Source organism: Papaver somniferum, chromosome 2 (genome assembly GCF_003573695.1).
Source record: "Papaver somniferum cultivar HN1 chromosome 2, ASM357369v1, whole genome shotgun sequence".
Classification (NCBI taxonomy): Eukaryota; Viridiplantae; Streptophyta; class Magnoliopsida; order Ranunculales; family Papaveraceae; genus Papaver; species Papaver somniferum.
The window spans coordinates 112,933,082-113,005,170 of NC_039359.1; the positions used below are offsets into that span (position 1 = coordinate 112,933,082).

The following is a 72,089-nucleotide window of genomic DNA, read 5'->3' on the forward strand; positions in this document are numbered from 1 at the left end:
ATTATTAGTCATTGTATGAATATGTTGTTGTTGATGGTGGTTTTTAGCTTAGGGTTAAAATCGTGAAACCTTAGTCTGACGTGACATCGCTCGATAAGGAAACGGAGCCGTGAGTACCAATATCTCCACTAGCGCATTTATTGAGCCTTTCAATACGTCTACGAGAAATTTACCAGGATACCTTTTATATATATATATATATATATATCTATACGCTATGTTCCACGACAGAACCCTCAAGTATCGACTGGCATTCTCTCAGCACATGCCAGCCGCTCATGCTAGCCAAGTGTGCCAACGGCATGGCAACCATGCCAGCCACATCCCTGCGCCAAAGGTATGCCAACCATGCCAGCCGCGCCACCGTGCCAACGACATGCCATCCACACCTCCGCTCCAAAGGCATGCCAACCATGCCAGGCGCACCTCCGTGTCAAAGACATGCCAACCATGCCAGCCGCACCACCGCGCCAAAGGCATGCCAACCATTCCAGCCGCACCACCGTGCCAACGACATGCCAGCCACATCTCTGCGCCAAAGGCATGCCAACCATGGAAGCCGCACCTCCGTGCCAACGGCATGCCAACCACATCTCTGCGCCAAAGGCATGCCAACCATGCCAGCCGGACCACCGTGCCAACGACATGCCAACCATGCCAGCCGCACCACCCAACTGCATGCCAACCATGCCAGCCACACCTCCGCGCCAAAGGCATGCCAACCATGCCAGCCGAACCACCGTTCCAACGACATGCCAACCATGCCAGCCACACCTCACGCAAAAGGCCCAACCATGCCAGCCGCACCGCCGTGCCAAGGGAATGCCAAAGCCATGCTGGCCATGCGTCCATGCCGCTGGCTGCCAAACGGAGGGTTGCAACAATCAACGATTACCCTTCCCTCTGAGATGCAAATCTCAGCCGTACAAGTTCTCCACCAAACGCGTGGCAACTTATGGCCCAATGCCAAATTCCACGGTTTATGCCGAAACCTTAATTTGGCCGCGCCTAAAACATGTCAAATCCATGCCGGCCATGCCTCCATGCCGCTGGCTGCCAAACGGAGGGTTGCAACAATCAACGGCTACCCTTCCCTCTAAGATGCAAATCTCAGCCGTACAAGTTCGCCACCAAACGCGTGGCAACTTCCGGCCCAATGCCAAATTCCACGGTTTATGCCAAAACCTTAATTTGGCCGCGCCTAAAACATGCCAAAGCCATGCCTCCATGTCGCTGGCTGCCAAACGGAGGGTTGCAACAATCAACGGCTGCCCTTCCTTCTGAGATGCAAATCTCAGCCGTACAAGCTTTCCACCAAACCAAACGATTTGTGGCAACCTCTTGGCTACGATGCCAAAATTCCGGAGTTTGCGCCAAACCCTAATTTGGCCGCGCCAAGAGCATGCACGAGCCATGCCGGCCATGCCTCCATGTCGCTGGATGTCAAATGGAGGGTTGCAACAATCAACGTCTAGCCCTCCTCCTGAGACACAGATCTCAGACGTACAAGCTTGCCTCCAAACCGCACGACTTGTGGAAACCCTTTGGTTACGCTGCAAACTCTTCGGTCACGGCACCCTAATTGGCCACGCCAAGAGAATGCGCAAGCCATGCCAGCACCATGGCCACGAAACTGGCTACCAGCGGAAGGTAGCTACAATCAACGGCTAACCTTACTCTCAAGATGCAAAATCTCAACCGTCGAAGGTCGCCACCGAATCAGAAATTCTCTCAATTTTAACTTACCAAACAATAGAAACATGCTACATGTTTTCCACGAAAACACTCGAGACATCAAGACATGTCACAAACTGGGGGATACTCATCAGGGTATTGGTCTGGCGGTTTACAGCATGCAGCGTGCAATACGCCCGTTACAAGAAAGTGTCATAAGAGTAAGGCGGTTAGTAATGATAGGAAATAATGGTGAAACATATCCTTCATTATGGAAACATCAATTCCAGGCGTTACCCGTTACCATTATATTCCATTACTCAACCGTTTCCACTTCTTACGAAGCCAGGGTACGTTTTGTTGCGACTTGTATAAATAGGTCTCACCTATTTCCACCAAACAACAAGTTTTGGTCAGGAGAATACAACACTCAGAAATCACCTGTTATCTTTCCATATTGCTAGCGTTTCACTTTCTGATACAATTCGTAAAACAACCACTCTTCCAGAATCAATTATTCTGGTCTCAACACTCTCTTCGCTTCCCTCCCCAAGACCAACCCTTATCCTTCACTTTATGACCGAAGCAAATCTGGAACGACCATTTCTTGGTATAGGCCTTATTTGTACAGATTGATCTCTCGAATCTAAAGTACTCCCGTGAAGTATATTGTTTAGGGATTAGACTCGTTTCTCACCCATACACGAAATTACCAAAATCAGCAGAAACCATTTTCACCCTCCAACAATTGGCGACCACAGTGGGAGATTAGTTTCTCGGTTACAATATCGACTTCTGAATTTCGCCTTTCGACTCCAACTCCGAAAGAAGGTCGGTTTTAAGGCTGAATCCGTGACCCCAAATCCCACTCAGACGAATGACAATTTTTTCTCTCTCAACATGACAGCTAACAACGCAACCGACGGAGAAGTTCTAAGGCTGGACGATTTGGAACGGGTTCAGGAGATCCACACCAGGAACATGGATCTGATGAAGGAGGCGATTAACATCATACTTAACTTCCTTATCAGCTTAACATCGGAGTTGAGTGACTCATATGCCCCGGAAGCTCCGGAACTGGGGACTGACGTCCCGGATGATCACTCCGAGGTCAACAGCCGCACCACCAACCGGAAACCAGTAATCCAGGAGGCAGCCTCGTTGGTGGAAAATTTATGTGAACTCCTACACCTTTCAAAAGATCAACGAATGGAGGCGTTTACCGCCATCAATCAAATAGCATTAAATGCATCTCTGGTTCCTTCACGCTTGGAAACTTCAAATATACCGGAGATGTCGGTCAACAATGTCACGTTCACCGACGACGACATGATGGCAGAAGAAGGACATAACCGGGCCTTACACGTCACAACTCGTATCAAGGATGTGGAGTTCAAGAGGTCCCTTATCGACACATGAGCGTCTTCCAATGTCATTACTCTCAGAACGCTCAGAACAGCCAAGGGGCATCCAAGTGAAGTCGTGCGACAATCTTCTACGATGACAGATTTTGAAGGCAACCAAACCAGCATGTACGGATACATCAACCTTAATTTGTCAGTAGGACCAGTCCAGTCAAAGGTGAAGTTTGAAGTAATCGAGAAAGAGCCAGATTACCATATGATACTGGGAAGGTCGTGGCTCCACGACAACAAAATCATTCCTTCGATGTATCACCAGTGCCTGAAAACCATGCTAAACGGAGAAGTCATCCACATCTCCGCGTCATTATCCCCCTATGCGCCGATCTATGGCATGGAGATGTTTTAACCAAGGAAGAGTTCGCGGGGCCCGACATGCAAGACTCACCACACTCCGCTACCGAAGTGGGCATCAAATGAAGAAGGCGATAGGCTTGCTTAGTTTCATGGAGAAACCCCGTCTCATATCATCTTTTCAAAGGAGAAGCACGCCAGTCTTCCCCTGTCAAGCCAAAGTTTGGCTCGCTCCCATACCAAAGGAGAGCGGGCTTTTATCATGAGTCATGATGAAAAATGGAAAACCGTATATCAGTTCCGTTGTTAGCAATTAACAAGGGAGAATACCACCCAGTCTCTCCGGCCAGTAGAATGCGATGATAGCAACCGTCCACAAGAGGAAGTACCGGATGCACCGCGACAGCTACAGGACGGGACCAACTCCACCACGGATGAACTTGAAGTTGTCAACGTCGGGAGCGAGGAATCTCCGTGACCCATCTCAATCAGCTCGACTCTGTGCGCCGACGAACGCGCAAAGCTGGTAGACCTTCTCAAAGAATATCAAGACATATTCGCATGGATATACGAGGAAACGCCTAGCTTAGACGAGAAGCTGGTCACTCACCATCTACACATAATACTCGGATCCAAACCGGTCAAACAACCGCTGAGACAGTTCAGGCACGATGTGGAAGAACATATCAAGATGGAGATTCAAAAGCTGCTGGCCACTGGTTTCATCAAACCCATTCACCATCCTACTTGGTTGACCAACGTAGTTCCGGTAAAAAAGAAGAACGGACAAATCAGGTGATGTGTCGATTTTAGGGATCTAGAAAAATGTTGCCCTAAAGATGATTTTCCGCTTCCTAACATCGACATGCTGGTAGACGCCACCAGTGTACACGGTATGTTCTCTTTCATGGACGGGTATAACGGCTACAATCAAATAAAGATGTACGAACACGACGCAAGTAAGACGGCTTTTCGAACTCCTCTCGGAAACTTTTACTATACTGTGATGCCCTTCGGTTTGAAAAATGCTGGAGCCACCTACCAATGCACCATGACTACCATTTTTCACGACATGATGCACAAGCAAGTCGAAGACTATGTAGATGACATAGTGGTTAAATCAAAACCTCGGATGACCCATATGGAGGTTCTGCGGCAGGTGTTTGAAAGGTGTCGCGAGTACAAACTTAAGATGAACCCATTGAAGTGTGCTTTTGGTGTCTCTTCGGGAAAGTTCCTAGGTTTCTATGTAACCGCCGAGGGAATTAAAGTCGAACCGGTCAAAAACCAAGCCATCCTCACGATGCCACCACCGCGAACTGTGAAAGAACTCAAGATTTTCATGGGTAAAATAAACTACATTCGCCGCTTCATACCAGGATTGGCTCAACTTGTTGCTTCGTTTACCCCTTTGCTAAAGAAAGGAGCGAGCTTTGTCTGGAACATGCTACAACAGGAGGCATTTTGGAAGATTCAGCAAATATTGTCTTCCCCAGCCATCATGAAGTCTCCCATACAAGGAAGACCGTTGTGCCTCTACACTGCTTTTAGTGACACTTCCGTCGGAGCTCTCCTCGCCCAAGAAGATGACGAAGGGATTGAACATCCCATATACTACATCAGTCGAACTTTAGGAGATGTCGAACTCAGATATATCAAAGCAGAAAAGGCGTGTTTGGCCTTGATTCACTCCATCCAGAAATTCAGACATTACTTACTCTCCAACAAAGTGGTGCTGATATCTAAGTCCAATCCTGTGAAGTTCTTCATATAAAAACCGGCCCTGATAGGGAGGCCAGCCAAAATGGCTCCTCCAAATGTCAGAATTTTACATAACATGCACTTCCCCAAGAGCTATCAAAGGGAAATCAATTGTGGATTTGCTAGCAGCGTTCCCGGGAGAGAATACCACCACAACACTACACGAGGACCTCCCTGGAGATTTTCCGGAAATCTCTTTTATCAAATAAGAAACGTGGCTACTATTTTTCGACGGCTTCACCACCCCTAACAATGGTACCGGAGGAGCAGGCGTGGTTCTAGTATCCCTGTCTTGTGAATTCTTCTCGCACTACTTTAAGCTAGACTTCCCTTGCACCAACAATTCAGCAAAATATGAAGCCTTTCTCATCGGACTGTCATTAGCTAAACAAGCTGGAGCCACGCGTCTGGAAATAATAGGTGATTCTAAATTACTCGTCAACCAGGTGAATGGAGTATATGCACTGAAGGAAGTAACATTGGCCCCGTATAGAGCCGAGGCACAAAAGCTACTAAATTACTTCGCCGACTCGACAATAACGCATGTTGGCTGCAACGGTAACAAACATGTTGATTTTCTAGCCACACTAGCATCGAAACTGCAATTCGAAAGTTTTGAGGAAACCCTGACATTAAGGAGATGAACCGTGGCTTCAACATGGCTTTCGCAACCCGAGGAGACTGAAGCTGGCGACTGGAGAACACCGATGATCCAAGAGCTTAACAGCTCGCTTTCCCAGGGAAAGGTCAGTCTCAAAACTTTACAAAATTTCTTCATGCTCCAAGGAATTCTGTACCATCGGAACCCAGACGGTTCCTTGTCAAGATGCCTCGGGAAGGAAGAGGCACAACAACAACAACTCAACCGCGTTCATGGTGAAATTTGCGGGCTAACACTAGTGGTAACACTCAATCGCCATTTGCAACGCCTTGGCTACTACTGGCCAGAAATGGAGGCTCAATCTCGGTTGCTTCAAGGAACCTGTTCCAATCGTCAACCGTCGCCGCATCAATCGGAAGTCTTCAATATTGGCCATGCCGGGGACTGGCAGGAGCCATACATCAGTTACCTCCGCGACGGAATACTCCCTACCAACAAGAAGAACGCAACCAAGATAAAACAAAGGTCCAGGAGATTCATATTCCATGAAGGAGTCTTATATCGTAAAAGCTTTGGAGGAAGTTTGCTACGGTGTTTGAACGGGTAAAAATCCCGATCATGCTGAAAAAAATGTACGAAGGCGAACAATAAGGAAAACAGAAGTTATTTCTTCAGATACACGAGACATACTATAGGCCAACCACGGAGGATGATGCAGCTGTCTTTGTTCAGAAATGCAAAAAATGTCAAATCCACGGAAACCTTATCCATGTACCGTCGACTCCTCTACACTCAATAAGCAGTCCGTGTCCCTTTTATAGCTGGGGACTCGACATCATTGGGAAGATAAACCCACCGTCGTCGAAACATCACAAATACATAACAACCGTAACCGAGTACTTCACCAAATGGGTTGAATCGATCCTTTTACGGGGAACTACCGGAGCCACAATCGCGGCGTTCATTAAGGAGTACATCATCTTCCGATTTGGCGTGCCTAAACATATCATCACCGACAACAGCACTCCTTTCGCCAACAAGCAATTACGGGAATCACTTGAAAATTATGGAATTAAGCAACTTTTCTCCACCGTGTACTTCTCCAAGGAAAAAGACAGGCCGAAATCACTAACAAGACTTTGATCTGAATCCTCAGTTGGACAGTGCACGATAATCCTCGGACATGGAACGAACAATTTCCAATGGCACTTTGGACGTACCGGACATCGCCAAGAAATTCCACTGGCGCCTCTCCCTACTCCCTCGTCTACGACGCAGATGCAATCCTCCAAGCAGAAATCAAAATCCCATCAACTAGGATTGCCGAAGCAAGCGGAGTTTAATGGAATGAAGCTGAAGCATTAAACGCCAGGGTAGCAGAGTTGGACACTGTGGATTCCAGAAGATCCAGAGCGGAAGAACACACGCAAGCATACAAAAATAGAGTTTCCAGAGCATATAACAAAGCCATGAAGCCTCGGGTTTTTCAAGTAGGAGATTTGGTACTGAAGATTGCCAAACACATCCAGCAAGACGTGTCCGCACCAAAATTCTCCCCAAAATGGGAAGGGCCTTATATAGTCACGAAGGCATACAACAGTGGGTACTACAAGATCATTAAAGAAGACGGAGGAAAACTGGAAGCAGTCATCAACGGAAAGTGGCTCAAGGAACACTACGACTGAACGTCGCCTCAAACCTCTCCGCATCATAGCACGGCTAGCCAGGAATATTTCCGCTTTGTTTCACACCTCAGCTATCAAGTTTCTTTTAATTAAAGCAAATTAATAAAATTCTCTCATTTCTTCAAAACCGATACAAGAAAAAACAAATACATGCTCGAGACTCAGAAAGAAAAATCGAGCATCTCCCAACTATATAACTCGGAAAAGCCCATCCAACAGATTATAATTCCTCGAAAGCATCATCTTCAACCGTTTTTGATACCTTTCAGTCATGCTCTTCAAGTTCTGGATTGACTCTTCCACCTTCTGTGACTCCATAACCAGAGCCTTCTCTTCTTCCAAAATAGCCTTTGCAGCAGGGACAACATTAGCAAGAATACCGGCTCTGTCAACCTTCACAATGTCGAGACGATGCCGCAGCCAACTCACGTTGAACTTCAGATATTCACAGGTAGACACCATGTTCTCCCACTTTTGAATAGTTGGTTCCACGATGGCATGGATGGATATACTTTCCATTTCAGCGACCATGGGCAAGAGATAATTCACCGTGGAAACCAAGGAAGACGGGCAATTTTGCACCACGCTCCTCGTAACAATGTGGCCATATCTTCTCCAGATCTTCGTGTAAAGAGTCACGAACTCCTTCTGCACCAGAAACCCACCAATGTTTTGGCAGTTATAAGATAAACACTTCATGCGGATTTCGAACGACAAACCTGCATTGGGATACTCATGACAAGAAATGCCTAAATCGGCGTTTTCTAGATCTGCAGCGGTTGGCAGGATCGGACTTGAAGGAAGAGGGGCAACCAAATCATCATCATCAACGACAGTAACACATGCTCCAATAGGATATCTCTGTACAGAAGAAGATGTTTTGTCACTCGTCAGCAAACAACGAAACATCTATTGGTCAATGGAAGCATACCGGTATAATATTCTTGAATCGGATGATCCAGGTAGGGGAATTGTCGCGAGAATCAGGCCTTATGCGCTTGACTGAAAAATCTAGCTGGCTCGAGGATGATTCACTTCTGATCGACATGATAAAGAAATATAGACTCGATAAGAGGAAACTTTGTCTTGAAATGGGAAAGACGATGCAACTTCACCGGCATAAATACTGCGAAAACCCTAAAGGAAGAAAGAGAAACGGAGGCTGAGCAGACAAGATGGGACTACATAACAACCGGAAAATCATCCTCAACGAAACCTCTTGTCAAAACCCTAATAAAGGGTGAACAAAAGAAACACGAGGGCGTGACACTTTGGAGTTTAAATGAGGAAAGTATTCCCTATCTGAGCCACGCATGGAAGGACACACTGCGCTAGCAAGCGCCCACAACAATCCAGCGTCCACACCAGGCCAGTGCACACGCCAAGACAGCGCCCATGCCACGCCACACCGGCAGCTCATGCACGCCAAGTCTATGCCAACGTCCCGCCAGGTCAATGCTAACGGCTCATTCCAAGCCAATCCAATACTAACGACTCCATTCCAATCCGACCGATGCTAAAGGCTCCATACCAAGCCGACCAATGCTAACGGCTCACTCCAAGCCATTACAACGCTAACAGATTTATTCCAAGCCGAGCAACGCCAGTGGATCACTTCGCACCAAGCAATGCAAGCGGCTCCCTACCGAGCCAAATTCGCGCAAAGCCACCAACATGGGAATCGCAGATGTTCCTTGCCTCCGAAAAAGGTTAGCCGGATCTTCCTGATCATATTTTCATGACTTGTCGTTCCGATTTTGTCCTTGTCTGTCACCATCTTATGCTTACCTCGCAACAACGCTCCTATTCCGAGCTAAGCAAGGGACTTAATGTTGATGGTGGTTTTTAGCTTAGGGTTAAAATCGTAAAACCTTAGTCTGACGTGACATCGCTCTGTAAGGAAACGGAGCCGTGAGTACCAATATCTCTACTAGCGCATTTATTGAGCCTTTCAATACGTCTACGAGAAATTTACCAGGATACCTTTTTTTATATATCTATACGCTATGTTCCACGACAGAACCCTCAAGTATCGACTGGCATTGTCTTCGCACATGTCAGCCGCGCATGCTATCCAAGTGTGCCAACGACATTCCAACCATGCCAGCCACACCCCTGCGTCAAAGGCATGCCAACCATGCCAGCGCTCCACCGTGCCAACGGCATGCCAACCATGTCAGCCACAACTCCGCGCCAAAAGCATGCCAACCAATCCAGCCGCAGCTCCGTGCCAACGTCATGCCAACCATGCCAGCCCCACCTCCGCGCCAGAGGCATGCCAACCATGCCAGCCACACCACCGTGCCAACGGCATGCCAACCATGCCAGCCGCACCACCGTGCCAAAGGCATGCCAACCATTCCACCGCACCTCCGTGCCAATGGCATGCCAACCATGCCAGCCACACCTCCGCGCCAAAGGCATTCCAACCATGCCAGGCGCACCACCGTGCCAACGGCATGCCAGCCACATCTTCGTGCCAAAGGCATGCCAACCATGCCATCCGCACCACCGTGCCAACGTCATGCCAGCCACACCTCCGCGCCAAAGGCATGCCAACCATGCCAGCCGCACCACCGTGCCAACGACATGCCAACCATGCCAGCCACATATCACGCACCAAAGGCCCAACCATGCCAGACGCACCGCCGTGCCAACGACATGCCAAAGCCATGTCGGCCATGCCTCCATGCCGCTGGCTGCCTAACGGAGGGTTGCAACAATCAATGACTACCCTTCCCTCTAAGATGCAAATCTCAGCCGTACAAGTTCGCCACCAAACGCGTGGCAACTTCTGGCCAATGCCAAATTCCATGGTTTATGCCGAAACCCTAATTTGGCCGCTCCTAAAACATGTCAAAGCCATGCCGGCCATGCCTCCATGCCGCTGGATGCCAAACGGAGGGTTGCAACAATCAAAGACTACCTTTCCCTCTGAGATGCAAATCTCAGCCGTACAAGTTCGCCACCAAACGCGTGGCAAATTCTGGCCCAATGCCAAATTCCACGGTTTATGCCAAAACCCTAATTTGGTCGCGCCTAAAACATTTCAAAGCCATGTCGGCCATGCCTCCATGCCGCTGGCTGCCAAACGGAGGGTTGCAACAATCAACGACTAACCTTCCTTTAGAGATGCAAATCTCAGCCGTACAAGCTTTCCACCAAACCGAACGATTTGTGGCAACCTCTTTGCTGCGATGCTAAAATTCTGCAGTTTGCGCCAAACCCTAATTTGGTCGTGCCAAGAGCATGCACGAGCCATGCCGGCCATTCCTCCATGCCCCTGGCTGTCAAACGGAGGGTTGCAACAATCAACGTATACCCCTCCTCCTGAGACACAGATATCAGCTGTACAAGCTTGTCGCCAAACCACACGACTTGTGGCAACCTTTTGGCTACGCTGCCAACTCTTTGGTCACGGCACCCTAATTGGCCACGCCAAGAGCATGCGCAAGCCATGCCATCATCGTGGCCACAACACCGGATACCAACGGAAGGTAGCCACAATCAACGGCTACCCTTCCTCTCAAGATGCAAAATATCGGCTGTCGAAGGTAGCCACCGAACCGGCAAGCCTCTCAATTTTAACTTGCCAAACAATAGCAACATGCTACATGTTTTCCAGGAAAACACTCGAGACATCAAGACATGTCACAAACTGGGGGATGCTCATCAAGGTATTGGTCTGGCGGTTTACAACATGAGAGTGTCATAACAGTAAGGCGGTTATTAATGACAGGAAATACTGGTGAAACGTATCCTTCATTATGGAAACATCAATTTTAGGCGTTACCCGTTACCATTCTCTTCCATTACTCAACCGTTTCCACTTCTTACGAGGCCAGGGTACGTTTTGTTGTGACTTGTATAAATAGGTCTCACCTATTTCCACCAAACAACAAGTTTTGGTCAGGAGAATACAACACTCAGAAATCACCTGTTAGCTTTCCACATTGCTAGCGTTTCACTTTCTGATACAAGTCGTAAGACAACCACTCTTCCAGAATCAACTATTCTGGTCTCAACACTCCCTTCGCTTCCCTCCCAAAGACCAACCCTTCTCCTTTACTTTGTGATCGAAGCAAGTCTGGAATGGCCATTTCTTGGTTTAGGCCGGATTTGTACAGATTGATCTCTCGAATCTAAAGTACTCCTGTGAAGTACATTGTTTAGGGTTTAGACTTGTTTCTCAACCATACAAGAAATTACCAAAATCAGCAGAAACCGTTTTCACCCTCAAACAGTTGTTGATGCTCTATCACTTTTACGCGAGTAGCTTCAAGCACTAAAGACATATCGGTGTGAAAGTTGGACCGATACAAGATTAATTGTTATAATCATAAATAATAGTGATATAACATTTAGCCATTCAGTTTTGTAAAGAATTATTTACCAATGATACTGGGAAGAGAAGATACTAGAGAGGAGAATGTGAAAAGACGAGGGTACCCAAATATACCTCAATCTAAAACTTCTCCACCTATAAGTCCTTTCTACAAAAGTGATTGTCTATGGACTGAGTCGAAACAATACAACTAATCGGTTCACACTTTGTGTTATCGTCTATGGTTACGATATCGAGGCAATACGATAACAAGATAACTTATGTAATTGAGTATGGATACAAGATCGAGACAATACAACAACGAAGTATGATTACTTAATAAATGGTTCGGGCTTAACTAAACACAATATGATTCCTATCAAGTAATTAGGAGTTAACGTTTGCGTATTTCACTTCTAATTATAATAAAAACAATTATAATTGCGGAAATAGAAAAGTAAAAGACACATCAAGATTTTTTGAACGAGGAAACCACAAATGCAGAAATACCCCGGGACCTTTTCCAGAATTGAATAGTCTCAGGATTAAGCCGTTATACAAAATATAAACCAACTTCGTATAGTTGAGACCAAGCAACTAAACCTATAGTTCACCTAGTTCCGCTTGTATCCCTGTGCCTCCAACTTGCAATAAGTCACGCACTTGGAACAATTCCTTTGGTTTGTATTCCAAACAGTAAAGGAACAACAAATCTGTTCGGCAACAATTCTTTTCAAACAACGTGATATGAGTTTGACAAAAGGCTCTTCCTTTTATCCCAATAAACTCATTTGTCAGGTTCTTAGATCAATCTCTTAACAACTACCAAAGTAATTGTCTAGACTATGCAATCAATACTTTGAATCACAAAGAATTGTATTGATGCCGATCTACTCAACTAATCAATCCAATTTATCAAAAGATAAACCGGTTATAGTTGGATCCCCAGCCGATCAAGTTTTGTGCACACCAAAGATTATGAACTCAAATAAGAAATCTTCTTTGTCTTCAAATCTTCTTAGATCTTCAATAAACACCTGCATACAATCAACTTGAATCTCTTGTGATCAATCACACACAGAACGGAGTTTGTTAACAATGGATTATCACAAGACGTCTTTAGATCTACAAACAGTTCTAAAGATCCCCGTCGAAACTTTGACCTAGTTTGAGTGAATCTTATATCAGAAGAGAAGATTCTCAAGCATAAACAAACTAGGTGCAATCAAAGTTCAACAATCGTTAGTCAATCAAATCAATCGAAAACTAATAATAAACTGCAATTATCTAGTTTCCCACTAACGGTACTCGTAGACCTTCCCAATCCCAAAGAAGTCTTTAAAATGAGCGGTCGTAAGAGATTTCGCCTAATTAGGGTACTTTCCTCTCCGAATAGACGGCTCCACTAGTAACAACACAACAAGGTAGTTTTGCCAGCTCTGAGGATTAGTTAGCTTGAAATGCAAACTTCAATATTTATAGACCAAGGAAGTTTGGACACCAAGGAATTTCCAAAATCGAAAATATTCTCAAGATATGCAATATATTTCTAAATTCGGTTTTCATAACTCCTGGAAATGCTCTGTCCAGATATTGACCGAAATCTCAGTAGAAAATCTCCAATTAGTAAATGCACATTACTAATTTTTATTTTCTAAAGATATGCATTTTAATTACTGTAAAGTAAAAGCATATAAAACTAAAAACCTTAATTAAAAGATTCTCAATTTATTTCGATCCGGGATTATCCTTTAGTTATTAAGGAATATCTTTGAACAATAAAAGATAAGAATTACTGCACATGTTCAAAGTATGTCGACATCCTTACTTTGTAAATCCTCTTTCATATTTACAATCTTGGAACCGATTTTCCACACTTCCAAACGAGTTTAGAATTGGTTCATCTGACTTCCAAGAACTATGTGATTGGTTATCCTATCAAATCAGCATTAATGGGTTTCATGGTTCTACTAAAACAAGTTTCAGTTATACCTCCATGTGGGTACTAGGATCGGTCACACTATCTTTCCAAAAATTGGTTGACTAGGTACTAGGATCGATTACCATATATATATGGTATCTAACTTGTATTCGGCTGCACAAGTTATAGGATCGGTTCCCCAATTACTAAAAACTTGTTGCACCTCTTACAGGGATCGATTCCCCTTTTGTGATCGGTTGAATCTCTTACTAGGATCGGTTCCCCAATGTCTAGAGTTTGTCATACCAATTACAATAAATCGATCATACCATCTCAGGTGATTACTTAAGATCGGTTTCACTAATAAAAGCCATACCAATACAAAAGTTAGGCATTGTGAGTAGTTTTACCAAGATACATAAACAAGTTATGAGCGGTTATACTAAACACACATATTGGGAATCCAAAGATTTGCAATGAATAACAATACCAATAAGCCTAGTGATTTCCCTTTCGATTCACAGAACAAGTTTATGAATGTACTTCCTTTAAATGAATGTAAAACATTGTTTCCTTGGAAGAAATATTCACCCATACGCATACATAATCACAATAGCATTCATATGATTTTGTCGATGTCTTATATACGAAGTTCAAAAGATATATGTTATACTTTGTATTGTAATTCCTTAATACTATGTCTAACTAGAGTATAATCATTCACAGCTTCGCAGTTATGTTTTCAATATGCACGACTTGAAAGATACGTTAGGAATGAAACAGTTCAAGTCAAATATTGCTAACCTCAAGAGGAAGGATGACGTCGTCGTTGTAGTTCTTACTTCTTCACATTATTCAAGTCTTCACACAATACTTGTATGTCTCATATCCTAATAACGTTCTAGCTAACATTACGAAGTTGACTCTAGTAAATAATCAAGCGACTTCGCTAAAATATGACAACCAAACTTGACATACCAACACTTGGTGGGTTCAACCGAACTATTCTTTAACAATCTCCCCCTTTGTCAATTTTAGTGACAAAACTCTTACATCATATGTATAAACAAATTACAAAAATGCATTACACATACGCTTGATTCCAAGTTTCAACAACACAATAACCTGTATACATTCAATCCATAAATGACGTTGTTGACATTATAATAACAAAGTTAATACTCCCCCTAAAGGTAAGATAGGTAGATTTTTAATCCGCACGTCTTTCTTATTCCTTTGTAGTTAAGATAACCACAAGTATCATCATTATATGTTACTCCCCCTTAGTCTATACTTTATTCTTTCGTTAGATATAATGTTTAAGCACCATTGTCCTTTCCTTAATAATACCAAATCAGTCACAATTATCTGTGGTATTTGTGGCAAAGGCTGCAGCTCTGTGTAGGTTGCAGTTCAAAAAGAACTGGGACATCAAAGAGGTTATCAACTATTTGTAACAATGGACTTGTGCCTGAAGAAATCTCAATCGAGACTTCAAACTCTTATATGAGCCTTATGTCCTTGCTTCTTTTCCAAGTCACTTCCCCCAAATTCTCTCTAAATCCCGATTGATTATCAGTGTAAGTTTTCTTGTAGATACACAAATCTCTGATTAATTTTTATGACATAAGAATTTTGTTGCGAGAACCCTAATTTTTTTGTTCAAATTTTTAATAAATATTTCTGAATTAGGTAATATTATATGTTATATTGTCTGTAGGTTTTGGATTTTGAGTTAAAGAATTCTTGAAAACGGCACAATCAGTGATTGAAGTTCCATCAAAGGGTGGGTTTAGTTTCGATCTATGTGTTAGAAACGATATGCTCGCCAAGAAAGGTGTTCAACTTCCTTCTTACAGGAAAACGGGTACCACCATTGTTGGTCTTGTCTACAAGGTAAGCATCTTTCTCTTTGTATTTATGATTATTTTCATGATAAATTTTGTATATGGTTCACATAATAATTATGAACTAGGGTTCGAATTGTAAGGGTGTTAGGATGTGTTGGAATGAGTCAATTGTTGCAATGTAGATGATGAATCAGGTTTTATTTATCCTTGTTGAGGTGCTTTTGTATGTGTTTCTACCGTTCCCATTGTTCTCCCCGGGATGGTGTTGTATATTAGTATGGTTTTCATTAATTGGAACTAGAGTTTCGATTGGATGCCCTTTTCGTTAAGTGTAATTGATTTAGGGCAATTAGTGAGCTTTATGCTTGATTTTTTTTGTACATGAAGCTTAAAATTGGTTAGCTAGGTTTGTTCAAGTTCGCCTAGAAAATGTCTTCTCTACTTTTGAGAAGCAAGTAAGGGTGTTAGGATGTGTTTTGGAATGTATCAGTTGTAACTTTAGGCCTCCTGCTGCAATGTAGATGTTGAAACCAATCCTGTTATAACAAATCATGATAAAATTGCGGCGTCATGGTTTCAGTCTTTGTGGTAGTTGATGGTATTTGTTCTCATTTTTTGCCTAATTGCCACTATAGGATGGTGTTGTTCTTGGAGCGGATACAAGGGCAACAGAAGGAACCATTGTTTGTGACAATAACTGTGAAAATATTCATTACATGGCACCTAATATTTATTGTTGTGGAGCAGGAACTGCTGCTGATACAGAAGTAACATGAGTTAAACTCCGAGCAAGTTCTCCATAGTCTCCTCATTAAACGAGAGTTAGAAATACAATTTAACCATCAAGGACAATGACCAAACTAAGAATAAAACACATAGATTATACACTACCATATTTTAGAAATTTACTTGCGAGAAAGAGTTTAAGCATTTAACAGTTCAGTTAAACTAGCTACTAAGTCTAAATAATTACACGTGCACTACACACGGGAATGCTTAATAACAAGGACCAAATATATATATATATATATATATATATCAACAGATATGTATTACAACTATGCCAACAGACGAAGAAGTGCAAAAATTTGAACGTCGACAGTTACTAGAACATCCAGCTATAAACATCATAGAGTCAAATGTGCACATCATTCAGAAAAATATAAACACAGGCATCCAAAGAACACAACGACTTTACGCAACAAAAAAAAAACAACATAACGCATTATATATGTATACATACATCTCTGTCAGCAGAGATTGTGAAAAACATTCCAATACTCCAACCAACCCACATAAATGTACTAAACACTTCCTATATACATCTCAATAGAGTTCCCATTTAGGGAACACACCTTGGTACTCCACTAACTTTCTCACCTGTGATATTACACAATGACAAAGAAGACCTATTTCAACCCCTGGTTAGCTAGACAAATTTACTTATCAACCAAATCGTAGAGCAAGCTAAAAATGATATATGCAAAATCGTCATTTTCCATCAATGACGCTTCCGAGATCGAAATTCAACATTTCACGGGAAAGGTAATACATGACATTCTCCCAATTCACATAAAGCAAAATATACGACCACAACAATATTTATCGGAAACCGATAACAGTGACCCAATATAATTTAATCAACCATTAGATCAGTGCGTATAATTATTTTCATAACCCTTTCTTGATTGTATAATATCAAGGGTCGGGATCCTCTAACAAATGCGTTTGACAAACAATTTTGATAAATTTTCTAGACCATTAGATGAGAATAATCTAATGGCTCCTAATTATGCTGATGTGTTGAGTAACTACTTCTTTTTTTTCTATTCGGCTTTGTTTTAGCCGAGCCAAAAACTAAGCCTTAATAAACGGAAAAGTAAATATATCATGTACATCTTCTCCATAAAAAAATAAATAAAATAAACACGATCAATTAGGTGATTTTTTCTTCAGCTTAGTGTATACCATGATCAACAGAGAAATAAAGGAGCTGCACTCACGTTACAAGAATGAATTCCCCCGCCTACTATAATACTGTTTCCATATAAATGTGCCTAAATGAAAATAGCTCGTCAATGACTGTATGTTCCACGGTGTGATGGGTGTTTACTTTTATACTTTAGATCAATATGGGTCATAAAGCTCCATGAAGTTTATACCTCCAAGTTTTTGCTTGTAAACGATGACAGATTCTTTGGCAGTGTCAAGGCACACCTTCAGTCTAAACATTCCACTAGTCCGATTACAGTTCCACCATGCTAACATTTATTAATTTTGCGGTAGCATATATTTACTATTTTCATTTTATAAGGTGCTCCTCCTGGCAAATCCCACAACTTTGGTAACATACCGCCATTCATGAATTTCTAAGTAACAATCTGACGTGATCATGATTTTATTCTCTTAATTACATGGGAGTTTTTCGTTAACCCACGTTAAATCTAAAACAACGACATATGATTAGCTAAATCATAAAATGAAAATTAACTTATATTGACAGTACTACGAGGAGGAGCAAGGGAAGAAGACGATAAACCTAAAAAAAGAAAATACCTAACCAAGATCGTGTTTTCTTCGTGGAGGAAATATGGGCAAAACTTACTTTTGCTATTTTATTTTAGAATAAAAAGCAAATAATCTTGGCTCGGCTAACTGAGCCGAATAGAAAAGAGTTGGTTATATCGCCACATCATCAAAAATATAAACAGTTAGATTTTCTTCATCCAATGGATTAGGAGATTTGTCAAAAGGGTTTGTCAAACCCCTTTGTTACACGATCCTGATCCTAATATCAATAAATATAAAAATCCAATTAAGGCCTCAACTTATGAATCTAAGTGATTTGAAATAGTTCGAGATAGTGTTTGTCTTTCTATTGACCCCAAATAGTACGATGAAATGCATAATCAAGGTATTAGGAATCACTGTTAACAATCCATACACAATCACCAAGAACCAAGTAGATCAACAAATTAGGACGATATAAATCAACCTCATACTTGACTGAAACTAGGTTTTATTAAATTTATTTCTACACGAAAAAACCATGAATTCTAATTGTATGTCAGATCTATAGATTTTCAAGTTAAAATTGTTCCTAAATCTGATTTAATAAAGAGTCTAAAAGAAAACTTGCCTTAGCATTGATCTCGCGCATCCAGTGTCCAATCTTCTCAAGAAGAAATTGAACTACCAATCAATCCCTAAAGCATAGCAAAATTTGAAATCAAAATATAATCCTTGATTAACAAACAATGTGTGGATGACAAGGAATACCCGAGAATACTTAAAATTAATCCCTTGCTTATTCTCCCTAATATTTTTTTTCATATTGCTAGATCACCACATCTGTCGTTTCTCCCTTATTCCTTTTCTTTGTTTCAAGTTTCAACTGATATGTTCGAGGTGAGATCTATTCTTCCTATAAATTCTGTCAACCTAACTAGGATAATACTAGGTAACCACTTAAATTGGTTAAGGGGCAACTACCACCTATAACTATAAGGAATAGCCTACAAATTATAATTCCTTAGATTAAATTTCTTTCTAACCATATATTTAAGTTGTACTAGTAATTAACTTCTTAAAAAGATGGTATATTACAATCTAACCCACTAGGAAAAGGATTTCGCCCTCTAAATCAGGCCTACAACATGGACATAGAGATGCGGAAGATGACAAATAACATCCACACGCTCCTAAGATGCCTCTCGTGCATCCTAAAAGTTCCATTACATGACACTTTGAGAAACAGTATCACCTAAAATCGTAGTTTTCAAAAATTACCATTCCAAGATATAGGTCGAACTGTCAGTTCAATAAGGTTCTACATGTTTGACCCGTTCCTTATCAACTAACTCTTTGTAGAATACAAAAACGCGGAATGTGTAATGCATTTCTGACTGTTGTGGTTACTATACCAGCTGATATGCCAAATTTCATCCTTTTTAAAACTAGAAAAAGTTCCAATACGCTTAGGATCAAGATCTAACATCTTCCAAATCTCGTGACATCCTCATACGGAACACCGTAAGCAACATTTTTATATGCTTATAAGTTCTTCATATTAAGAATCAACCCCAAAATTATGTCGTTGTAGGATTTCTCTCCAATCTGAAAGTAAGGTACACATAAGAATCTCCACCTACAAACATCCTTCTTTCTACATGATCGTTACTAGTTTTCTATAGGTTGTACGTACTTCACATATTTTATATAAAACAAACATAAGTTGATTAGAGACTCGGCAAGAGAGGTACGTACTAACCCATCTGGTTAAGATTTTAATGCACGTCGAGGGGGAACACACACGCCCCGTTATCACATGTTCTCTTTAGGGATATAATATCATCTGATAGTACCCAAAGCGTACACAACACCACGAACTTAACTGCCAGATTAACTAGCTGAGTCAAAAATCACCTTAACCATACCAAGAATTATCTTAGCAAGTCCACATAGAAGACCAATAACAACAAGGAGGACCAGACACTTCCAGCTTAGTCTATATCCCATAACAATCTATCTGTTGAATCCCTGGATCCCTTCATCCCCGCAATAAATTAAATAAATCACGCTACAAAATTTTGTGACGCGGTATAATAATTTAACAAACCCTTTTGTATATAAATAACAACCACAACCATACTAAAGAAAATCGACCAGAACTCAATTAGTTATTCTTCATATACCAATCTCTAACTCAAGTAAATCACGTGATATACCAGTCTAGATATCAACTCCATATACGAATCTGGAAGGTGAAGGCACTTTCTGAGAGTTTAAAGTCCAAAAACGACGCTATCCTAGGACACCAAACTCTCCATAGAAAACAAGTATAAAATAAACTATGCCTAATTATTATAGTTTAAGCTACATTGCTTGGCAAAAAAGATCTTAAAGTTCGAGGTTAACAAATTGAAGGCATGTAACAAACAATTTATTCAGAAATATATAAGATATATAAGCATGGTATTATACTAGTCACACAAAAGTAAAATTTTAGACAACAAAATTGAAGAAAACAAACTAAATTCACCTAGTCCTTGCGACAACAGTACACACGGTTACATTACCTATGTTTATTAGCTAAACTCTTACAGTCCAGTGGTTGCTCTATGAAATATGTCATTCCATTACCTACTACCGGGATCTTTAGAACTCAACACTGTTAGCTTTTGTAAATTTCTCCAACACCACATGACCATGAAAATTAAACTACTTACACCACTACACATGTTCATATCAAGATCACCATAGTTTTAGGCGAGATTGTTTACATAAATAACATAAACTACTATCAACATTGGTCCATAATTAAGAAAAGTGGACTAGTCACAAACAACATGCAACAGTTATCAGGATTAATTCTAATTCTCACCTAACAACGACAATAATTTTGCAATTTCTACATGGATACCGAGATGGTCCCAAGTGTTTAACCTTCTATGACATAGCTAGTAGTACAGAGATAAACTTGCTACTAAAACACATGCCGCTGCTAAAACGAATTGGCTCATTCCAGAATGACGCCTATTTCCCAAACCAAGCTATTCCTTTCAAATCTTATTCAAATTTCACAAAACTTTTGAATTTATTCCCTTTAGTTCCATCCTAATTTAAACCGACCTAAAAGAATATCATTCCAATAAATTTTTACAAAACATAAGTTGATGCTATCTCAAGGTCCATGATCTTAAACTGAGGCACCAAGTCCTAGGGTACTAGATACACGAGATGTCTTCCACTATGAAAATATGTGTCAACCTAGTCAACAATACTATAAATTCCAAATTTATCAAGTCAAAATCTATTAAGTTGATGATAACCTCATTGCACATAAAATTATTAATCATCGACAATTATATGATTAATCAGCTAACTCAAAGAATTAAGTACACAAACATAACACCCCATGTTCCTTATCCTGAAAATCTGAAACACCTCTCAGTAGTGAATCGAGTCAAACAATTTTACCATGTCTTGGTCTTTCTGATCCTTGGTGTCGCATGTCCTAGTTCAATAAGAGACTTTACCTACCCACTTGGCAGTAGTAAACCAAGGATCCCATCAGTACACCTATGGAAAGGGAATAAAAAGAAAATAAAAATCAACATTCCAAGTATATCTTTACAACTTCCATGCTCAAATGTAGACTTACTGGTACACATCCGCGAAAGTCCATATCTTCGGAACACATCCACAGAAGTCCAATATCCGGAACACATCCGCGAAAGCTCAATCTCCCAGAAAACATCTGCAAGGAAATTAGCGCTTTGAGTATTGCTTTTAAATTGCATCCCCAAATATGGACTCATCGGAACACATCTACATGAGTCTAGCCACCGCTGTTTTTTTGCAGTAAGCATATTCTATAGTATGAAAGCTTTCACACACAAGGTTTCCGGTGACTATTTTTCTTTCTATTTTTACCAAAGTGATTTTTATGATTAGTACAATTTAATTACGCCGAATAAAAACGTAACCATTCTCAGTATAATGGTACCATCATCATCTGTAAGACATCAAGGACTACTATGCACAATCTCTTCAACTTAAATAAAACATGAATGTATATGTATATGTATTAACAAATTATGTCCTCTGTAACAGAACAAGTCGAGCTGTTCACTATAGCAGCATCAGAACTACCAGTCACATGTAGAACATTCACTACGCCAAAGGATATTTTTTTTAGAGCCTATAATCATTTTTCTTGAGTGTACATCCTATTATCCTAATGTTGCTAAATTCTTGAACAATTTAGAGACCGACGCGAAGCTCGGAAGACAATACACTTAGATTTCATGTGACCAAGTATTTGTACGCAGGTAATATACACTCGAAACAAAAAAAAGCAGTCCAGTGAGAAATTTTGTACAAAATATATGGACAAATCAACAAGGATCCCTACTGTTACGACAATATGATAAAGCGTGAACCTTGCCTAAAATTCTTCCATATAAAAATAGTTAGCTAGCTGATAGAATATAACTTCAAGAACTATACCAAGCAATTAATACTCCCAAACCAACATAGTCGTGTTTCTAAGCATGCCAGCAAGGAAGCAACTTTACCGTAACTAAATGATCACTACAATATCCAGCAAAATCATGGAACATGCTATTCTCGTTTATTCAAAGAGTGGTTAACCTTATAAAGCTACAACCAATTCACATCACATGTTACTACATGAGCACAATAATTAATATAGAAGATCACTCGCTACAGTCACATCTTCATCTTAATACAATGGACCACCAGACGATAAAATTCAACTAGCTTCGTACCAGTGATTTGTTATCCAACAATATGGTACATTACAGGACAACACAATGCAAATTGTGGGAATTAGTTATTTTCCTAATATAACAAGGTTTTATAAGTAAGTTCTACTCAACCGAATTCATAACCAACACAAAAGAAGAAGAACAAAAATCATAACATCACTTATTGTACAACTAATTGCAATCATACATACATATGTTTCCAATAATGCACCTAAGTCATGGACGTAATTATCAAAAGCGTCCTACGCTCACTCCCCAATCCCTAAAGGTTTTTTAACCTAAGCTCTAATACCAACTGTAACAACCCTTTCTTTCACCCAATCCTGGCCAGCATTTATGAGACAAAATAGGCCATTCTTTTAATCATAACTGAAGTACAAACTTCTAATTGTAGCCAAAAAGTCATTCCTTTAAAATATCTGTAAAGGTGTATTTGGGAAAAATGCAATACAGTGATATACTAATAAAGGTCAAATTTGATATAATATAGCCAACGACAGTCGTTTGGAAGAAAAATACAACTGTTAAAGAGATTCCTAATTCTAATTCAAAAGAGCAAATATGAGTTTCCCAAGTTCCGTTTAAAACCCCACTGCCTCATTACTCGTCGTTAAAAATAACTCAAGTGAAACAATGAACATTGATGTTCAACCTCAGGTAATTATCTCCTTATCCATTCCTTATCTTTGATTCTCTAAAGAAAAACCTGTAAAATGAGCAACATGAGTTAAAATCTGAGCAAGTTCTCCATAGTCTCCTCATTAAACGAGAGTTAGAAATACAATTTAACCATCAAGGACAGTGGCCAAACTAAGAATAAAACACAGTGAATATAGACTATACACTACCATATTTTAGAAATTTACTTACGAGAAAGAGTTTAAGCATTTAACAGTTCAGTTAAACTAGCTACTAAGTCTAAATAATTACACATGTGCACTACATACGGGAATGCTTAAGAACAAGGACCAAATATATATAGATCAATGGATATGTATTACAACTATGTCAACAGACAAAGAAGTGCAAAAATTTGAACGTCGACAGTTACTAAAACATCCATCTATAAACATCATAGATTCAAATTTGCATATTATTTAGAAAAACATAAATACAAGCATCCAAAGAACACAACGACTTTACGCAACAAAAAAAAAAAAACATAATGCATCATATATATATACATACATCTCTGTTAGGCAGAGATTGTGAAAAACATTCCAACCAATCCACAGAAATGTACTAAACACTTCATATATACATCTCAATAGAGTTCCCATTTAGGGAACACACACTGGTACTCCACTAACTTTCTCACCTGTGATATTACACAATGACAAAGAGGACCTATTTGAACCCATGGTTAGCTAGACATATTTATTTATCAATCAAATCGTAGAGCAAGCTAAAAATGATATATGCAAAATCGTCATTTTTCATCAAGGGCGCTGCCGAGATCGAAATTCCACATTTCACGGGAAAGGTAATACATGACATTCTCCCAGTTCACATAAAGAAAAATATACGACCACAACAACATTTATCGAATACCGATAACAGTGACCCAATCTAATTTAATCAACCATTAGATCAGTGCATATAATTATTTTCATAACCATTTCTTGATTGTATAATATCAATAAATATAACAATCCAATCAAGGCCTCAACTTATGAATCTAAGTGATTTGAAATAGTTCGAGATAGTGTTTGTCTTTCTATTGACCCCAAATAGTACGATAAAATGCATGATCAAGGTATTAGGAATCACTGTTAAAAATCCATACACAATCACCAAGAACCAAGTAGATCAAAAAAATCGGACGATATAAATCAACCTCATACTTGACTGAAACTAGGTTTTATTAAATTTATTTCTACACGGAAAAACCATGAATTCTAATTGTATGTCAGATCTTTAGATTTTCAAGTTAAAATTGTTCCTAAATCTGATTTAATAAAGAGTCTAAAAGAAAACTTTCCTTAGTATTGATCTCGCGCATCCAGTGTCCAATCTTCTCAAGAAGAAATTGAACTACCAATAAATCCCTAAAGCACAGCAAAATTTGAAATCAAAAATTAATCCTAGATTAACAAACAGTATGTGGATGGCAAGGAATACCCGGAAATACTTACAATTAATCCCTTGCTTATTCTCTCTAATATTTTTTTTCATATGGCTAGATCACCACATCTGCCGTTTCTCCCTTCTTCTTTTTCTTTGTTTCAAGTTTCAACTGATATGTTCGAGGTGAACTATATTCTTCCTATAAATTTTGTCAACCTAACTAGGATAATACTAGGTAACCACTTAAATTGGTTAAGGGGCAACTACCACCTATAACTATAAGGAATAGCCTACAAATTATAATTCCTTGGAATTAAATTTCTTTCTAACCATAATATATTTAAACTGTACTAGTAATTAATTTCTTAAAAAGATGGTATATTACATTTAGTATGTTTTAATTTAAAGTTTCATGTTTTTTTAGTATGTTTTAATTTAAAGTTTCAAATGTAGTGTAATAGATTATGAACTAGATTATCTAGGAACGAAATAAAAAGAGCAATCGTAACAAATCTATAATTAAATTCGACATTGTAGTTTTAATTTCTGAAGGGTTTACAGAGTGTCGGCATAGAAACATATCTTATTTACCAGGGCGAGTTTCTGCAAAACTATCCAAGTTCGAAAAAATCATATTTGCAGCATGGATTGTTAAAAATATTTTTATGCTGGCACATTTCAAATTCTATACAGGAACTTGGACCATTTCATCCCCACTTTCCCGCATGGTTTTAGAAAAATATTCCAATGCCGGTATTAGTTGCGGCATGAAATTATAATCACAAATCTACTCCGGAAATGGGTAATGCATCGATATTACAAAGAAAACTTACAATGAAAACATTTTACTAGAAATCTAAACATGTTCAACATAAACCAAACAACTAAATTGTGCTTAAATGTTCTTAATCCAGGTATCATAAACCCAAATTACTAAAGAGTTAATCCAAAAACAAGTTCGGAATTGTTCAAAACGTAACAACCACCATCCAAATGAAGAAACACAACTAAAGAGTTCATCACTTGGTCTTTTGCTTCTTGTGGACGTCCACCTTCCTCATTTTCCCGTACAAAGGTTTTGCACTTAGGTCTTCCATTTTATCGAGATTTTCCTTGACTTCCTTCATTTCTTCAAGGGATAACACCTCTCCTTTCTCGTACTTGCAACCAAACATCTTCTTTAACTTGTCAAGCCGATGCCGCTAGTTTCATATATCCAACACATAATTAGTATATATATGCTAATATAAGATTATGTGTACATTAAACCACTAAGCAATTAACAATACTTACTAGCAATCCAACAGTCTTATTAAGTTGGGCCATTGTAGGTGGTGCATCTGTAGGAGTTGGAGTGGGAGGGTTTTCCTATGGTGGAACTTTGACGTTGTCCGAGCGACAAATGAATGTGACCCTTCTAGGTAATAATACGTGTACTCGGGTTGAGCTTCATCACCGTTTTCTGCAAGCTCCCGGTTACTAATATCTACCAAACGACGTGGTTTCATATCCCTCCAATGTGTTGGTTCTGGAATTGGATCATACTCTACCCTCAACTTCAGCTTAGTTGAAAATCTCTGAGAACGGTCAACTTCGTACCTTTCAACAGAGGTTGTCTCTGGATAAGGTAATTGCTTATATCCAAGTTGCCGCATGACACGTCGGGGATCAGCCATAACGTATCCCTTTGGGTGGAACAAGGATCAATTGTAAAATGCAACGTTATTATACCTCAAAATTTGAAGGTTCTCTCTAGCCTCCTTGTAAGGGTTGAACACAACCTCTTTGGTAGTCATCGCGTCCAGAACCAATCTCATATCTGTCAGTCGATGATTGTTACCGGGCTTCGGAATATTGTTGAACTCGTATCTCTTACCTCTATGTTCCTCGGGTTCAGAAATATTTTTGATCTTCAAGAAGGGGTAGTCCTTGAACAATGTTGGGAAGTGTTCATAAGCCCACACCTATACCAATATGGAATGATACATATAAGAAGCGGTAAATTTTGTTTCTAAGTTCATAATAAGGGTACATGTGAACAATATATATAATAACATAAGTTTAAAAACAAAATTACCTGGAGTAGAGTGAAATTCCCGACAAATTGGTTTGTCACATCCTTGGAGGCAATGTGCCATCACCACGGTGCCTCAAGAATAGTGATGGACCTCTTCCAACGGATCCAAGTATTGAAGGTGGTTTTCACTAACCCTGTTGCCACTAGCGTCAGGGGATACCTTAGTGCCCAAGATGAATAACAGGTACGCAACGGCTGTATAACGAATTTTTGCAGGGTCCCATCCATCCTTCAAACTTCCTGCCTTTGTGTTTTTAAAGATCTTCTTAAGCAGCGTCAGCTTGATGGTCTTTGTCCTACTATTCTTAGATACATAGAATCTTTCCGCATAAGTTTTTTAGTCCCACCCAAACAGCTTGTTAGTGAGATCGTGCAACTTCGACCATTCTAGGTCCGGACACTTATCTCCTTCTGCAACTGATTTTTCGGTAACACTCAAGCCTAGAATGTTCTGAGCATCATCAGGGATCAAGGTCATCTCCCCAAAAGGGAAGTGCATGGTATCAGTTTCACCATGATACCTTTCGATGAAGCAGTTGACTGTCACAGAATCACACTTCACATAATTTCCAACCAAACAATATAGAACAGAAGACCTTACTAATGTTTGGACCTCTTCACATTCCGTAGACAATTCCCAATGAGGCGCAGCTTGGTTTCGGCAAACACGCACATCATTCTTATGATCCAACAATTAGGAGATAATACAACTAAGAGATTTTACATAAATACAAAACAATACATATGCACAAGATAAAAAAAAAATTCTTACATAGGTTTGATAGATAGTACGAGCCCACATGTCCTTGTATCCAAATAGCATTCTCGGATCGTCAGCTTCACCCCAAATTCTACCACGATCAAGATCAGGTATCATGTCATCAGTATGAGGAAGGTGCGAACCTTTAACTTTTACTTTTCCTTTGCCTTTGCCTTTGCCTTGTGTCGGTTCTTGACTTAGCCCAACAACTTCCTCTAAAACTTCGGCTTGGGTTGCTAATTGACTTGGATCAACCTCATTATCTTCCTCCTCACTTTCCTCTTCATCTTGCTCATCGTTCTCAACTGTTCTACTAGGTTCACAGATTACGATTTTTCTACGGACCCCACCACTCTCCCATTTTCCCCCTCTTGTAGATGGCCCCAAACGCTTGTCGCGACCAAGTTCTCTCCCTCGAGGAGGAAGAGACTCATGAGTACCAAGAACGTTCTTCTTTCTTTTTTTAATACCATCATCTTTAGCTTTTCCTTTCTTAGATTCCTTGGCTTTAGCCCTATATCAAAAGAAACATGAAATAAATATAATACAACTCACTTTCATATTTGATGTCGGCATAGATACTACTGAATAACGACATAGAATCATCAGTACCGACATTGGTGCACGAAATATCAACCATGCCGAGACCGAAAAACGAATTAGTAATATAACAAACACACCATGCCGGAAAAATATGCCGGTATTGCCGAATAATTGTTGACAATGCCGGTAGTCTTAGGTAATTCATAGGCAGTTCCTGGATACCAAAAAAGAACTGCCGGCACATACGTAAAAAAAAAATTTCATGCCGTAACCAAGTCCCGGCATGGTATTCAACCTAACATCAATGCCGGTACTGATGACAAATTCCTAGGATTTTCCAATATATTACAAGTGCACTTCCGGCATATTCGAATAATTTAAAACAGTGCTGATGAGTGCTAAAAAGTGCATATTTCTATATATTTTTCTTGGCATTTAACTCATCTTTTGTGCGTTAATTCTACATTTTATCCCATATTCTGTATTTTCATTGTTTTCAAGAATAAATATTTTTCTTACTTAATTTTATATTTTTAGATAATAAATAAAGTTTGGATGAATTGCGGAGCGAAAAGAGCAGAAAAGTAGTGTATAGCCGGAAGAAATTACGCAAGGAAGCCGCAAAGAATGGTGCGCATAAACCCAAAAGACTAGAAATGGGCTCAAGAAGGAAGATTTGTTCTTAAAGAAGATATGGGCTTGGCATACCCAAGGCCCAAAACCCTTACCCAAACCCATTTTCTATATCCATAACCGCCTCCATTCTCAGACGTTAGATGGGATTACATAGAAATCCTACGGTCGCTCCTTCATCATGCATCAAAATCTGAAGTCCTTGTCAAACACCATAGCGCTTAAATTCCAAGCCTTCAGATTAGATTGCATTTGAATCCTACGGTCGCTCCTATGCATGTGCATCAAATCTCGATACTTCCGTTTAACACTACATCACCTAACTCCATCTCGCACCGTTGATTTCGTTGTATCACACAATCCAACGGTCGCTACTAGCCTTATCATTTCTCGCCGTTGGATCATTCTATCAGCTTCATATCCACGGCTCAGAATCGCAAGATATCGAAACTTGCATCACACCGAATCTACCTAACCCTATTTCCCAAACAAAACCAAAAGAAAACCCAAATCGTTTTCTTCTCCAGCCGACCTTCATCTTCTTCACCCCCATACCCCGTCTGCAACTCCACCACCTCCATCAACTCCACCATCTCTCCCACCTCACCTCTGCAGTACTATCACATCTTCACCAAACCCGACACGACCCATCCCCCTAATTCGAAGTGCTTTAACCCCTCTCACCAACTGACGTAGGTGAGGCTTGATAAAACACCTCAAATTAGGGAGCAATTGCATCAATAGGCGCATGGATAAGAACAGGAAACAGAGATGAAACATGGGTCAAGGCGAAATCAGAGAGTTGGTGAGTAAATTTCGGATTTTCAAAACCCTAATTTCAAAATTAGGGTTCACAAAAATTGGGTATTTTGTATGCTATAAATAGAGAGTGTGTAGAGCAATTTCGGGGTGTTCTTGGTTAGCCGAGATACCCCCAAATTTGGGTTAATCACTGTTTAATTTTAGTTTTAATTTTCAATTTAATATTTAGGGTTCTTCAATTTCTGTTCATGTTTGTTCTTTGTTGTTTAATTCCGTCTTTCAATTTTTGTTTCTCACATGTTAGTTAGTTTAATTTCCTGTTTAAAACTTGACGAAGCCCTAGCCCTGTTGTGTAGTATTCCTGAATGTTAAGCAAGTTTGAATGAACTTAGTTTAGTGACAGATCACTCTCACAATGTATGCCAAGTATACCTTGTAGTTAGGTTCATGAGCTGTTGATAAGCTGCAACTGAAGCTGAATTCATAAATCTTTTGACTAGTTGTACCTTAGAAAGACAATTAGTGCTTTGGAAATAATAGAACATAGTTGAGTTTAACATGTCTATAGGAGAATGCATAGCTTAAGCTAGGGTGAATTCAAACCCCTAGTTCTCACCTATTCCATCCATAACATCTTCACTCATCCACCTTCACTGTCCACTTTTATTTTTCTGTTTTCCTTCAATTTTTTCTCTTGTTCCATTGCTGTCTCTACAGCCCATCAATTGTCCACTGTAGTGTTAATAACACCACACAACCTCACTGTTCACTGCCCCTAAGAACAAGTTAGCAAAAGAAGCAAGAAACCAAAAATAGCAAATATACGCCCACCTTGTCCCTGTGGACAAACCCTTCTTGCATACTCACTGCAACTGACCCTGTGCACTTGCAGGTATCATTTCTGTGACTCTTTTAGAGAGCCACCAAGTTTTTTGGCGCCGCTGCCGGGGATCGAACCCGGGTCACCCGCGTGACAGGCGGGAATACTTACCACTATACTACCAAGTTTTTTGGCGCCGCTGCCGGGGATCGAACCCGGGTCACCCGCGTGACAGGCGGGAATACTTACCACTATACTACCAAGTTTTTGGCGCCGCTGCCGGGGACTCGGTAGCGGCGAAATTGCTTTTTCTTTCTTTGCTTTTGCTCTTGCTTGTTGATTCTTCTCTTCTGAAACCAACATGTGCACTGCCTTGCTGCTTGCTGAAACTCCTGTTGGGCTGTTACTGTTAGGCATTGTTGCTGCACTGAACTGGTGCTGTTTCTCTTGCTTGCAGGTGCTGTTGGAGCTGGTGCTAGGAGAAGCTGCCTGACCCTGGTGCAGCTGTTGTTGCTGAAGTTGTTCTTGTTGCTCTGCTGCTGAACTGAACTGCTGCTAGTGCTGCTTCTGTTGCTGGAGCTGTGCTGTGTTTTTGTTGTTGCTGCTGCTGTGCCTCAGCTGTTGCTGCTGTGCAAAGGCAAGCTGCTGCTACCCCCTGCTGGTCCTGATCCAAAGCCCAACTGGGCTGATTCCAAGCATCTGAAAAAGAACAAAGCCCAACTGGATGAAAAAGAAATTTTTGAAAATGGATGAAGAACGTGAAGCAGATGAAGGAAAAAAAAAGTTCGAAAACCTAACCCTAAGAATGCCGGAACTGATGGTGTAGGTTGGGGAATATGTTTTGGGTATCTGACTTTAAGTTTTAGGAGAAAGAGTATAATAGTATTTTCATAATTTTATAATTAACCAAAGAGTATTTTTTAGTATTTTCATATCCAAAGAACACCTCTTAATAGACATTATTAATTGGGGGAAGTAATTTATATCCTGAATTGGTTTAAGTATCCCAATGGCGTGTTCTTTATTAACCACCCCTTAGATGACATCAATAGTGAAAAGGTCACACACCGACTTGGCTTTAGGTATGATAAACAGTTGCTAAGAAGAAGGTACACACAGCAGTAGTATTTGACAGCTCCCTCTTGCGCGCAATACTTGACAAACGTCAACAGGATGATTACATGGGATGACAGCTCATGTGACATGAATCTCTTAGCCTATGTGAAATGTACGATGATCATATACTATTTTGTTCTTTAGCCAATCAATCCACCACTGGATAGATATTTAAATATCTAATTAAAAAGTTTGGTTTTGATAAGAAAATAGACTTCAATCGAAAAGCAAGTTTGCTCTGGAGATTGCAGGTTCGGAATTCGACTTTCAAATGGTATCCTAATTCTACGCAACTTCTAAATGGCGCCAGTGCCATAGGCCCAATTTCGTGCACAACGTGCAGCCACTATTCTTAAAATGTGATTCGCCATACACCTGGTAGGGACGCCTATTTGTTTCAAACTTACAACAATCGTCATAAATAAACGTCTAACAATAAATGCCGTCACCAAATTCTACCTTATGAAACTTCAAACCAAAGTTACCGAATTAAGTAACCAACTGCTTGCAAAGTGGGCAAGCTATGATTAAGATGGCTGGTATTGGCTAAACTATCACCATAAATATCTTCTTCTTCTCTGCCTGTAAGTGTGAACCCTGATGTTCCGGTAATTAAACGAGAAGTTCCGATGAGATATAATACTACCGTTGGTAAGTTTTTGTCTACAGAGTAATCTGCTATAAGATCTCATAAAAAATTTGAAGTATAATTTACTGTTACCAGTTTATAAAACAGCCGTTCATGAACTTTTCATCAAGTCAACTAAATATTATCAAAATCAATAATAGAGAATGAATCGACAAAAAAATTATCTGAAAAATAATTAAAATATCAACAAATAGATTAAAACACCCAATAAGAACAAGGGTTTAGGCACAACCATCAAACCATTCAAATTCAAACCAGTTACAAGAAAAGTTAATAACCACCGTCACAGCCATCAAGGAAAAAACAAAGAATTACTAAACATCAAAATCTAGAAACTTAAAATAATTAAGGTTCCATTAATTTTCAGATGACGATACAAATTGGATGATGGATCTAACGCTTCATGTGTGTAATCTTAAACCAACCCTTCTTGCAAGAGTGTGAAACAGTCTTGAATCCATTCTTGAAAAAGTGTTTCACCCCTATTGCTTTCTGTTTCACGACAACCTGAATATTTGCCATAGCTTCCTTGAAAAAGTAGTTATGAAGAGAGAAAGAAAGTAATCAGAATTTGCTCTTAGCTGCTGCTGTTTCTTCTTCAGTTTTAATAAGAGCGAGTTGGAAAGCAAAGGAGTGGAGGACTCGTCGTTTTATAGATAGAAATTGGTAATTGGGACACAGCTGTATTGACACGTGTATTTATGTTATTGGAAGGTGTCATTATTTCAGTTACGATTCATTATTCGGTTTTCATTAGTCTAGTCATTACCAGATAGACATAACCTAACGTCGGTGCTTTTCTGTCGACAGGGTGACCAGTCTCTTTTAGGCCAAGTCCTATGGGCTAGATTGAGCTGATAGATTGTCAAAAGTGTTGCAAATCAAAAAATAAGTGTGGTAAAAAAAGTTAACACATGTACCTGTTACTTCTCTATCCTCGCATTTGCTCGCAGTTCAACAAGCAGCTAGTTTCAAAAGTTGAACCATTCAGCGCTCAAAAAGTAACCAAAACGCTGAACCATTCAGCGCTGAGAGAAAATTTTCTGATCTAACAACTGAGATTTAAAGCGCTGAACCGTTCAACGCTAGATGGTGCTCCCGCTGACGTGGTCTTCTAATCTAGTTGTTAGATTAGCCATACCATAGGACTTAGGAGGTTGCCCTAACTGACGTGGATGGCCAATCTAGCTGCTAGATTGGCCATCCACGTCAGCCTGGGCAATCTCCTAAGTCCTATGGGCTAGATATCTAGCAGTTAGATTGGTCATCCACGTCATCTGGGACCACTATAGAACGATGTTTGGTTCAGCGTTTTAAATCTCAACCGTTGGATCATAAAATTTATCTCCCAGCGCTGAACCGTTCAGCGTTAAAAACACTTTTTGAACGTTGAACCATTCAACGTTTCAATCTCGTTGCTAGTTGAACTGCGACCACTTATTAGGAGAGAGAACTATCCAATACTAGTGTTAACTTTTTTCCCACACTTTTATTTATGATTTGCAATACTTTTTGGCCAATCTAGCAGTTCAATCTAGTCCATAGAATTTAGCCCAAATGAGAGGGGAGGTTGTTTATTTTTTTTGAAGCATGAGAGGGGAGTTGAGTTAAAACATTGGGCACTGTATAACAAGTGCATAGTGGCTACAAAATTGGGCACTGTTTAATTTTGTATTACGATCGATATGGAGGTGGACAACTAATCAAGATTCAAAAGTAGCGACATACATTTTTATTATATTCACCTTGCTTAAAAAATTGGTTGGGGCCAGCCGAAGTCAATGTCTTCTGTGGACTGGAGCCGGAATTCCAGGTGAGTGAGGACAAAATGGCAAATTTCATAGGTGCTTGTGTTAAAAGAAATTGCTCAGCGAACTATAAAAAAGACGCACTAAAAACGGATTGCACCAGCCCTCCCAAAAATAAGCTCTTCTACTGATTATGGTTCATTTTAGATGTTTCTTCAGTAATTTTGTTGTGCACTCTAAATATGTTAGGCGCCTCTTTATTACGATATAACTAGACTTAATGACTGGTATTAAACCGTGAGAGAATATAAAGAATGCGCAATTGGAGATATGGAAACTAATTAGGGATATGAATTACTTCCCCCAATCAAAGGCGTCTGCTAAGAGGTATTTTGGGGCAAAAATACTAAAACACTCTTAGATTAATTAAAAATATTATGAAAAGACTGTTATACCCTCCCTACTAAATTAAAAACTTAAAATCAAAACCAAAAAACCAAAATCAGTTATCCCCATTTGATTTGTACCGGCATAATCGATACTTAGGGTTAGGTTTTGAATTTATTTTTTTTCTTCCATCTTCTCTCCTCTTCTTCATCATTCTTCATATACTTTACGATTAATCGTTGAACCAAAAATTTCTTCGTCGATTAAAACCAACCCATAAGAATGCCTCCACAAAACAAATCAGATGCCCAATCGAAATCAAAATCGATTGCTCAACAGAAATTAAAGAAAAGGCTTGCTTTGATTGCTCAAGAGCAAGAAAATGAAGAACAAGAGTTATTGGACGATCAACTACTCAAAAATATGGCTTCTGTGAGAAGGTAAGTCATTTAAAACTGTTTAATTAGTGTTTCAATCGATTTGTAGCAATGGGTTTAGATCGAAATCGCGAAACCCTAAGTGAAGCAGTTGAGTTTCAGAAATTCCGGCACTCATTTTAGTATGAAGACCACAACGGAAACTAGTACCGGCAGTCAATCTAGGATGAAGACCACACCGGTATCCCGTTCCGGCATTCAATTTAGGTTGAAAACCGTACCGGAACTTAGTTTCAGCATTGAATTTAGGATGAACAACATTTCTGAACCTAGTACCGACATTTACTTGAACTTTTACGAGTACGCCGGTAGCACGCTTCTATCAACAGAAATCCCTATGATTTTGTTAGTTGTTCCGACGTACATTGTAGGTTAGATTCCATGCCGGTACTAGAGTTTTTGTATCCAGAAACTTTAGAACTACTACCTGCATCCTGGACAATTTTATTTCAATGTCGATACTCAGTTCCGGCATTTATTTTTATTTTACGTAGCTGTCGGTACTTGAGTTTTCTTATCCAGGAATTCCCTATAGTAAACCGGCATCCTAGAAACTTATTTATCAATGCCGGCAGCTGCTCCCGGCATGTAATCGTTTTGATATACTATGCCGGTATTGTATCCCGGCATGTTCGATACTTTTTTTACGTATGCCGGTATTTATGATTCTATGCCGTAATGTGGTTTATCTATGCCGGTATTAGAAATTAAAGTTAGTTGTCTTATATTTATTTCGTGCTTCTTTTGAAATAGATCTAAATCAAAGGAAGCTAAAGCAAAGGAGGCTAACAAAGGAAAATCTAAATATATTGTCACTAACAAAAGAAGGAAGGATGGTCTTGATACTCCTCAATCTCTGCCTCCTCGAGGGAAAAACAAAAAGTGTTTGGGTGCTAATACAAGAGGGGAAATTTGGGAGAGTGGTCGTGATCGTAGTAAAACCTGTTGAGGAGGAAGATGAGAAAGATGAGCAAGAGGAAAGTGAGGAGGAAGATAATGAGATTGAACCAACTCAATTAGCAATCCAAAGCCAAGGAGTAGTGGAACAAGGTGGTCCAAGTCAACAACCCACACAAGGCAAGGGAAAGACAAAGGCAAAGGAAAAGTAAAAGTTAAAGGTTCGCACCTTCCTCATGTTGATGACATGATGCCCGACCTTGATCGTGGTAGAATTTGGGGCGCTGCTTTTTATGATCCGGGGTATCTATTTGGCTACAAGCACTCGTGGGCTCGTACTATATATCAAACCTATGTAAGAATTTATATCTCGTGCATATGTATTGTTTTGTATTTATGCATAATCTCTTAATCATATTATCTTGTTTTTACCCTTGTTTCAATGCATCCCACAATTGGTGGTTCTCCTCATACAATTTCATCCATTCCTCCGAGTGATTGGGGACTATACCCTTGTTTTTAGTCAATGGAAAAACTTGTGGTAATGGAAAATCTTCCTTGAGCTTCAGCATAATGAAATGATTCCCGTTCACGAACGCCAAGACAACTCTTCTCTTCTTAAGAGATCCTTCGCACTTTTGCCACTTTGGCGTATAAGTTGTTTGTTCGGTGGGTGAAAAATATTGAACAACACAGTTAAATGTATCCGCCACAAGATTCCCACAAACCGGCATTCTCATCCAATATTCAGTAGGAAGGATTTTCATATTGTGCTCTGGCCCTAAGACCCCGAGCATGCAAACTATCAAACCCTTCGTCATTATCTACCAATTGTTCATAGCAGCTCTTCTTTTTCATAAGTTGTTCGGTCATCCTCTTTCTAGCGTATCGGAATAGTGTCATCCCTTTACTAATCGCCGTCTCAAAGATTCCTAATTGTTCGGTCACGTCATGATATCCACAATTTTCATCTCCATCGACATCATCCGTATATACAATATACTCGCGAATAAACTCGGGAAGTTGGTCTACATAACCCTCTATTTTGGTATGGTAATGTCTATAAGTCTTACCTGTTTTGGAATCCTTATACATCTTCATATTACCAATTTTCAGCTTAATTATATCCAATCCATCCTCTGCAATCTCTACACTTCCAATGTCTTCGGTATGTGTTGGGAGACTGTACTTCCTTGGCCTACTCCTTCGCTTTTTAAAAGAGACTACTTCACCATCGTGTTGTTGATGACTAGGCATTGGTCGCTTACCTTTGCTATCACCTATCTTTGGCGTGACTTCGGAATTTTCACCTTGATGTACTTGATTTGATATAGGTTCCTTATTCGGACTTTCATTTTTGATATGCAAAGTCGCCCCTTCAACTATGGGTGTGACTTCGGAATACTCTCCTTGGTCAATCATTGTTGGTACCTTTCTAGGCCTACCCCTTTTATTTCTAACCCCTGTTACATCGACTCTAGGAGTGGCATCTGCTTCCTCGGCTTGTTGTTCTTGTTCCATCGATTCGGGTACCTTCGTCGGCCTACCCCTTTTCTTTGGAACCGACACTTCATCGGCTTGTGTTGATACGGAATCCGTCATTTGTTCTTTACTTGATATGGGTAAATTCTTAGGCATACCCCTTTTCTTTGGAACCGTCACTTCATCGACTTGTGGTGTAGATACGGAATTCCCCGTTTGTTGTTGACTTGATGGCGGTTCCTTCCTCGGCCTACCTCTTTTCTTTAGAACCGGCACTTCCGCGAACCTTGCTTCCGAAAGCTCACATCCGATTGGTTCTCATTTCTTACTCGCCTCGTCTTCACATTCGCATTGACTCATTGCTTTCAATTCTCTCATTTGTTTTCTCCTTGTAATATTAGTTTGTGGTCCACCGGGAGGATCTCCCTTTGTTGGCTCTTCACTTTGTGCTATCCATGGGCATGTAATTAGCCTTAGTTGTCTCAACAATACTTGTCGGGTAGCCGAGTTTCCACGTGAGTAAGCTTCATAGAATTCCTTTGCTTCATTTGTTCCCATGGTGATTGTCCATGAGCTTCCGTAGGGGGAGGGTCAAAAGATAGTTTCTTCCAAAACGGATCTATAACCTCAATAGGTATCACTTCTTCATACTTCAGAAGCATATGACGAAGACATGTCGCGACAAATACACACATCACCCGGTTTGTCGTAGTTTATCTCTTTTTCCATTTGTTTAATCATATGTTTTATTTCCCATTGCGAGACGTTGAATTCTATTCCTTGGAGCGATTTACCATATCGAAAATGTGATGTTATCCTTTCCATTGAGCTTTTCTCAAAAGCCTTCTTGATCCTATCGATATCAGCCTTAAAGTATTGTTCAAATGCCTCGGTGACCGTAACCATGTTTCCTTGGCCGGAATGGATGAGATCTTTAAATCTCCCATGAGCTGACCCCGTTATACTAGTTGCTTCATTCACGTGGTGTCTATACCGATTTGTCCATGCACGCACAAATTTTTCCTTGAACTTATCCAACAATTTATCCCGACAATATGAGACGGCACTTGGATACACTTCGTTGTATTTTGCAATAAACATGTTTAATCTATTTTCATATATATCCTCGGTAAGAGACCAATAAAATTTCTCCCAATCCTTTAGAAATTCCAACCACTTTTTATGATTTTCATCGTATTCTTTGTCCACTCGCTCTTTAATCTTTCCTCTTTCATCTTCTTTTTCTTCGGGTGATAGTTTCTTCTTGCGAACATCTTCCTCTAGTTGAGCAACCATTCTCTTCTTAATATCCGCCTTAGAGGGTTCAAACAAAGCATGACAATGTTTTGTCACATTTTGACGTATATGATACGTACATAGGAAATTTTGTGCATCCGGAAATACATCGGATATAACACTCATTAGTGCGTCATCTTGATCAGTTATGATGACCTTCGGAAATTGATTTTCCCGGGAACAATAATTTCAATTTTCGTAATGCCCAATGATAATTGTAATCTCCCTCGTTTTCCATTAAACACCAAGCCAATGTAAATGATACCTTGTCCGATGTTTGCCCCACGATGTTGAACAACAGCGTGTTGTATTTGTTTGTCTTGTAGGTGCAATCCATCATAAGAACACCACCACATGTATGATCCAATTGTGAAAGCAAAGGATGCGCAATGAATATTTGAAGGGGTTTGTTGTTCGGTCCTCTTTTAATGATACGCGTGTAGTTGTGATCCCAAACTATCTTCTCAAATTCTTGCATAACGGTCCTCCCTTCCCATTCCACCCTTCTAATGGTTGCTTGTGGGCTATAGAGTGTACTTAGAGAAGAAACGTTCTGATCATCCTTTTCCTTGAAGCCTATGAGAATCACTCTTGGTTTGATACATGGTTTGGTCATTATCTTTACATCCTCGAATTCATGAGGTTTTAGCTTCGCAACTAGGGAGTGACCAACAAAATCTTTTGGATCCCGGTGGTTATGACGGCCAAACCACACCGCACAATCCCATTCCTTTTCTTTGTCTCTTAAATAGAATACAAGCTTGAAGGGGCAATTATCCTTCCTCGTATGAGTCTTGTATACCCTATTGGTCTTCTTTGGATATACATAACCCTTTCTCTTATGGCTATTCTTTTCCTTGTATTTCCCACTTTTCTCGCAAACCATCTCAAAACGATTATCTGAACGTTGGGTATTCCTCACCAAAACACACATGTTCTTAAGAGCCGTCTCTTTTTCCCAAGCAATCGCTTCTTGTGGAGATTTTATTCCCTACATAAGGACAACAATGGAATATTATAAGGTTCATTACAAGCAATCCCCACGTAAAGTTCTAAAAACTAGGTGAAAAGTATTGTTTGGTAACATACCGGAGGCATTTTATAGTATTCGGATGTATCCGGACCAAGCGGTTTGGAATTTTTTGGATCAATGTATGTCACAATCTAATGAATGAATGCAAAGAAAATTGAATTAGTTCAAAAAAAATTAAAGTACTATGGTACTATTTCCGACATGCTCGACGGCAGTTCGGAAAAAACGACCTAAGCCGGAAATTAGTGCCGGAAATCTCGAAAAATGTTCCGGCTTTCCGGAAATGCACTTGAAAAAGAGCACCTAATTTTAAACAGTACCGACATTGTATTTTCTTGAACATCGATGCCGGAATTGGTAATACCGGCATTCTCTTTACACAAGGTACGATGCCGGAAACCGGAGCCGGCATTCCAGATACTTCTAAAACAACGCCGGTACCAAAGTGAATAACTTTTGGATGTTTTTCTAGTGGTACCGGCATTCTAGATATGAAAGATTCCAAGCCGGTATCTCCTGCCGGCTTGGTCCGTAATTTTTTACCACGCCGGTAATAGGTTCCGGCGTGCTCGATAATTTGTATAAGACGCCGGTATTTAAGTTCAAAACTCTCTAACTCCTGGATGTTTTATTGGTGGTAATGGCATGGAAAGTTAGGAGGGAACCATGCCGGTTTGGATATTCCATGGATTATTCGGTGGTAGGTAAAAAGTTAACTTCGTGCCGGCATGGTTTTTTTGGTTGAAGACCACGTCGGAAATTGTTTCAGAATTGGGGAAATTTATTGCGGGCATGGAAATAATATGAAATGTGCCGGTTCTGGTGGTGTCGGCGTGGTATTCATACTACGGGTATGCCGGCACCAAGCTTTTTCAGAGAAAAAATGGCGGTTTCAAAAAAAAAAAAAAAAAATTTCGACCCTTAGCAGCATTGCCTGTGTGTTGGGGTTGCTTGTATGTTGAACATGTTTACTTTCTTGGGTTGGTTCTTCAAAAAACACTTGATGCTCACGAAAATCATGATCCAAGGGTGTTGGTTCATCATATAATTCCAATTGTGAGTTGTTATCATTAACCGAAGATTGAATATATGATTGTTGTTGTAGTTGAGCTAAAGATTCAGCAGCTGCGATTCTCTTCTCATCTTCCATTTTCACAACAAAATTTCCACCCAAAAATATTTTTCCCTCCTTCTATTCTCACCTCCCTCGCACAAATTCAAATAAAAGTACACACTAATCTATCCCCCAAATACTTAAGATTTTACTAATTATTATTAACCACTAAACCTGATTAGTGAGGGCTAGATTAGGAATTAAAAAAATAATTACATAAAGGGTGACCCATATTTGATATTTGGATCCCTATTTTGTCATGTAGCTATATCCCCCAATTAATTTTGATATCCCTAATCGCACGCTCAATATAAAGTAACGAATAAATGAAAGGAACAACTTATTTATTATAAGTGAAATTATTTATCTTTTTGATGTTGGACAGAAGAAAAAGGTGAAAATTTCTTTTGTTGTGTAAAACAAATGATTATTCTTAATTTCCTTATGAATGAAAAACAAATTTTTTTTTAATAAAGTATATTATTACAAGAAACTAGTTGGAGGCTTAACAACCTAAGCTCCAACAGCGTATTACTACGTTAGTTTAACAAGTTGTCGTGCTATCTATCAAAGAGCCTCATGAGAAACCAACCAAGAGAGTTGGAGCGGATAGGAGGGATGATTATGTCGCAAAGGGGGCAAGCTAACTCTACCTTCCATGTCAAATTCTATAATATTACGCCATCGGCGACTCGAACCTGGGACCTCCTGAAGCACATCGGACCTTTAAGGAACGGGATGACCAGCTGAGCTAGCTACCCGTTTTTTAATTTTGTATATATTTTTTAAAAAATTTATAGGAACTTCGCCTTTTTGGATTTTTTAAAAAGTACTGGACAAGAAAGAAGTAGCTCATTGACTAACTCGAACTTCTTCGGTGAATTTCTAAAAAAAGAAAATTAAAACTTTGATGAGATAATAAAATAAACAGAGTAAGCTTCTATTAATATAGAAATTATTTGGATAATATCCCACAATATAAGATTTACTCGTGCTTTTGCTTCGGAAACATGCAAAATTTTATTATCTCCGTTTCTCAAAGGTTTGATGCGCTCCATGAGGTCACATGTTTGAGTTCCCGATGGAGCAATACTGCAGCATTTGACATGGAAGGTAGAGTAAGCTTGCCCCCTTTGCGACATAATCAACCCGTCGTCTGCTTCGGCTCCCTTGGCTAGCACTACAACCTGTTAAAACTAATGTAATTCATTGTTAGAGCTCAGCTTGTTGCTAAGGTTCTAACTAGTTTCTTGTAAAAATGCTCTTTAATCAATAAGGATGATAATAAAATATTATTTTAAAAATAATTAGTTGTCCCTGTTTCCAAAAAAAATTGTTGTTGGAGGAAGAATAAATTATTTGTCGATAAAAAAACTACTATGTATATAATTGTCGATAAGAAGATTATTGTGTATATAATTATTTTTGATCGACAAAGAATATGGTTTTGGGAAATTTCGAACTCAGGTCATTTGGTGTTATAATGTTCTAATAGCTTTACCGCTATACTACAATGACATCGGAAAATTAATGATTTTTATTTATCCTTTTTTATCTTTCTTTTTGTCGATGTAAGCGATCATAACACGAGCAACATTTTAGATTCATAAATTTATAGGGTGTATGACTCTTTATATATATAGCCCCTCCATCTGGTGTTGGATCAAATTTTGTGATTTATACAGTAACGTGGCTTATCTACACGTTGTCATGTTTATTAATTAGTGATTACTGATTTTTACAACCAAGCATGCATACATATATATACATATATATATTATCTCCTTGGTGGGGTGCCATGAGTTATAGGATAGTACTGCCTTCGCTCCCTTGTAAAGGAGGAATATATGATTTTTTTTGTCCCACTAGATCGGCGGAAATCTAATTCCAAATAGATTCTTTTAGTAGCTCTACCTATATTTAAATAGCATGGATATTATCACAGTTAAATTTATGTCTGTATTATGAATAATACTACAAAGGTTAAATCGGAAACATCAATAAATCCTTTAGAGGGGACAGAGGGAGAATATCGTAATAAGGTAAGGCCGAAGTATTTAAGGCAATCTTTAAGGACTTAAAAAGAACAACTTAATTTTGTACTTTTAGCTTTTTGTTAGGTGTAGGTTACATTAATTCTCAATTCTCAAAGCTTCAACATACAATAATAATAGTAAAAAGTTAAGTTATGCGGTCATAATTTGAAAATATACGAGTGTGATTAACGATTCGCAAAAGGTAAAATTTGTAGTTTTATATCCTTTCAAAAATGGTTAAGCACAAATTTCACACAGTGAATACTGAATAACCATCCGCATGGAAATATCCTTTCTACTTCAAAAGAAAAAAAAAGCATCCATTATATATATTTAATAGTATCTATTATTAATTATTTGACTTTTTGGTGCCCCACCCAAAAAATAATTGACATATATATTATGAGTTTGTTATACGCGATTGATCATCTAATATGCAATCACATATGAAGTTTAGTTGATTATACTCTTGACTAAAAAAGTCAAATTCATATATATTAAAAAAAATTATACAGAAGCTCTCATTCACTATGCAGTTTTATATAGCTTAACTATACTAAAATGGCCTTCTAGTTGAACAAGATACAATTCAAGTGATTAAATGAAATGCCTCCTCTTCTGAAGACCAAAGTACAATGCTAGCTTTCAGATCCAGTATCCTTAGCGGTGTTGTTTTAATACAAAGGTTTTTGCGTTTCTCTTCTTTTCATAAAATTCCCGAAATGATTGCATAAGGCAATATTTTTCATAGGTTTCGTTGTCTTTCACACAACCTTGTTGTTTCCCAAGATAAGAAGTTGTGCAATAAATTTTGCTACAGAAATTAAAACATTTTGAATGATTTGATAAAATAAAACCAAATCAACCTTTTTGGCATCTGAGCAGTTGAACTTCAACAAGCATTTTGCATTTTGTGTTTCCTATTGTTATTCTTCTGTGTTGGAGATTCATCAAAGTGGAAACTGGGTTGTGGAAAACAGACCATATAAGAAAGTAGGCAACTTAGGTGGGATGTTTTTTTATGAAAAAATATGGCATGCTCAGTTGCAGGTATTCCACTCAGATTGTTGTAGGCATCATATCACTTGTGATTTTATTATTTAGAATTTCTCATTGCTACTTACGAAATAAGTAACACCATCTTGTTGATGATATCAAAGAGGTGGTTCTGTGATTCTCCTCATCGGTTCCATATATTTTTTGAGACTAAGGGTTGCGTTTTCAGATCCCTTGAGCTTCGATACAATTAGCAATTGTGGACCATTTAGTGTTAGATTTCTTATACATTGTTTGGAAGTTGTTATTCAAGGTTTAATCTCTTCTCGAATCATCATACCATAAGTAGAAGTTTTTTCATTTTATGTTTTAGCTCCACTGTTTCATTCAACGTACTATACATTATTCGAAAGTTGTTTTTCAAGGTTCAATCTCTTCTTGAAACATCATACCAGAAGTAGAAGCCTTTTCCATTTCATATTTTAGCTCCACTGTTTCATTCAACGTACAATTTGTTTGTAAAATACCTTTCCACATAACTTTACCTTAAGGTATACTCATGTCTCCGGGGATGATTTTACTTTCTTAGATGCTTGTCTTTTGCTGAATCAGTTTTTCCATTATGCTTTCCTTTCATGAGCATATCCTGAATCCATTAAAATGATATAATTCCTTATGTTTTTTATGCCCAAACCACCCATTATTTTGGAGTTGCATATTTATCCAAGTAATCCAACACATTTTAAGTTTATTCGCCTTGGTTCCCCACAAACACCTTCTCATTATGTTATTCAGCTCCTTCTTCACCTGCATCGGTAATGTTAATATAAAAAGGTAGTACATTGGGAGATTGAGAGTGTGGCTTTTATTAAAGTGATCCTCCATGCCTCAGTGAGGTATTTGGTTTTCCACTGGGTTAGCTTATGTTCCATTCTCTTTATAATTGTCTCATATACAGAGTAACCTCTTGGTGCATCTTCCAATAGAATATCCAAGTACTTAACTTGCAATTTTTCAGTTTTGCAGCCCAATTCTTTAGCTAACAGCTTCAAGCTTGAATCTGCGTCAACATTTGTTATAATACTTTCCGATACATGTTGAGAAGTTGCTTTTCGACTTCTAGAAGTCGAAAAGTCATAAATTAATTTGGCGATACAATTTCACATGACTTTTTAGAAGTAAAAAGTCAACTTTTTGTAAAGTAAAAAGATTAATTTTGTGTGAAGTAAAATCTTTTTGCTTCTAACTTTTAGGGATTGATTTTTTATTTTTTTTGATAACTAAAAATTTATTGATCAAAATTAGCCAAAAGAGAAGTTTTGATCTCTGGATAATAAATTACAAATACTGGAAGGGAAATTACTTGTGCAGAGTAAGTTAGCTGCATATACTCTAACAAGTTTAGATATAGCATCAGGTACTTGATTGTTATCTCTGCTTACATAAGAAAAAAATGCATAAATCAAAACTATCTCTAAGATGTTTTATTTGTTTAATGATGTTTCTGTTTCTCCAGTGCGTGTAGAAACAGTTCTCATTAATAGATTGGAGAACTAGTTAAGCATCGCCCTCTATCTGTATTCTTTTCAGCTGCAAAGCTTTAGCCCACAAAAGCGCTTCTCGGACTGCTCTGCGTTCTGCTTCTTCTGAGCTCAGACAATCTGTTGTGAAAGTCCCTTTGATTCCTCCACAATGCCCTGCATAATCACGATGGACCAGGCCCGTGCCCATAAGTTTAGTATTCAAACAAAAAGAGGCATCAACATTAAATTTAGTGAAACAAAAACATATATACTTTTGCTATTAAAACATACTCTATTAGGGTGTTTGGATATCAGAAGCAAAAACATTTTGCTTCACAAAAAATTAACGTTTGTGCTTATATATAGAAGTCATTCTGAAAATGTGCTCCCAGACTAACTTCTTAGTTTTTTGCTTCCAGAAGTCAAAAAACAACTTCTTAATGGTATCTTCACTTTATTAAAGCTATACTTTTGGCAAGGACTAAATGCAACCTTCGGTCTGGATATATACAACCCCAAGTTAATAAACACAATCTTTGATAACCTTAGTGGAGTGGGTGATAAAACCCAGACTTGTTATTGATGGCCGACCTTCTCCGTCTCCTGGTCGGTTTTCCTTATTTTCTGATTATTAATGTTCATTGATGATTGTTTTTTTTTTTGTTTTTTTGGAACAAATATTCAACTTTTTCTTCATCAACTTCGAGCTGTAGATCACAAATCTCATTTGAAGGACTACAATCAGAACCAACCCAAACCCTAACTTATAAAAGAAAAATCTAACATCTTCATCAACATAATTTTATTCGTGGAACACTTATTTTATGCGGACTAATTCGATTAAATTTAAATTTATTTCGGTCTTTAATACGTTTATATATAATACATTCAAAAGATTTTTTTTTTTTTTGAGATCATGTTAATGTTACTTTTATATATACTTGAATAATTCTTTTTCCTGATCTAATGAGAATCATATATATTAAATAATCTCAATTTTTTAAACCTCAATCTCAATTTTCCGAGCAATAGTGGAAGAGAACTGATGAAACAGTCTATGGTATCCATTATACACTTTATGTATATAGTGTTTTCAATTCCACAATAAGTTAGAACAATAGGAATTACCACTTGTTGATATTTTTGATAGTGGTAAATAAGGTTGTCGTTCACTCGAATTTCGTTGAGATTGATTTAGGCTTGAATATACAAAATACTAAAAACAAAGGAAAATATAAAAAATAAGGTCACAGGATGAAGAGATACTAGGACGCAGGATTTCACTACTTTTCATATTCTTGTGGTTCAATCATTAATTCTTAACAATATAGCTCAAACAAAAGAAGTTGTGACTCTAATACTTTGCCAAAAATAGATTTCATAAAACATTAGTTGTAAGTTGCGAGCATGACGCATCAAAAGTAATTAAAACCAAGCATGAGACATCAAACAAAATAACAAATAATTAGTAGAAATCATAACACAATTAAATCTATGCAAAAATTCATATAAAGAATTAATTCATTTACCACAATCATGAAAAGTTGCTTCCTCCGTCGTCCCAGAAATGGGGTTTAGCTCCTCATGATAATACCAGAGACGATAATATGATTAAATAAATTTATTTTATTAATCACCATTGGAGTTCTCACAATAAACCGTACAATCCTTTTTCTAAAATAATAATAATTAGAAACAGTAGAAAATAGAATTGAAAATATTAAACTCCAAATGAAATAACGCTCTTGGCTCCGGACTACCGGCCTCTCCAAATGTGCTCTCTAGCTCTCTATTTATACACATAAATACACATTACTCAAATATATTCTTCCATAACTCCAAAATCTTCTGCTTTTTAATTTAAAAATATCTTCAGAATTTTTCCTTCTCTTTATTCTATATATTTCTTTACTAAACTCATATCTTCTTTAATTGCAGAATAAAATCCAAGATAAAATCTTCTAAGGATATCTTTCTTGTTTAATACAAGATAACTTCCTTTTTCTTCAAAACTTCATGTTTATAAGGCAAGAAGATATTTTTATCTTAAAGATAATAAATCTTTTACCGTTGACACCAAATTTCCCGCCAATTTTTCTTTTCAAATCAAGGAAGTAGATGGAGCCCCCTTAACCAGTAATTGGGTGCGATTAGCAGTTGGCTCCATGGGGTGACCCTTATCAGTTAGGTGCCCCTTATCCAAAACTGAGAGTCCGAATAACATGTGTCCTCTGGGTGCCTATACCAACTTTTCGAGCCGATTTTTCCAAAAATGTTTATTTTCCAAAAATATCTACAAACACATAAAACACCATAATAAGTAGAAAATCGAGTACCAACGATACTGAAAATTGAGGATAATTCGGTCACAAAAATGTGTATATCACCACTCTACAATCAAATCTTCTAGTTCTACTACACACTTTCATCTCCTTCATTCAAAACACATTGCCCACCCACTTAATATTGTAAAGATTTTAAACAAATAAAAACACATTCAAATCACCGATTGTGAATTCAAAATAACATGACAACATAAGTATAGGGAACGATAATGACAAAGATATCTTTTATTTACTTTTTTCAGGTAGATTTACAAATATATTAGTTTATTTTTAAGAAGAGGATTGTATTTAATTCAAATGAGGGTTGTATTCAGTCACTGACATACTTTTTTTTACTCTTGAAAAATTTCGAGAAGTGGTTTTATTTTTGAAATACATCAAGATCCATGTCAGCAATTTATTTGTGCATCTTTTTTTTCTCTTTCCATGCCCTTGTTCATTTTTTTTCATAAAAGAGGCGTACCTCAAATTTCCATTAGTAAAGCCGATTTCAAATCGGAATCGTTACAAGGTTTGTTCAAGATCATCTTACGTTCACCAAAATCAAAATATCTCCACCAGTTCTTGACCATCATCAATCCTAAATAAACAGACAAATCAACCATTACAGACTTCCGAGTGGATAATACCACATCAATAGGCCAAATTGGTTTTGTTTGGAACCAAACTAAACCGATTTGCAGCAGTATACACAGCAGTGATGGGATCTTGAATAGATCCAACCAGGGTTTTTCAAGAACATGTAGTCTAGAGGGCAAAACCAAATCAGGAGGCCAAATGATTATTTTTGTTTGGAGCCAAACAAAACAGATTTGCATCACTGCATATAGCAGTGTTGGGATCTTGAAAAGATCCAACCAAGTTTTGCCTAAAACATGTGAATCTAAGTAACATGAGCTAAAATAATCAAAGTAACAACATCTAAAGTAACAACGGTTTTCTGAATCGGTCTGAATGTGTCTGAGTCGGTCTGAATCGGCATGAATCGACAATGGAGTCCTGGTAGCATTTGTAGCAGCTGATGAACTTGTTGATGAACTTGATCTTGAATCTGCGGTTGTTTTTGATACTCATGAAGTTGGTGTAGAATTTTTAGTTGCAGTAGGTTTAGATCGTCTGAGCATGGAGAGTTTTAAAGTTAATTCTCGGAGAAAAGAAAGAGTGGAAAGAGAAGAGAGAGTTTTAATGATTAGACATAAAATTCTCTTTTCATAATTTAAAACGGTGAAGATGCTTAACCAGCTATACACTGACTAGCTAATAATCATATCACTTATAAATATTCCATTTTCCTTGGTTACATCATTTCTAAACTCATTGAAAAGCAGAATTTAAATAAATGTTTTACGGTCAAAGACGACTTATTTCTGATAGAAAGCGCGGCAAGTTTTATTTTATTTTTATTTTTATTTTTGTCCCATTTATTTGTAGATCCTAATATATACAACATACTTCCTCTCCACCAGTTTCAAGTAAATAAGCTTATAAAGTACGGTAACAATTATATCCTAAGCTTACATATGACAGGGAGGAAAATAAACGTCGTGGAAACATCTCTATTTCCATTGGTTTCACCAAAAGATTGGCGGGAGCCGTTAGTTTGTGCAAGCAACATATTTTTATTTTATTTTTACGGTTTGCAGGTTGGTCACACATTCAATTTTTTTTTTCCAGACATTGAGAACAACTTTAACTTGCGTTTTAGAATGTTTGTGTGGGGTGGGGGGTGGTCTATTCGTATGGTACCACATTCGATTTCAATTCACCTAACTCGACTTCTAAGTTAAATCCACTAACTTGGCCTAGTTGTGTGACGTGAAGGGCTAATACAATCAACAACTTACAAAGATAGCAAAAATAGAGCACATAATTATAGTGATCACAGAAAGATTATGGAACAAGATTTATGGGACAAATACAGAAAATGCATTTTGTGTTTCTGAAACAAACCAACTGAAATATGATGTATATAAATGCCTAATCAATATGCAGATTATGGTATGATTTCTTAAATTAATTCTGAGGTTTGAGAAACTAGTAATTGAGTTGTACCTACAAAATGGTGCAGTCCTGCAACTACTCAAAATGGTTTTACCTCTGTTTAGTTGTGTCTCTAACTTTAAGCAGTTTATGTTTATGCGCACAAAGCAGATTGCATGTGAATGACTATGAAGAGGGATATTTTCTTGATCTAGATAGTAATGAGGGAGGCCCTAAGAAAAGTAGTGACCCGAAAATGGATGTCAAGGAATCAGAACCACTCACGAACAGCAAGATAGATCTCGATGAACCCGACCCAGATGATATGATGAGCTACAGCGATGAACTACCAAGTCATTTAACACCAGCAATTCGCAGAGCAAAACCATCGTCAGAATCGTTAACGGTACAACCATCAGATTCAGATGAACTGAAGAGCAACACCGATGAACTAGCAAGTCATCTAACACCAGCCATTCACGGAGCAACGCCATCATCAGAATCGTTAATGGTACAACCATCAGATTCAGATGAATTGTCTGATGAACTAGTAAGTCACATAACACCAGCCATTCACGGAGCATCACCGTCATCAGAATCTTTATTGATACAACCATCAGATTCGTCATCACCGTCACCGTCACAGTCACCATTATCTAATTCAAAAGTTGTGATTAACAAACATGAGAGCTCACCGGCGTCCGGAAGTGATGATGTAAACAGGCTTTTTAATGGGCTAGTCGGCGGGAGTGGGGGAGGTGGTGGATATGGGTCGGGTAATGGTGGAGGTTATGGGTATGGCTCCGGAGGAGGAGGTTTTGGGATGCCAGGACGCGGGAATCTTCCTAGGAATGGCGGAGGAGGTTACGGGTATGGTTCAGGAGGAGATGGTGGATCAGGATACGGAAGAGGAGGTGGTTATGGAATGGGAAATGGTGGTAATGGGTGGGGAGGTGGTTCTGGTTATGGATATGGTTCAGGACAAGGTGGGAGCGGATATGGCTCTGGAGGTGGCGGGGGCAATGGTGGGGGTTATGGCTATGGCTCTGGTGGTGGAGGTGGCGGTAATGGCTATGGTTCAGGTGGCGGTGGTGGTAGAGGAGGCCCTGGTATTATTGATGAATCACCTGCTGGCAGTGGCAGCAGTAGTCATGGGTCATGGCTATTGATGCCAAACATCTGTAAGATGTTTTGCAACTAGATATGTATCAACTTATAGGTCACCTGATTAAGAATCTGTATCAGGCATTACCGTCAAGAAGGAAGTGTCTTATAGATAAAGAGCAGTATAGAGCTTCAGTATTATGATCCATGGGATCATAAGAATAGTATTATAAATCACTATGTAAAGAGTTTAACACTCTCTTAATATGTAATGTTCCTGTTAACTAAGACACCCATCCAATGGCAAATAAGAAAGATTAGTGAACTTCTATACATCTTAGCTTCGAACAGTCGGACAATTAGTTAATCTCTGTTGGCCACTGAAAACGAAAATGTCTTTTTGCAATGTTGTATGAGTTTTTGGAATAGTGTATAATGAAGTGGGGAACAGGAAACTTGACGTCCTTATTTGTGTTACTGTTTCCTACTTTGAATTCCTGAAATAATGCTTTGGTGCAGGTTGTCTGAATTTACTTCTTACTGTATCGTGCCCCTGAGGGTTACTGAAAAATCGTCAGTCAAGAGTTAGTGGATATATGGAGAATCTGAACTGGCAAGTGTCAACAGTCCCGTAGCTCAGTTGGTTAGAGCGTTGGTCTTATGAGCCGAAGGTCGCGTGTTCGAGCCCCGCCGGGACTATTCTCGGCTATTTTAAGTTTTTAAAAAAAGGCTAAATCATATATACAAATTATCTTCTTTTTTTTTTTAGCTAGTGCGTAACTCGTGCTATGCACCCGTAGCCCAAATGTCCTTGGAGCATTTAAAAATTTCTTGATTAATATAATTTATGTATGTAATATGATATAAAAATAAATATTCTCATTATAATTACACTTGTGCACTAAGAAATAGTAAATCTTTTCATTCATAGTAAAACTATAAAAAAACAAAGCAAATCAAAAATGTTAATTTTACTGTAAAACCTGAGTTTTAAATTACGGCCACACGAAATCATTGCAAATATGATTTGTAAAATTACGGAAATTATATTTTTTATGCAACTGAATATGATTTATAAAATTTTACGATTTTCTACATCATTTTTCCCACTAACTAATAATATGCAAAAGTGCATTTGTGCAAGAAAATAACGAATAGATATTTATTGTCAGATGCCCAACTAAAACAATTAAAACAACATATAATCATTAGTTTGTTCCATATGTTTAAAAAAAATGAATCCAACATCAAAGATATTTAATAAATAAGCAACCAACCAAAACCCGAATAACATGAACATGATTTCAAATGATAAAATTAGCAGCGGATTGATTTGGCTTTTTATTATTATTTCTCTGGACTTAGCATTTTGTTCAACCTCTTTTTCTACGGGCATGTGGAGCCATTTGTTCAGTATCTCTAAGTGCACTTCTTTTACACTCCTTTTTGGATAGCCCCACCTTTAAGTTTCTCATAGACCTAAAATAACTCGAAATTATCTGATAATTTGTTATGTTACGTTCTAAAATCAATAGCTTAATTACGAATGTCTCATTCACAAATTAAGCACTTTTATAGCTCTATTTAGGTGGTTCATATATGGAGTAAATTGTGTAGTCAATGGGCGTAAGTTCCACAACGCTAAAATATGAAAACCCGTTAAATGGGTGAATGATTTTGTTAAATATATGTTTACTCTCAAATTATTCCTTGATTTCGTGTATTATGAGGTGAGAATTGGGTACCCGTATATAATAAGTAAATACTTAAACTTAATTTTATTGAGTTAATTGATGGGCACCATGAATTTTAAAATGAAATCGTGCATGTTATACCAAATCACATATCATATACCCGCATTATTATATTGGACAACATGTGCCACTTGAAAAATATCTAAGAGTAAGAGGAAGATGTTCTCTAATATGTGCAGATCATCACATAAAGAAATTCTTCTTTCAAGGAATCGATGATTTATAGGGTATGGTTTTGTGAGACATTTTAACAAAGAACAATCAATAAAACATTAGCTTGAAATAATACCAACTTCAGTTGTTATAGCCCACTTCACAGCTTCACATAGTACGCCCTCACCATGCTTAAGAAACAACACTTAATACTCTAGAAATAAAGAAGGGTTTTGAAGCCTTTGCTTCTTTGGCTTCATACGCGAAATTCTGCAATATTTGTCCTACGCCTCCTTCTTTAGAAAATTCATGAAATGACACATTAGAAAGTTGCAACTTCTTCCGTAGAAAGTATTCATTTTAAGATAATCCTATCTTGACTAAATACATGTTTACCTAGAATTGCACAATAATCACGTATATACAGTATATTATATCACTAAAAAGTTTCATATTCATTACTTCAACGTCTCAAGATTACCGTGATTGTTTTTTAGTAAAAAAGAAAAATTTAAAAATATATTATCGGAGAATAATATATTTCAAAAGCTGTGTGTTCAGAAATTATCTATACTCTCTACTGATAAGTAAACGCTGAATTTCCTTCTTCATCTTTCTCAACCAATAACATGTTGGGATCCCTCTTTATAATCTCCGTATATTGTTATCTTTTCGTTTTTGTTCAATAGATATGTTTTCTCTAAAGCATTATTATAATAAAACTAGTTTATCACCCGTGCTACGCACGAGTTTATTTTCACCTATGAATTTGCGGATTTATGTTTTTAAATTAATTTCATTAAAAATAAATTACATTATTAAAAATTTAATAAGCACAAAATCGCTAAAATTAATAGGACATTTATAAACTTATAAAAATACAGCGCAAATAAAATTTTTATTTAAGTCATAGGCTTGCATTGCACTTTGTTGTCTTCGAAGTCTTCCTCCAAATTTTGGTACACCTTAAATTTTCAGAGCTCGTGTTTTTTTCCCCCTGTATATTCTTATCTCTTTTGGTCCATCAAGTCATCATATGCCTTTACTTCATTAGTAGATTTATAATGTTTAGATTATAATCACGTCATTGACATTATTTCAATTCAACAAAGGATCAATAATAAATGTGCAGATTTATAAGATAGAAGCAAAAAGTGCACAAAATTAATCGCACAGCGCTGAGATCATTTAAAAACCAAATGTAGCGCCAATACTTTTTGAGAAGGAATAAATCTAACACTAAGGGAAAGTCTTTAAACATGCTCTTGCGTGCGTATGGTATAAAAATTAGGGGAAGGACTATAAAAAGCTTAAGCTACCATTAAACAATCAATGCTAAAACAAACTTGGATGATTCTTTTCTCGCAAAAAAAAGAAATAAAGATACTTGGTTTTCTTATAATTTCTCATCAACTCGTGATAATAATCTGATTTTGCGTAGATGTGTACTTATACTCATATTCTGGTGATTTATAGATATCATAAAGTTCCATAACCGTGGACCCTGAAAATGTATATGGTTACAACGCTTCCTAGCTCGAATTGTGTAATCCCTCTGGCATGCGGTCCTTTTCTACAACTCGTAAACTGGCCATAAGTTCATATGATCTATTTGCATTGTCGTTTACTGGACATCTAAGTTTATGAGTAGGAACTAAATTTAAAAAGGTAAGGTGAAAAAAAGAGCCAAAACAAATACATATGAGGCAATCAGTAAAATAAGATCATCTCGAAGGTGGAACTTTTTCCGGTTTTCCAAATCCCATGTACAAAGAATTACTGTATTTTTTGCACCCACGATGCAAGAAATAAAAATGTTAGTTCATGTAGATTTTAAGACTTTAAGTGACACATAGAATTAGTACAAATTTTGAAAAGAGTAGCCATAGATCGAACGAGCATAGAATTTGGATAGCTGAATGGTGCTGCTCTTTGACTAATTCTCAACTGTACCAATAGGTTTCAATTGCACTGCTGGTACTACGAAGCTACCGAAAGCATACAGTTCAAGATACCAAAAGAAGCTACATACCTTTACCGAGAGAGACAAAACACAAGCATAGTCAACTAAATCGATATAGAGAGTATGCATTTTAGTTGACTGCAATGGCACCAACTAAATAGATTCTCCAACATGGTGATTCAACAATATCTCCATCCCCATTGAAAATTTGACACCCAAAGACAATGGAAAATCACACATAAAAAAATTCAGGTGAGCAGCTTTGATGGATTGGTTTAAATTATATCATACAGTTCAAAATACAAATTAATAGTAAAATAAAATACCCAACACCAAAGCACATCACCTTTCACCAGTACGGATGCAAGAAATGTTGTTAGTTAGCCTTTTCCAGATTCTTCACCAATCAGTTCATCGCAGTTGAGAAAACACGACCAGGTCATCAACTCTCGTATCTACTTAACATGCAAATACGTCTTTGTGTTGCTTTTTAATTATTCCGAACAATGACTGCCCCCTGTATTATTTCCGATAATGTTCTTACTTCTTAACAGTCTCAGCCTTTTGCCTTTTGGTGTGTCACTTCCCATTGCTGGCGAAGACGAAAATTGGCCTTTTTTTTGTATTTCTTACGTATTTCTCTTCAAATATTTTATCTGATCACAGAAGTGGAGTATGTAATAGTTATCAGTGTAATACCCTTTCTTTTTCCTGGTTTTTTTGTAAGCGAACCTATATAGGCGAAAACAAAAATACAGTATATTAATTATTTCAAGTATTGTATCAGATGACAAAAGTGCATGAGGTAATAGTTATCAGTGATTACCCTTCTCAGTGAACCTACAGAGGCGAAAATAATAAATACAGTATATTAATTAATTTTGTTTGACCTTATGATTCAAAACCCAAAATCTATAAAAGTAACCAAAAAGTAAGAGTGTTTTTTCTTTTCTTTTTTATACACGAAAGCAAAGTAAGTGTGGTTATAAACGCAATCTTTAGAGCATTTTTGGTTATTAGTTAGTCACGAATACAACCTAATATTAGTCATCTCAATGATAAGTTCTCACCCATTGATGATATTTTTGATAGTGGTAAATAAGGTTGTCGTTCACTCGGACTTTGTTGAATTGACTCTAGGTTTAAATATAAAAATACTAAAAATAAGAAATTATATATAAAATATGTCACGGGATGAAGAATATATTGGGACTCGGGATTCCACTGCTTTTCATGTTCATGGGGTTCATAAATTAATCCTAGACATTTATAGCTTAAAACAAAAGAAACAATAACTCTATTCTTTGCCAAAGTAGATTTCATAAAACATTAGTTGTAAGTTGTGAGCATGACGCATCAAAAGTATTTAAAACCAAGTATGCGACATCAAACAAATAATTAATAGAAATCATAAAACAATTAAATTCTATGCAAATAGTTATAAAAGAATTATTTTAATTACCACATGAACGAAACAAAGCCTCCTCCGTCGTCCCAGTAATGGGGTCTAGCTCATCATGATGGAAACACGCTCAAAAGTTGATTTCATTTATGCTCAAAGATGGTTTACAAATGATGAAAATGTGAGAAAATTATTAAAGCAGTGATTTTCTTTTCTCTCCCAAAAACTCCCCACAAATGTGCTCTCTAGCCCTCTATTTATACACACAAATACACGTCACTCAAATATATTCTTCCATAGCTCAAAAATCCTTCTTTTTAATTAAAACTTCATGAATTTTTCCTTCTCTTTATTCTATATATGTCTTTACTAAACCCATATCTTCTTTAATTCGCAGAAAAAAATCCAAGATAAAATCTTCTAAGGATATCTTTCTTGTTTAATACAAGATAACTTCCTTTTTCTTCAAAACTTCATGTTTGTAAGGCAAGAAGATATTCTTATCTTCAAGATAATAAATCCTTTATCGTTGAATCCAAATTTCCCGCCAATTTTTTTTTTCAAATCAAGGAAGAAGATTGAGCCCCCTTAACCAGTAATGGGGTGCAATTAGCAGTTGGCTCCCTAGGGTGCCTCTTATCCAAAATTGAGAGTCCGAATAACATGTGTCCTCTGGGTGCCTATACCAACTTTTCGAGCCGAATTTTCCAAAAATACCTACAAACACATAAAACACCATAATAAGTAGAAAATCGAGTACCAACAATACTGAAAATTGAGGAGAATTTAGTCACAAAAATGTGTCTATCACCCATCAATGCATAGTCATACAAAAAATAGCAAATATAATTGATCACTTTTAATGCATTGGTAGCCCGTGGATTTTAAATAAATTGAGTGGCTCGCGTGGCATAAACCTGTAAAACCTCAGTAAGAAAGTTTGTTATTTCTTCATCTAGAGAGTAACGTGCAAAAGTACAAGAGGATCTACCAAAACATATTAAAACTCAAATGAAATAGGAAACTTGCAATTGCATAAAGATTCAGTAACTCTATATATAGATGAAGGTTTAATTACCTTATGCAGCAAGGCTTGAATTAACAACAGAGAGAAGAGATTATTGAGAGAGTTATTGAAGTCAACAAACTGTTAAGCTCATCAGGTTTGACACGCAGTTTTCTTCAATGTAATTGTTCTCCCTTTCTTCACCATTATCATACCTTGAATAGGGCGAATATTTGGTAAATGACTAAGATTCAAACATTAAAGCCAATTAATATTATTTCAGCTAATATACAGATCGATTAATCTCAACTCCCTACATAAGAAGGTTGCATCAGGCCTTAAAAAACAAAAACAAAAAAAATGAAAACAATCATATGAACATGATCACTGTTCAGTAATTGGAAATTGAGCAAACCACTATTTACTGATTTAGCAAGAGCTGAGGCAATAATAAGTGCAAAAAAGCATCATTTGAACCTGGGGATGGGAAACAAAAAAATAATTATGGTGTTTGATTTATATTGCAACAATATTTGCAATAATGAGTTTTCTTTTTCTTTCTTTTTTTGATATTTAAAATTGCAAGAATGAGTTTGTACCTTGATATTGTTTGAAGTATCATGTATCCGCGGGTACAACAGCCACAACAGACGCATGATACAAATGATCTAAGGATACCTGCAAAACACACCCAACGAAAGTAGAGCTTTAAACAAACAAAAACCTTAAATCCCAAGAAGACAAAATCGTAGAAGAGAGAAGCAACGTGGAAAACTGTGGCTTTTGGGCGGACTTTATATAGAGAGACAACGTAGTGTAAATTCAATATGAAACAACTCTATTTTAGGAATAATACTAATCAATATCTAAATATTTCTTTAATTTTCATATTTCTGGATCGGCAAATTTACTTCTTGCACTATATTTTGGACAAAAAATATTGAGTTTCTGTTCACAAGGCTTACGAATAGAATTAATATTATTTTTTTATGGAGTGGACGATATAAAGAGAAATAATATCTAATTGAATGATCAAAATACCAATGGAAAAAAGGAATCTAAAAACGAAAACAAACATCATGCAAAGAAAAAAAATCACCCAAAAAATATCATCGTGCAAAAAGAAAAATCACCTTGAAAATAGTTCTGATTTTTCCGGGTGTTAGTTTATAGCAAAGCCAAAAAGCCCTGATTTTTTTGGGTGTCTAGTACCTGCAAATCAAAATAACCACCGTCATTTTTTTCAGCAAAAATGATAAACCCTAATATTCAAAAATAATAAACCCTAACCGTGTGTAAAGAAAAAAAAATTATCGAGAGAACGATGAGATCCCATCTTTGTTGCAGCACTTTATATAGAGAGCATCATGCCAAATTTTACAATTCTATATGACGACGAAATAGGAAAAGTTTCCCGGTTCAGTTAACAAAATCTCATATAAAATAGGCGCAATTAATTAGTAACCATGAAATAAAGATTATATAAATCGTGAATTAATTATTAACTATGAAATAATATTTTTTTAATAAGAAAAATAATATGTAAAGATTTTGTTTACATTTTCTCCGTTTTTTTTATTAATTATTAATTATTAACCATGAAATAATATTTTTTTAATAAGGAAAATAAAATGTAACGATTTGGTTTACATTTTCTCTGTTTTTTTAATTAGTTGTTAATTATTAACCATGAAATAATATTTTTTTAATAAGGAAAATAATATGTAAGGATTTTGTTTACATTTTCAATACTTTTTTAATTATAAAAAAAACAAATTAAGAAAAATAATTTTTGGAAATCATAGTTTCTTGAGTGCTTGTTTGTTTTGTATTAGCTCCATTTTATGTTTTGTATTAGTTTTATTCAAATTATAATTTTTGTTCCGAATCATTCATACAGATTATTAAAAAAAATCCAACAGATGTGCAGGACCACCAACCGAGATTTGCGGAAAAGAGATTCATGACCGGGCTAATCAAGTTTTGCAGAATAGAGATTTATGACCGGGCTAATCAGGTTTTTTTGAAATTTTATTTTTTCGTTTTTTTTGAAAGTTTATTTCTTCTCGATTTAATTGATAGTTTGAGGATGTAATTAGGAAAATAACATTTTTTGTGTATGTAAACGGACACTGGACACTTGATAACCGTTCGATTTATTTTTTCATCACGTGATGATCATTCGATTTATTTTCTCATCACGTGATGATCATTCGACTTATTTTTTTCATTATCATGAAGGAATCGTGATTTGATATATTACTGGCATGTTAGGAGATTTTCAAGATTTTGTTATGCGAGGAAAGAAGAAGATTTTTCAAGATTTAGTTATCTTATTTTTCAAAAAATAATATTTCTTTAGTTAAAATTCAATATTTTATTACTAAAAAAAAGTAAATGGTGGGGTCAGAATCAACCAGAAGCTAGAATCAACCAGGAGAGAGAATTAACGTGGAGCTCCAGTGAATGAGAACGCTTTAAAAAACTCTATTATTATATAGAGAATATGTCATGTGCAGTTAGATTGAGATAGATATTTTTCTTTTTCAGGTACGAATCTAAAGACCAGTGATGTCCCTATTGCAGCTAATATTTCTTCTACATAACATGTCAGGTTTTTCTTCAAAACATAATTTTTGTTTAAGAGATTGCATTTTGTTTGTTTTTTTGTTCTTCGTAAATTGTGTTTATTTAAAACATTAGTGTTGTTTGTCCATCTAAAGTTGGCAATTTCTTCATTGTTGTTCCTCTCATATTAACCTATATAGAACCACTTCAGCCACTTTCCCATTATTGAGAATATACCGCTTTTGTCACCGGCTTGTACTATTAGTTGGAGAATGTAACTGTTACAGAGTATGTGTTAGCTTGGTAACATTTTCCTATTAACATGCAAAAAGTAATAGATGGATTTTTTTAACCAATCATTTATATTGGTTACCGTTATATTGGCGCATTTAGTATGGCCGCACACGGTTCATCTACTTCTACTGGCATATATTTCATGTTGCCAATATGTTAGCGTAAAATAATCAACTATTTATCACATACTACCAATTCAAACTCAGAATGTAGATTCCATTGTAAATCTCCAAATATGGTATATCGAGATTTATGTATATTATTATAGCTTTAATGGACTTAGAAACATCTCTCATGTGATCATTCAATTTTCAATGCTAAGCTCAAGTTAAAAATTCAATTTACGCTCAAATATGTTTTATGTTCATTTGACTTTCATTCTATGTTTAAATATATTGTTAAGATCAATTTAATTTGAATGTTACATAGACCTTGTTCAACGGTTGTTGAAGTTATTATTATTATTCGACTAACTCCACCATTTCCAGTTTCCAGCATAGAATCACTTATTTGGCTCATTTGGGTTGTCAGCTTTTCCTATAGAGTTATCCTTATGGGAATTCCATTTTGGCTTTGTATCAGAACATCACATGTAGCTGCATCAATTTCGTTTTTTTATAACTATTTTATAACTATAAAAGGCAAAACCATGGAATTTTTTTTTTGAAATACTCCTTAAGATCCCATCAGCATCCTTAAAAAATAATTACTAAGTTTGGATATTTTAATATCTTTTATAAATGCATATTGATTGTTAAAAAATATTCTTCATATATCTTTGACATATTACCTATCAAATGGGTTCTTTTATCTATTTTTTCACTAAGTGTTGTAAAATTTGATATTGCAAATTTGTATTTTGGTATTTTTTTTGATCATTTTTTTGGTAGAAGAACTATGATGGTGATCGTATTTATCCAGATTTTTCTTGCACCTGGTAGCGGTCGAAGACTATGTGGTGCAAATATAGATTAAAATGTTGTATTTGGTCTTGTTTCCAATGTTCTATTAGGTTTATCGGACAAATAATAAATAAACTTCTACAATATTTTTTTGAAGTTGTTTTACCTGTCTTGTCTTATTGATAATTCCTTTCCATGTTCTCTCGATTCGTATTATAAATTTATAATTGGTCTCGAGCATATCCCTTCTCCTATCATTGTGAATAATTGACTTTGCTGATTTCGTTTTGTTGCGGGATTAAGATAGACGTGTATGCAATTGAGGACAGAGGTCCTCACTAATGATGCAATTTAGAACAGTCCTCACTAATACTTCGGTTTGCAGTGTTAGTTTTTGATGATTTTATTATGTTCAATCCTGGAGAATAGAGTTGCGTGAAAGCTAGGAGAGAAAGTTCTCTTTATAACTGGATCAAAATAAAGTTCTATATCAAAAAAAAGGTTAATTTTATCATAATATTTATTCGGTAATTATTTACGCAGTATTAATATAATTTAAGGGAACACAACATTGATGTATTTGTAATGTTAATCTTAATTCGAGTAGTACATCATATGATTTACTTGTTTTGTAGTTTTGGGGTTGTCTCTTAATTTGGTTTAATTTCACACTGTTATAAAATGAAGGAAACAAATATTTGTTAGCACTTGGCATCTACGGTAGTTCTGGATAGATCTGTTTTATACTTTTTTAGCCATATTGAAGGAATTTTTAACAGAGGCTTACCGATTGGTTCTATCGGAAGAAGTAGGACTTAAGACATCAACAACAATTGGAACACCATTTGACACCTCATTTGGTTGATCATCACCCTGAGCCACATGCAGCCACGTTAATAGAAGGAAGTGAATCGGAAAACTACATGTATTAGAGGTCAGATAGAAGTCCAACATGTTCTTCTCGAACATGCATATTGACACCTCAACAGGATTCCTATATTTTAGTTCATTGTTGTTCTTGAAAAATGTATCATACTCCATTAAGTGCGGGTCTGTAATGAACATAATATAGACATTAGAGATTTGCAACTAATATAGTGACACCATTGCCTGTTTCTAAAAGTTTCACAAATTTACTGGCCAAAACAAAGGAATTTTTGTACTGCAAAAATCAATAATCTACTCACATTTTTTTATCTTAAAATTAGGCACCAAGCAAAGTGAATAGCTAGATGGAATTGACGCTATAAACATAAAATTGTACGTAGTATAATGGATATCCAAATTTTGTAAATATATCTTAGCTCATCGCGGACTTCGTGGAAATTAATCAATGAACCTCCACCCGTGGTATAGAGCATGAAAAGTTCAAAATTCAGAACCTAATGTATCTGTAGGTTTAAAAACGTTACATTAAGTATACTTTCTTGTAAGGCCACAAAACAGAGAAGGATAAGGGTTTACCAACATGGAAAATTTGAAACCAAATTTAGAGATTAGGGTTACCTGCACAACGTAAGAAAATTAGAAAACAACAGGTAGTTAAAACAAAACATACGATGATGAACGAATAAAGAAAAGAATCGATCAACGGAGAATAAGGTTAGGTGTACTAAAAAGAATAAGAACAACTACAATTATATAAATAAAAGAATCGATCAACGGAGAATAAGGTTAGGTGTACTAAAGAGAATAAGAACAACTACAATTATATAAGGCTAATCTTATACGTGGAATTATGAGAATATTTAATACTCAATATGTAAGATGGCATAAATTTTTTTACGAATTGTATATAAATGCATTTATTCATAGTATGAAAAAAAAAGCACGTACTCCTCTCGGTAAATGTTTATCATACAATTTCAGTCAAAAAACTCAATTATTCCACATACTTAAAATACATGAATATTCCAATAAAATAAAAATTACTTTTTCTTCCACATAAAAAGAAAGTTTTTGTTTTAATCATATCCATTCAGAGACCAGTATATCTTAATGTCAGGCATCAATTCACAACGTCAAAACACTGTAAAAATCAATAAAAATAACAAAAAAAAAGAAGTCAGTAAACGCAAATAATCAGGAAAAACACGACAAGGGGTATTAAGGATAACCAAACAAACCCTAAAATCCTAACTACACAAATGAGGATAAAAAGAAGAACATAGTGTTACCTTGGTGTAGATGAAGTTGGGTTTATCGTTGTGGGTACAAATCTAAATATCACATTGGAAAAAAAAAATCAAAACCATATTTTACATATAAAAAAATCCAAACCATATTTTACATATGAAATAGTAAACTTAATTGGCTTGTTTGTTTATTTATCAAACTTTGAAAAAAGAAACCGCTAGTACATAAATCTCAAGAAGAAAGAGAAGAAGAGAGAAAGAAAAGCTTAGGGTTAGACGGAAATCATCGATACTTAAACCCGAAATTCAATACTTAAAATAAGAAATCCATATTTAGTTGGAAGAATCGACATGCAGTAAAAATGGTAAGTATCTACGCTAGCATAGAAATCTTAGATTAGTTTCTCAATTAAGATTTAACCAGCATAATAAAATGGTATCTTTTAAAACTTACTTAAATAACTCTGGGAAGATATTGAATTAATTTCGGATTTTTTTCATGCACACGAGTTTTAAATATTTTAACAAAAATAATTTCCGGATTAGATAATAGATTCGTATCATAAATCCAGTATATTTTCTAGTTTTCACAAAAGATTCTCACGGAAAATATTCGTCTAAAAATAGTTTCGTATCTTTTATTTTTTATCAAGGATCTAAGAAAAACTATTTCAAGAAACCTATTTTATTTTATTCCAAAAATATTCCCGTCCAAAATTCTACTATATGCTATTTAGTCCTGTTACGGTTTTTCCCCATAGATTTTTGTAGATTTCTAGCATTGGATATATATGTTATTTTATTTGCGGCCAATCCGAAGGTCCAAATTTTATTAAAATTATGTAAACGCGGTGTAAGAAAATCACAACACTACCGACCAATATGGAGCATCAGATTGAGCAAATTCTATTAAAAATTAACGGCCACGAAATGTAGGGGGTATTAGTTGCTTTTCCGCCAATCAGGAGTGAGGGTTTTGTTCACCGACCAATGGGAGCGGAGGTTACCGCAACTCTCAATGTAGTGTGAGAGATGGCGTGGGGTTTTTAGGTTGTTGATACGAAAGGAAATTATATTGAAGAGAAATGAATTACAATTGTTTATCCTCTTGGACACATAAAGAGATCCAAGAAGGAAAATTTCACTCCATTCTTCCTCACTAGTAACATTCCTAGCATATTTTGCTAGAGAATCTGCAACATGATTTGCATCTCTATGTACATAAGTGCAGAGCCATTCATCAAACTCTACTAATAACTCTAGACAATCCAAAATAATGTTTCTTGTTGTCCATTTTATTGAATATAAACTATCATTAATGGCTCTAATAACATTACATCAATCTCCTTCCAAGTGAAGCTTTCTAACTCCTTTTCTTTGCGCCCAGGTTACCTCCTCCATGAGTGCAAAAGCTTCTGCTTGTTCCGGATTTATGACTTTTGAATGCCAGCATCTACCTCCATTACAGTCACCTGCAAAATCACGCATTATCAATCATATTCTAATATTTTTGGTTAAGTATACAAATGAAGCATCAAAATTAACTTTAACAAAACTACTTTCAGGCATATTCCATTTTATGTTTTCCACATTTATTTCTGAGACAATCTCACTGTTATTAATATTTAATCTAAACCAAGTTGAATGTTCAGTCTTGATATTATGAACAACTTGAGAGTGTGTCAACTGTATATTATCAAAGACTTTTTTACACCTTAATTTCGAAATGTGCCATAAAAAAATGCATACCAATCCAACATGGATGCACTAATGTGTTGAGAAGTACTTATCTTGAACATATTCGGAATCCATTCCTGCACATTGACATTAGCAATTTCATCGAGAAAATTAACATCTATAGCAGACCAGACAACTTTAGCAAATTCACAATCAATGAACAAGTGTTGCATTGATTCATCAAAATTGTTACAATGAGGGCATTGTGTGCTAAAGTTATGACAAAATCTAGCCATTCTATCATTAGTGGCCAGGCAGTTACTGATACATTCCCACAGAAAATGTAGAATAGTTTGGGAAGTTCTGTTACCCAAAACATCACTTAGGTATTAGGAATGAATCCATTTTCAGCATTAGATATATACAAATTATCGATTATATTTTATTTTTATTCTTTTAAAGAAAAGAATAATCATATATACCCAAAACTAGAGAGTGCATAGGATCACTTGTGCCTTACAGATTAAAACACAATAGCATCCCAATGAAATATGATGCTTTTCAATGGCGCTAACTGAAATGTACTACCATTCAAAAACTGGTAAACCAAAAGATCAATAGAGACTTAATATGTAAAAAAAAACTATAATTATTTTCGGCTTACTCCCGAAGACTCTAGCATTCTTCTTTTTCCAGCACAACTCAAATAGTGTCATAAGACATCCGTCAGATCTTTCTATTTCTATAAGAGTGGCTACCTTTTTTCCACGCGTCAAAACCTTTATATCAATGTAGCATTCAGTTTTCCGTTAGTCGAAATCTTTGTAACAATGTAGCATTCACACACCAAGATATTTTGAAAAGGCTTGATAAAGTGGAACCACCCTTCATCGAAGTATTTGCAGTGAAAAATAAGGTGGTTTACATTCTCATTCTCATGTCTACAATGTTTTCAAGTTTAATCCTGCACTTGTATAGTTATGTGTTGTAGATTTAGAATATTGGAAGGGAGTTGTGGAAGGCGTGATGTGATTTGTAGATAGTGGTAAAAATGGTTCGATTCTCAGACTTGTGAAGGATATTAATTAGACTTAAATTCTAATATTAAAATAGAAAACTCACTAAAAATTATAGCAAACTCAATCAAAGATGATATCAATACTAAAAGAAACACTGAGGCTAAGATTCCACTATTTTCCAAGTTCAAAGTGATTGAACCAATACTTATATTTATGCAATTTTCTTGTTTAATTTGATTCTAAAATATTGCAACAAGTAGATTTTCAAAAGTAATAATTGTAAATACCAAGTATGAAGCATCAAAAGTCTTAAACCTAAGCATACTCCATCAAAATAGATCACAATCACTCAAATAAAAATCATATTCAATAATAGTTTAAGGCAAATAATCATATAGTTATTGCAAATAAAAAGATAAAATAGAATATACCACTTTTTGTTGGAAAAATAGCTTCCTCTATCGCCTCAGCAATGGGGTTTAGCTCCTCATATTAATCATGATCTCAAAATATGTGTTTGTTGCTCAAAAGATGATTAAAATAGTGAAAAGTAATAACACAGACTGTTTGCAACAGTGTATTGGTGTTGCAAAACAGCTGTTACAATGGAACTGTTACAGAAAAATTGTTGCTTTGTCGCTGATTTTAAGACCCTAGAATACGACTGCCCTGCACAACTTAATGTTCTTCAGCTGTTAAACAACGACACTGTTCTGCGACTGTTTCCTGTGTGTCAATGTTCTTCGCGTTCTTCCTCTTCAGCAGCAGCAGCAGAAACAGAGTTTGGTAAAGCTCTGATTTCTTCTTCTCTGGCTCTCCTTAGGTTCCCAAACTCTCGACACCTCTTCTATATGACCCAAGACATCTATTTATATCAAAAATACTGATTAAATCTCTCCCAAATCTTCCAAAATCTCTTTCCTTCTCTTCACGGCCAAGTTGCGGCAATTTCTTATTTTAGAACTTCTACGCGTTTCTGAGCTTTCCTTTTTATTCTAAACTCTTCCTTAGATAGATACAAATCTTTGGGAAGGATTACAGCGCTTTAATCTCTCTAAAATTCCCTAAAACAGGTCACACACGTGACTTTCCATATTTTATGTTGTGAGAAAACTCCGTCGATTGAGCCCAGTCTAATCGATTTAAACACGCATATCAGATTCCTAGACCCATAAGGAGTCTATCCTATGAAAATCAGAAGTTTAATCGACCTCAAACTCCTCCAAATCACGATTGCCAAAACTGTTCTTCATTGCACTATTTTCCCGCCAAAACCTGGTTTTTGAAATGTTGAAGATGGTTGCCCCTTATCCATAGTAGGGGTGCGATTAGAAACTGCCTGGAAATGGGATTCCCCTTATTAATTAGGTTACCCCTTATCCAAAGTGAGAGTCCGAGTAGCAAATGTCCTCCGGGTGCTTTCAGACAACTTGTCGAGCCAATTTTTTCCAAAAATGTTTATTGGCTAAAAACACCTACAAATAAATAAAACACCATAATAAGTACAAAAATGAGCCCTAACAATATATAGAATCGAGACAAATCGGACATAAAAATGTGTCTATCAAATACCCCCAAACCTATTATTTGCTAGTCCTCGAGCAAAAATAAAATATAAATAAAATCCTAACTCACTGTTGCAGGCATCGTCGAATGCATTTAGCGTATGCAATAAGCCTTTTAAACCCCTATGTGTCCCTAGTGGCGGAGTGCTGTCTCCGGAGGGCTTACCAGAGGTATACCCACAAAACCTTTATACTTCAGACCCTAGCTATCTACACAGAACCTTGGAAGGCACTAAATAATCTCCTTGGTTGGCATACTTATTGACTACAGGAGGAAGTACCCTGATGCGAAACTCCAATTGTTGTACACGAGTTTGCACTCAAGCATACTAAAATTCATATGAAGTGACAGAGCTCTACTCAGATAGTCGCACTATGGACATCAATATCTGGAGTCAAAACTAATCACATGGATAGATCAAGAAGATGGATATAGGAAAACATAAATGGTTTTGATGTTTACTAGGTGAACGGTGTTTCTCATATCTGTCTGAAGGCCTCCGCCAAAATGAACCTATCCTAATGGACTGAGATACCAGTCTGACTAATATCAGCACACTGGCATATACAAGGGTACCAGTGGTCGATAATCCTAACTCTAGGTCAACACAACTGGCATATACAAGGGTTCCAGTGGTCGACTTTATTGAATTTATTCTAGTTGGTCTGATGGTCTGGTCTTTTTTTTTTTTTTTTTTTTTTTTTGTATCTCAATCACTCTAATTCACCCTAGCATTGGTAACAACTTGAATTGTGAGCCCCACCTAATCACTTAGAGAAACATAGTTTAAAAACAAAATAAAATAAAAACAGAAGTGAAAAGGACTCAACGAGATATGGTGAAACTATCATGTTATTTCTAACACCTGAGCTCTGTGCTTTTATGAATAGACTCTTTAGATGTTGTCATTTAGTCAGATTGGTTCCTCAACTCCTACAACCAAAATGCTTCCATCCACTTAGATTGGTTAATGCCATCCTTAATAGGGATAAATTTCTAGGCTCTGGAGTTTATTTATTGCAACGAAAAGGTAACAAAAAGTTTTACCCCACCCCCAAACTTAAATCTAACATTGTCCTCAATGTTTCTAATCAAAGAACAGTACCAAAAATATAAGTAACATGAGGAAATAGTAAAGAGAGAAGTCGAAAAGATAGTACCTGGGTGAAGTGTAACAAAAAACCTACAAAAATATTATACAACACACAAAATCGCCTCGATGGTCAATCAAGGTAAACAGGGTCCTCTAAAGGGACCTCCTCAACATCACCTGTAGGAAAAGGCTCTAAAAAGGGCTTCAATCACTGACCGTTAACCTTCGAATAACTACTACCATCTGGTGTCTCAATCTCAACAGCGCCATGAGGAAAAACAGTACGGACCACAAAAGGATCGGTCCACCGAGAGCGCAACTTCCCGGGGAATATATGCAAACGAGTGTCATACAGAAGAACTTTTTGACCTGGAGAAAATGACTTTCGTAAAATATTCCTATCATGCACAAGTTTCATTTTGTTCTTATACTCCTTAGCACTATCGTATGCATCTCTACGAATCTCGTCCAACTCATTGAGCTGGAGATTTCTTTGAGCTCCTGCCTTGTCAAGTGAAAAATTTAAATTCTTAATAGCCCAATAGGCTCGATGCTCTAACTCAACAGGCAGGTGACATGCCTTTCCAAACACTAAACGATAAGGTGACATTCCAATGGGTGTCTTAAACGCAGTACGGTTAGCCCATAAGGCATCAGTAAGCCTCGACGACCAGTCTTTCCTATTTGGATTAACTGTTTTCTCTAGAATACGTTTAATTTCCCTATTGGAAACCTCTACCTGACCACTAGTCCGAGGGTGATATGGGGTTGCTACTTTATGGGTAATACATATTGTTTCATTAAAAGAACAAACAGTCTATTACAAAAGTGTGAACCTCCATCACTAATTATAGCTCGCGGCGTACCAAAACATGTAAGTATATTCTCTTTCAAAAACTGGACTACGACCATGTGGTCATTCGTTTTACACGGAACCGCCTCAACCCACTTAGACACAGAGTCTACAACGACAAGTATGTAAAGGTAACCAAACGAAATAGGATATGGACCCATAAAATCAATGCCCCACGCATCAAAGACCTCAATCACTAAAATAGGGTTCAAAGGCATCATATTTCTACGGGAAATGGTTCCTAACTTCTGGCAACGCTCACAAGAAACACAATGACTATGGGAATCTTTAAACAACGAAGGCCAGTAAAATCCACACTGCAAAATCTTAGCAGCAGTCTTCTTAGCACTAAAATGACCCCCACATGCATGTTCATGACAAAAGGAGATAGTACTAGACTGGTCACTCTCAGATACACATCTCCTAATAATCTGGTCCGGACAATACTTAAACAGATAAGGATCGTCCCAAAATAAATGCTTAACCTCGGCTGAAAACCTAGAACGATCTTGCTTACCCCAATGTTGAGGGGTTCGACCAGTAACAAGATAATTCACTATATTTTCATACCAAGGTGATTGGGAAATAGAGAACAATTGTTCATCAGGAAAGCTATCCCTTATAGGAAGGGAATCACCAGGGGAACTAATAACTAGCCTAGACAAGTGGTCTGCTACTACATTTTCTGCACCCTTTTTGTCTCTAATGTCTGGGGAAAATTCATGTAACAATAGGATCCATCTAATCAATCTAGGTTTGGTATCATTCTTAGATAAAAGGTATTTCAAAGCAGCATGATCCGTATAGATTATGATCTTAGAACCTAATAGGTAGGACCTAAACTTATCCAAGGCGAACACGATGGCTAAAAGTTCCTTCTCGGTAGTTGTGTAGTTCATTTGGGCATCATTCAGAGTTTTGCTAGCATAATAAATCACGTGAAGTAAATTGTTTTCTCGTTGTCCTAAAACGACGCCTATAGCATAATCTGAAAATCACACATAATTTCAAAGGATAGGTTCCAGTTAGGTTCCTGGACTATCGAGGCAGTACTGAGTAAAATTTTAAGCTTCTCAAAAGCCTCTAAACAAGCATCATCAAAGACAAACTTAACATCTTTTGCAAGCAAATTGCAAAGAGATCTAGAAATCAAGCTAAAATCCTTAATGAATCGACGGTAAAAACCTGCATGCCCTAGGAATGACCTAATATCTTTTACGGTTTTTGGGACCTGTAAAGTCTTAATAAGGTCAACTTTGGCTTTGTCTACCTCTATACCCTTTGAAGAGACGATGTGCCCTAATACAATTCCTGATTTAACCATGAAATGACATTTTTCCCAATTAAGCACTAAATTTTTTTCCTTACACCTAGCCAACACTAATGTCAAATGATGCAAGCACTCATCGAAAGATGAACCAAACACTGAAAAATCATCCATAAAGACCTCTAAGAACCGTTCTACCATATCAGAAAATATGCTCATCATACAACGCTGAAAAGTTGCAGGGGCATTACATAGCCCGAAAGGAATGCGCCTATACGCAAAGGTACCAAAGGGGCAGGTAAAAGTGGTTTTCTCCTGGTCTTCTGGGGAAATAACGATCTGATTATAATCGGAGTAGCCATCTAAGAGGCAATAGTGACTATGTCCAGCTAATCGCTCTAGCATTTGGTCGATAAAAGGAAGAGGAAAGTGATCCTTCCTTGTGACCTTGTTCAATTTCCTATAGTCAATACACACACGCCATCCCGTGGTCACTCGGGTTGGGATTAATTCATTATTATCATTCTGGACTACAATGATACCTGATTTCTTGGGGACAACCTGAACAGGGATGACCCACTTACTGTCTGAAATTGGGTAAATAATACCCGCATCTAACAACTTAAGAACCTCTTTTCGAACTACCTCTTTCATGTTAGGGTTCAATCGACGTTGCATCTCCCTAGAAGGTTTGGAGTCTTCCTCTAAATGAATCTGATGCACACACACAGTAGAACCTATACCCTTAATGTCTGCTATAGTCCACCCTAAAGCTTCCTTATTGTCTTGAAGTACATTTACTAGCCTACTTTCCTGATCACTATCCAAATTGGAAGCTACAATCACAGGTAAAGTCTCAGATGGGCCTAAAAACACATACTTTAGAGTATCGGGTAGTGGTTTAAGGTCCAACTTTGGGGGCTCTTCTAAAGAAGGAATTAGGGTAGTCTCAGAAACTGGTAACGGTTCGAATCTAGCTTTCTATCTATCAGTGTCTAACACAGGGGTAGAATCTAATAGAGCATTCACCTGTTCAATAGTGCTATCATCGTCAAAATCTAAACCAAAATGGGATAGACAACTTTCTAATGGGTCTTCATACAAGATATTTGGTAATGACTCTTGAACTAAGGCTTCTATCATGTTCACCTCCTCAACACATGTGCCATCTAGCTCATGAGGTTGCTTACTGACATTAAAAATGTTCATCTCCATAGTCATATTACCAAAAGATAAACTCATGACACCATTTCGACACTTAATGATCGCATTAGACGTAGCTAAAAATGGGCGATCTAAAATCACAAGTATCTGGTTCTCTGGGTCAGGGACAGGTTGGGTATCTAGGACCAGGAAATCCACTGGATAAATAAACTTGTCGACCTCAATAAGAACATCCTCGATAACACCTCGAGGGATTTTAACAGACCTATCAGCTAACTGCAGTGTCATCTGAGTAGGTTTCATTTCACCAAGTCCTAGTTGTAAGTATAAATGGAATGGCAGTAAGTTCACACTGGATGCTAAGTCAAGTAAAGCTTTTTCTACCCGGAAGTTTCCTATTGTGCAAGCAATGGTAGGAGAACCTGGGTCTTTTTACTTTGGAGTTGTGGTGTTCTGAATGATTGAACTTACGTGACTAGCTAAAAAGGCTTTCTTATGGACGCTAAGTTTTTGCGTACACATATCCTTAAGGAACTTGGCATAAGCAGGAATTTTCCTAATTGCATCTAATAAGGGAAGGTTTATGGTAACTTGCTTAAAAACCTCCACTATGTCATTAAAGTTCGATTCCTTCTTTGTTGGTAC

At 37.2% G+C, this 72,089-nt stretch overlaps 1 protein-coding gene, 2 long non-coding RNA genes and 1 other non-coding gene across 4 annotated transcripts; 3 read left to right on the forward strand and 1 right to left on the reverse strand.

Moving 5' to 3' along the window:
- The first annotated feature begins 15,208 nt into the window (after window positions 1-15,208).
- Window positions 15,209-16,244, forward strand: LOC113348830. The gene is made up of 3 exons (XR_003359795.1): window positions 15,209-15,261; window positions 15,402-15,577; window positions 16,167-16,244. It is a non-coding gene; the product is annotated as an uncharacterized LOC113348830 (long non-coding RNA).
- A 5,037-nt stretch (window positions 16,245-21,281) lies between these two features.
- On the reverse strand, window positions 21,282-25,090 carry LOC113348831. The gene is made up of 4 exons (XR_003359796.1): window positions 24,959-25,090; window positions 23,476-24,871; window positions 21,695-21,790; window positions 21,282-21,612 (listed from the first exon to the last, which is right to left on the reverse strand). It is a non-coding gene; the product is annotated as an uncharacterized LOC113348831 (long non-coding RNA).
- Window positions 25,091-49,603: 24,513 nt separating this feature from the next.
- Window positions 49,604-50,725, forward strand: LOC113351771 (protein FAM98B-like). The gene has a single exon (XM_026595705.1). The coding sequence runs from the start codon at window positions 49,604-49,606 to the stop codon at window positions 50,723-50,725; it is 1,122 nt and encodes a 373-aa protein (XP_026451490.1).
- Window positions 50,726-51,253: 528 nt separating this feature from the next.
- On the forward strand, window positions 51,254-51,327 carry TRNAI-UAU. Its single transcript has one exon. It is a non-coding gene; the product is annotated as a tRNA-Ile (tRNA).
- The last annotated feature ends 20,762 nt before the right edge of the window (window positions 51,328-72,089 follow it).

Excerpts from the sequence above, each read along its gene's own strand:
- LOC113351771 (XM_026595705.1), top strand. The coding sequence starts at position 49,604 with ATGGTGCAGTCCTGCAACTACTCAAAATGGTTTTACCTCTGTTTAGTT.